This window comes from Amblyomma maculatum, chromosome 10, assembly GCF_055883805.1.
Source record: "Amblyomma maculatum isolate TAMU_Amacu chromosome 10, ASM5588380v1, whole genome shotgun sequence".
Lineage (NCBI taxonomy): Eukaryota > Metazoa > Arthropoda > Arachnida > Ixodida > Ixodidae > Amblyomma > Amblyomma maculatum.
Window position 1 is genome coordinate 138,843,199 of NC_139353.1, and position 72,089 is coordinate 138,915,287.

Below are 72,089 nucleotides of genomic sequence, written 5' to 3' on the forward strand. Positions count from 1 at the left end.
AGACTGTTATTGGAACCGGGCATAACTCAACCTGCTCTCTGGCCTTTATCGCTTTAGCTTCTATTTTCTGAACGCCACTCTGAAAAAACAAAATTAAAAATGCATTCTGACGTGAAAACGTGAAATGCCTTCTTCTCTGTGCAAACTGAGAAGCGAAGTACTTCGATAAGATGAGGATGTAGTCGCTCTTCACGGTGCATATCAGTTTGATCCATTTAATTGAGAGTGTGATAAGCGTATAGTCAAGGGTTCCGCCTCAGACGCTAGAGGAAAATGCAGTAATTGCAGTACGCATGTCTTTCAGCGACGACGCCTTCCTTTTCTCCTCCTCCTCCAAAAAAGCAATTTTGAGCGTCGTGTATTATAAAAGGTGCTGATATGCGCCCTTAGTATAATCTGCAGATGTATACCGCTTCTGTCCAGCTGAAGCTCTACCATTTGACCCCACTTTTTTAAATATAATGACAGAATTTAAAAAGGAAGAAAAACTAGCTTATATAATGTTACTACAAAAATGTGGGAGGGAGAAAGGTGAGTCACGTTCTCAGAACAGTCTGGCACAGGACTGCTGCACCGACCTGGTCAGTCCACGCACGTGCGTATCTAGAGCCTTTTATCTTTTATCTCTTAAAGGTGCTATTAGCTTCCCAAACTTTCCTCAGTAACCCTGTTCAATCCTCAGGGAGCGGATACAAATAAACATAAAGCAATAAAACTTGTTATAAATTTTCTTAGCATCGTTGAAAATGGGTTTTCGCTCTCTTTACGAATGTGCATCGCGTTCTGAGGTTTGGCCTCACCGACACCGAGCACTGCGTTTTCACAACCAGTTGTGCGCCAGTATAGCGTAATATTCTCACAAAATTCAGGTCCAGACATGGCGTGAAACCGAAATGGTTGAGACAAGCTTCTTCAGAGCTAGCTTCCCAGCCTAGCTTCAAATCTAGCCTACCTTTTCAGAGCTTAAGCGTTCCGCTGCTTCATGAACAATTCAGTGGGGAATATTTCAATGAGCGGATAACGCGTGTCTATTACCTAGCAAGACTTTTGAGTTGATATATATCCCTGCTGCAGAAAAATGTCTCCAGTACTCGGTTAAATTTTATCCCAAAGAGACGTTTACTTATGCAAGGACGCCATATGAAAAAAAAATAAAGCGTGACCTTCATAATCGACAGCGCAGAACATCGATCGAGTGAGCCACTGAGGGCTTCGATTTGTAGTGCTTATAAAGCGTTCAGTATTTCTAGCATATGATAAAAATTATATTTTCGAAGCAGGAGAAAAGAAAGGTGTCTGTGTGCTGTGCGACGTCAATGCACGTTAAAAAACCTTACGTGGTCGAAATTTCTGGAGCCCTCCATTACGCCGTTTCTCATAGCCCAAGTCGCTTTGGCACATTAAAGCCCATAAACCAAACCAACCAACAAAACATTAGGGGACAATTAAGCTCTGCCGTTAAGGGTATGATGCGATAGCGTTTCACACACACACACACACACACACACACACACACACACACACACACACACACACACACACACACACACACACACACACACACACACACACACACACACACACACACACACACACACACACACACACACACATACACACACACACACACACACACACACACACACACACACACACACACACACACACACACACACACACACACACACACACACACACACACACACACACACACACACACACACACACACACACACACACACACACACACACACACACACACACACACACACACACACACACACACACACACACACACACACACACACACACACACACACACACACACACACACACACACACACACACACACACACACACACACACACACGGACGGTGTTTTGCTTTTTATCTTTTCTGCTCTTTATATTTATTTCTTTATTTTATATTACTGTTAATTTTATACACCAATACTTAGCATCGGCAAACACTGGCTTTCTATTCTGAGCAATTTGGCACCTTTAAATGCATTTTTTCCATATTTTCTATTACTTGAATTATCAGTTACATGTTCGCATTTGCATTACATATTTTAATTAGCATCACGAAGAATTTTCATTTCATTCGGACCATTTTGACACTTGTGAACCCCCTTATTTTTTTTCCATCTCTTTTATTTCTCTCATTCATCAATTAATTACATTGATTTCTCTTCATCGCCTGTCAATCAATCATCAATCACTACAACCACAAATTATATTTTTGTATCATTGCATAGAATGATACAATTTATTTGCGGAGTCCTCGATTGAATATTTCCGAAATGTGGTGCGGCTACTACTGCTACTACGTCGGCGGCTTTTCGAGCGAACGAGCTGTATGAGCTATCGTTTAAAATCCCCAACACAAATAACGCGGCGTTTGCAATCTGATCGCTGAATTCCGAAGCGCACATCGCGTCCAGTTTTTATCGTAGTTGTCTACTGTCTGTTTCAGAGAGTACAAATTGTTTACGAACTTTACACCTTATTTAAGTTCGATTTACGGAAAATAAAAGTAAAGAAAGCAGATTTTTCTCAAGCCGCGCCGCTAACGGTACTTTGCGACGCGCCAGTAAATGCAGCGCGAGAGCTCTGCACGTGTTCGGAAAGGAGCGGGAGTGCGGTAGTGCAAGGAGAACGCGAGGCTGGCGTGGCACCCATATTCCCAGTTTCTATTTTTCTGCCGTAGATGGCACTTCCCGTCAGGAGCAGAGGAGGAAAAGAACTAGGAAACTGACCAGTAAGTATGCTGGCTGGTCACAAGGACGATGAAATAAAGAGCGTTAAGCAACAGGTGAAAAAACAGAAGGTCAACATTGGAAAAATTCGATGGAAAAGAAACAGAGTGTGGAACTATACCGGAAGTGGAAAAGGCAGATCAAGATTAAGGAAGCTTTGTTCGATAACTCAAAAGGAAGTGCCCTACGTTTTGAAGATAGATCAGGGTGCTTTAGAACACGCCGCTACAAAAAGAAATTTAACAAGGAAGATGACACATGTGCAGTATGTGGTAAATCCATAGAAAAAATTAACCATATTTTACTATAATGTAACGGTATCCATCCGGAAGTCGATGCAGGCGCAGTCACTCTTCCTGAAGCTCTAGGGTTTAAAGATACCAGTGTCCGGGTGAATGAACCTGCGGTGGAAGCTAGCAAAAAACAATTGGAAGATTGGTGGCTTAAAAGCAGAAAAGTGACATAATGTTCAGTTCAGTTCAGTCGTTCAGTCGTGTCCGACTCTTCGTGACCCTATGGACCATGTCACGCCACGCTTTCCGGTCTCTCACCATCTTCCTAATGTTAGTAATGTAGAATTAACCATATTTTACTATAATGTAACGGTATCCATCCGGAAGTCGATGCAGGCGCAGTCACTCTTCCTGAAGCTCTAGGGTTTAAAAGATACCAGTGTCCGGGTGAATGAACCTGCGTTGGAAGCTAGCAAAAATCAATTGGAAGATTGGTGGCTTAAAAGCAGAAAAGTTACATAATGTTCAGTTTAGTTCAGTCGTTCAGTCGTGTCCGACTCTTCGTGACCCTATGGACCATGTCACGCCACGCTTTCCGGTCTCTCACCATCTTCCTAATGTTAGTAATGTAGAAACAAAAATCAGTAAACAAATTGATGGTATAGTTAACCAATCCGAAATGATAATTAAGATATAGGGAAAAAAAACGAGCATGATACCAACTGCTACCACCCAGTTTCAAAGGGAATGCTCCTATATTCCATCCATCCATCCATCCATCCAGATGCGCCGCTGCGCGTTGCTTAGGGGGCCTATTGGCCCTTCTCTGTGACACCCCTATGCTTCTTCTCGGGCAGCTTGTTTCGGGCAGTGAAAGAGGATGTAGTGCGTACATCAATAGGATAGGTGACTAGCTTTTTCGAAATAAAGTAACTGCCTTGGACCATCGTCCTCCTCGCAGCGCTTCGTCCTCTTGCGTATGCGAAACCGGTGGTGATGTGCTATAGAAAACTTTGCGCTCTCTTTTAATATAGGCGATGCTTCTAGTACGTTCGGTCTGCTCCAGATTCCAAGGTCGCTTCTGAAGTCCTTAAAGGGCACCTATATGAACAGCACATTAAAGAAGGTAAGAGTGGCATCCGCAAGTTTCTATGTTCAATGTTCAACCAATCCAGAGGGTGTTGGAACAGCATTCACTCATTATTTCGAAACACAACTATTTAGTCATTTCTTGACTTCCGGATTCACTCCAATTATTTTACGCATATCGACGGGCCTTCGGCAGCTCAAATAACGTAAGCCATACCGTGCAGCAAACACATTTTTATGGTTTCATCTTTGCACATATAGTGCTGGCAAGTTTGCAACCCTGATTCGTAACTTTTCACACACACGTTCTAGAAGCATTGTTCGCTGGCGAACATATATTATGGAAATGAGACGTTGCAGCAGCTGCTGACTATTCTAGAAAGATTCATTGCCCAGCAGGTTCCAGAGAAAAGAAGCACTCTTTTCCTCTCTTCACTAAAAAGTCGACTGCCTTCGACGGAACATAGAACAGCGTCCCTGTTATATTTTGAAATAGAGAATAGAAAGAGCAGGAACAGAAGACGCATGACAGAATACAAATGGCTCCCGGAAATACCCTACGCCATGTTGATGTACCGCAGAGATATATTAAGAAAGAACGGCATACATATCGTGTACGAAGTAAGTAATAAAATGCTGCCTGCGCCACATTCTGCTAGTTTCCGCGTGCTTTATCATTGTGTTTATAAATTATGGGTTAACATATTCCGTGGTTGCAATGTGCCTCAGTGTGTGAAGACATTTTTAGAAGAGTAAAGGTACACCAGTCGATTCTAGCCGATCTTTACTAGGTCTTAACATGGCTCTCACACTGCTGCTCGATCCCCTCGCTTTCGCTTTTTTTTTCTTTTCGTCTTGCTCAAGCGTCAGGCGCCAATCTTTAATAATATTGTCGGTCAATGTGCCATTGGGCGATGCTAGTAGGCTTATTTGGGCTGGTTTGCATATACCATGAACACACTAAAAATAGGAGCAGGAGAATAATTTATAAAGAATAATCTACCCAAGAGTGATTTTTCTAAGTCAATTTCAATCCGTGCTTGAGTTGCAATGTCTGCTTTCATGAAATCACTTCTTATGTAATCGTTGTATTTAGGATTGAGCGACCTTGCAAACAGCGACAGAATAAGGAATCGCAATCAAGGATCAGTTATGTTATTAACCAAATAATACATTCCGTCATTGTAAAAAATGTTATCCTATTTATGCGCACACGCACGATCGAACTGGTAGCGGTCCTTTAATAGGTATAGTACAGCTTCTCGTGGAAAAGCCCCCTAATTGAATGGGTGCATTTAGATGTCTAGGGAAACATTATGTTTACTTCGCAACATGTAATAGAGGCAATATTTTTCGACGCACAATCTATCAAATTGTAGCGCGCCTCTACGCATCGTGGTGGTCGTGCTGAAGGCGTCGTCTCTTCCAGCGTGCGCTGGCCGAGCGCGCGACAGAGGATGCAGCGGCTACAGGACCGAACGACAGCAGTGTACTGCACAGCTCTCTGTTGCTGGAGCGGGACGACTCAATATATTTTGTGTACATATTGGAAAGGAGGCATTTCTCCAATGTTCTGGAACGTTCTACGCCGGCCCGCGCGCTTCCTTCGTGCTACGCTGACTTAATGAAACTGTGCGCCGATTTCAGGACAACATTCAAACCATTCTTAGTTACTGCGCTCCTCAACACTCATCACACTCCAATTTGGCAAATTAGCTACATCTCTGGTGTACCCAATTTCGCACATATACTCCTGAAGTGGTCCGCTGTTAATGATACATAAAAGTTCCTTAACGCAGTCATGCTGGTTCCCTAAATTTCGTATTTAAATCCTTAGCATTAATGAAGTCTTTCTCGATGCAACACCATCGGATAAAGTATCTTTATCCGATGGTGGTGGATAAAGTGCTTTATCGAAGTGATAGAAGGCAAAAGTAGACCGCAGCATATTTACAAACTTGGATGCAGTTTCTTATGTGAAATTTTTCTACACAAAAACAGAAATGCGACAAGGCCGCAAAGTGGAATGTTGCAGCATGCAAGTAGCACGCTTAGTTTATGTACGTGGCGGAGATCGAAGCCACAATTAGCCGCGCAATACACAGACATCGATACAAAGCAGGGCGTGACAAGTATCATTTCCCGCAATGTGAAGCTGCGTCTATTTTGCTGATGATTACTTGGGAATTTAGTGAGCCTTTAAAGCACACTAATCGGCACAATGGGAGCCCGTGAAGTTAAATTCTCGTCTGTATAGAGCAGCATGTGTTTAACTGGAAATTATATGCCTCAGATTGGGGCTTTGTCATTCTATACAAAGCACGTACATGCATGCGCTGAAGGGCATGAAAAGTAGTATTTCCCGATATATCATACTCTGTACGTTTCGGTGAAGCTCATAACCATCTTGATCGAGCGATAGGAAACGGAGACATCTCTGATCAGCGATACCCGCCGAGAAAGAATTCTCTTTACGTTTGCGAATATAGTAGTGAACAAATATGTATCATTATAGGGTTTAATATTTAACCTTCTGAGATCTGCATACCACGCTGATGGGAAGTGAATTTCAGTGATGTGTACCGAACAGCAGCGAATACGTACTGCTAGGCTGCTACTTGTTCCAGCGCACTAGTTACTGAAGCACGTTCTCTGCAATATCAAAGTAATGGCTAAAATTGGGCTTCTAATTTAAAACTAAGATTAATTACAGACTTGCGCTTTTGCAACTGGCAAAAGTCTCTCCAGTATTATACTAGCAAGCAACCAACTGCTTGCTGCAATTCAGAAGCATAAAGTCCAAAAACCTCTCAAGGTTTCCAAGGCCTGTGTTTCGAAGATCTTGCAGCTGTCGATGTTTTGAGTACCGGGTTAAGTTTTGTCATTCGGATGAAGCACTTAACACATCCATACAGCGATAAAAATTGTCACTACAGACCACCCAGAATAGTACAAAAGATCTGCCCTACTCTCTGTGAAAAAGAAACCAGCACCGCCTTCATGGCTTCTGTTGTAAGTGCGTAATGAAGTTCTTATAAAGCGGGTTTTCGGCACGTGTATCCCAAATCGCATAGTTCTCACACGAGATGAAGTTATGTTTATTTAACGAAATGAAGACATTTTATTGGCGACGTATGCACATGGGGTTTAATCATCCTGGAGCCCAAATTCTGCCTGCACGTTCAACTCCTGCCCCCTATGTGTATTCTAAATAATGCCGTACGTCTATAGAAGGGCTGTCGAGCATTACAATAGGCATAAGCATCGAAAATATTAACGACAGAGAGTCGAGATTTTTTCAACTCCTGTACCTCCACAAAACACTTGACTTATAAACGTGAAGGGGAAATGGTCGAAAAGCCAGACTCCTCAAAAATAAATCTCTTTAAAGCTTTTCAAGGCTCGGAATGTGTTACCCTTTACGTTGATGCCACTTCAGTCTTGGTAATATCATCCACATCACGCACTCCAATCATTGCTTATGAATATGGTCAGTAATACATGCACCTAGGAATAGGCTGCATAAGGTAGCAAATGTTTTAATATATAGAATACAGTCAAAATGAATTGAATTGTACAGATGAAAGAATAAAAAAAAATTGCTGGTGGATTAACGCTGGGTAAACCTGGAAGGAAGCGAAAACTTCATGTAAATGGCTACGCTTATTGCCAAGCTTGGATCAAACACATTGTGGGTTTTTCCAAACGTAAAGCCCGTTCTTCATCGGTCTCCGGCACGGCGCCTCTGCAGGGCCTTATTCCGACGTTCATTCGCGTTCCGACGCCCTACTGTAGCGGGGTGTTCGTACTCCTCCATCTCTTGCAGTATTAAAGCCTAGACAGGGGCACGGGTGCTCCAATTTATGCACGTATCGCCCCTCAGCGCCCTATACTTCCACGTCACACTGACGTCACCTCACGTCACCTTGACTTTGACAGTGGCCACGGGCTACTTGGCGGCCTACGTGACTACGCCCCAGTCACATGGCGAGCACCAGGATTAACACAGAAATTGGACCTCTAAATCACCCTCACATTGAAAACCGTGCGTAGCCGACGATACGTCACGTACACTTGACCTTGAAGTTTATCATGGGCTACATGGTGACCTACGTGACTATGCCCCAAAGTTACATAGCGACTACCAGGTTTAACACAGAAGTTTGACCTCTGAATCTTTTTCAAGATGAAAAACGGCTCGAACTACATGGCGTAGTGAAGCTTTCACTTCAAAAAACTTACTGGGGTTACGTAAGCTCCGCTTTTGAGTGTATAACGTATGCTACCACCCGTGATGTCAAGCCCCGCATTAACTAATCCGTATGAACATGGCTCCGTGCCCCTATAGAGTAACGTACTAACGTGCCTCAGTCAGAATGCAAGCATCCTGGCAGGCTGATTCTGATATCATCCTTCCATAAGAAAGGAGAGGCCTGAGTTGGCAGCTCCTACCGAAGATAACGTTGGGAAACACTAAGTCCAATCAGTCCGCGGAATGTCAGCTGCCTGCTACCACCTGTCAGTGCGCCATGCCCATGTTTTGGCTCACAACGCCGAAGCCGACGCCGAGACTGGATGTTTTTGTAAATTGAATCTTCATGGTAAGGATTATGATGCAAAACGAAGGAAACCTAAATATGCAATAATAAAGCAGCTTGAAGAAATCTATCGGAAGCCGGAACTAAGAAACGACAGACAAAAGGACTGATTGACATACAACCATTCTTCATCGAAACGTGCACATTATTAGGAAAGCAGATGCCCGAGGTAATTATATGCAGTTAATCTCGAGCAGCTTCATTCGTGCTGCTTTATTAATCTCAGGATGAACAAATAGCCAAGAGGGAGTTATACTTGATCCTAAAAAATAACACTCTGAACCTCCTGGTTTAAAAACAGAGCAATATTTATTTATTACAGCTGCATCGCTGCATTGCGAAATATCGAGGACAGCAAAGTAATCAATTGTAATAGGTGTGGTGTTTGAAAAATATACTGAACTTGTGGGGATTCTCACGGGGCTGCGGCTCCGCTCTGAGAACCGAGGCCACACCGCTAGCTTCGACCACAACAGTGGCTGTGAAGAACGACACACCGAGGCAAACATAGCCAGCGGGCCAAGTTTTTATTGGGAACGCCCAATGTTCTTCCTCGGTGTCATAGCAGCATCCGCGCGCTGCGGCGTCGCGGCGTAGTCTCTCTGGGTGCTGTCCGCTGAGATGAGAGGGGAGGGAATATAGAGGCCGTTCTCTCACCCCTGCGCTCTCCGCCGCAGCATCGGAGGAAGGAGGCCAGAAGGGGAAAGATGAGGGCTCCCCGTGAGAGAGAGAGGGTGTTAGCCGTGTCGTGCGGGCGAGAAAATGTTGAATTCCCACACCCTTCCTCCCTTAATCGTGACCTCTACCTGGGCGCCGTTTTCCCCTTTGAAGCTGCACGGCTGATCCCTCAGCAGGTCCATGCCGCAGGACAGGCGGCCAAAGCAGGAACGGCCGACCCCGCGTCGGGCTGGCGCCGCGTGCAGGCCGCACAAATCCCCGCCGCTGCCGTCACGGGGATGAAGAAGGGGCGAAGTCCGCTGGCCCGCCATCCATTTGCGGGCCGCCGGCACGCCCTCAGTGCGCTGATCGCCTACGACCGCGCCGACTCCCCGCCAAACATGGGCATCCTCACGAGGGTGAACCCTCATGAGGGCGTCCTCACCCTCACCTCGTGAGGATCTGACTCGGTGAGGTGAGGACGAGGGAGGATCGGTGCTGAAAAATTCGTGAGGACGAGGGTGAGGGAGGGCAGAGGCGGTGAGGGGAGGGTGAGGGAGGGAAAGATAAAGAGTTTGAGGGGCGAGGGCAAATGCTCCACGAAAGGTGTAGTTTCTGCAGTAAGAAAAAAACACGCGGCAACCCGAAAGGCATGGGTGACAACACGCTTTCTCCTCCACTGGACATGTGTTGTATAGAAAACAGATGTAATTGAACGGGACACAGGCGCTGCAGCTATAGAAGAAGCAGGAACGAAAGCCACAAAATTGTCTTGGCGCTCGTGGTAAAGAAAGTCTAAAAACGACCCTAGGAAGCTGCAGGAAGTCACCGAGAACGATGTCGCTCTTTCCAGCCTCACAGAACACGACAGGACTGGCAAAATACACAGGACCCCCATTTCTAACTTCTAACGTTTCTTTGCCATTTAGGAAAAAACATGACCAGAAAAAATAAGCGCGTCTAAAGTAGAGGGGACGCGTAGAGAAAGTTGAACACAAAAGACCGAGGTGGGGTGATCTTATCTGCCAGGACCCTACCACATGTTTGTTTTTTTCTCGTCCAGATAGCTTGCATGAGTAGCCGACGCATGCGAAATGTGTCTTGACAGTGTTACTTGACTGTTTGGTTAGCAAGGTTTTACATAAAACTTTCATAAGCTGTGTAAATTACAATTCGCAACAAAACCAGCGAAAATAAACAAACAGCATTGAACTTGTGCTGATAATAGCTGCAATAAAATACACCGCAGTTCAATATCCGTTGCAATCGTTGTCATGTGTTTGTAGAAACAAGAAGTATTTTCTTATTTATGTTATCATTTTTCTCTGTTGTGAATTAGCAAAATTGTCAAATCGGGCATTAATATGTGCGGCTCGTAATTACAGCGCATTGTTTTTTCTGCAATTTCCATAGCTTTAAGTTTTACTTTTTCTATTTTCCTAAGACAGTTTTCTTGAGATGGGTGTTAAAATAGCATCGATTTGAAGGTAATAACTACAGCGTGTGAGCAATTTCGCGAAAGAGTTGTTTCATTTCCAGTATCCAAAGTCTATAGAGTGTTCCCATTTCGTGTTAACCTGTTGAAGTCCTGAACCGGAGTAAGGTTCTTTAATATTCTTTGATTTTAGCATCTGTTCTGTATTCAGAATAAGTTTAATGCATCGGAATGCCCGACGATCTTAAGGCCGAATGCTGTCATAGACTCACGCATGAGGGGGGTATGACAATACTGTACCGGGTTTAATTCTTTCCCGAATGTGCTTTCGGGTTGGGTGCGCAAGGGTGCTTGCAGTTCTTAGATACATGTGTTGCTGTTCGCAAAATCAAAGCATGCTGGAGGTATCAGCCTCGCTATAAAAAAAAGGAGGTGTTTTAAGCCACCAGTTAGCTCATTTAAAGGTTCCTAAGAAGAGCATTCCTAAAAACTACCTGCATGCCGCTCTTGACAAATCCTGTCTACATTCAATGACACATATAGCGTGGATGTCTGGCTGCAAACACTGTCCAGTGCAGGATTTGCCTCTGAGGTTGTCACCTTTGTTTTAGAGGACCTTGCCAGGGATGCTAGGGATGTGGAGCAGCACCGCTGCGCTGAAGAAGCGCAAGGTACAAGATCCGTTGTCATTCTATATAACTATCAAATTTCCCGCCGCGTAAAAAATGTGGCTCAGAAAGGTGACGTATTGGTAGTCATTACTGTACCCGAAAAACTGACTAGCTTGTGCAATATGGTGCAAGGAAAGCACAAGCAGCTAAGGATGCAGTATCAAACACTTAGGCAGGTTCGTGCCGAGGGATAGTGCCGTCGTTTACCATATACCGATCTCCCGTGTCAGAAGCTACACAGAACGAATTGGATGTTGCAGAAACGTCGCACTTCAGAGCTCCACGCAGGAGTAGACGCACTGGCGGGGTGGTGGGGAACTGGCCGTCTATGTCGTCAGTGTCATGGTTCTGTTCCAAAAACGTGCACGTCGATTCTGCGAAACGACAATCATGAAGAAGTTTGCGTTCGAAACAAGCAGAAGAGTATACGAAGCATACTACATTAAGATGGAATTCACCACTTGTGTTAGCAATTGAAGCCTCCGTCGCCTTATCCGATAACTTAATCGCACGTACGGCAACGGGCCAGTGTTCTTATTTTGCCATTACTTAATTTGCCAAGATCAGCTTCACTCTAGGGGTGGACCACGTTTATGTCGGCTTTCAACGACTTCTTATTCGAAGCAAGGTTTACTGTGCTTGGTACTTCACGATATAAAGCGAAAAAGTGATGTAGGCTCAATGCTGCAGAATAAGGCTACCGCTAAACTGGAATTTTTGACTGACGTAAAGCAGGGTTTTAGATTCGAGAAAAGCTACAAATAATCAATTCACATTTGGTTATAGAGGTCCGCACAGAGTGCTTTCGACCTTTGAGATGGGAGGGTGACGTCGAAGTCCAGCCCTCCAGGACGCTTAGACTTGGAGTAAGACCCACTGCCTCAACGCCAAAGCTTTGGACTTTATGAGAACGTTTTAATAAGTGTCCCCACATTTTCTTAACATAAAGATGACCAGCTCGGATACATGCCGCTAAGGCTAAAGTCGCACCAGAAAGCACCTTTCTCGCATACTGTTAAAACGTCTACCAGGTCTGAAGAAGAGGAAGACTTGAGGGAAGAAGGCTTCGAGGGTTTGCGTGATACCTGCTCTCGAACGCTCAACACTACCTCCCAGCTTAAGCGCCCCACATTCACTCAAAGACTGACTCAATATTAATAAACCAGACAGCTGAGATAAAGGTAAGCCCATTCCGCGTAGTAATGGTATGTCCTAGGATCTCAAGCTGGCAAGTTGAAACTATGACAGCCCTGATTTTTGTGCACCTGGTTGTGCTCAGTCATTTCTGTGGAAGGAAAGAGGCCTCCTCTCTTCCGCGGATTTTCCATGTTGTCGTGCAAGCTGTTGGTCGCTTCTCGTGTGAAGCAGTGGAATGATCAGCGAGATGCCTGCTAATTTTTCTGTCTCGTGCCAAACACACGCATACACCATCTGTGTGTTGCAAACTAAAAACGAAGCAACGAACGCCACTACTCGTACTAGGCCGCGGGAAGATGTTTCATTCGGCGGGCTACAGTGTTCTACAAGGCTGTAAGCCGGAACGTTGTTAACCGGGGTGCACCTCAGCTTGCACACCCGAGAGCTTTGGTTAGCGGCGCTTCGTTTGAAGACCGCTTGGGAGGGCGACAGATAACGCACAAAACAGTGTGCGCCTAGCTTTGCACCCTGTGGCAATGCGCTGACGACAGGCGCTTGAGGCCTCCCCCCCTCCCCCCTCCTCCTCCTCCCATAGCGAGGGCAGCTGTCATTAGGAAAGCTGTTAAAAAAAGAAAAAAAAAAACATCCGAGCAGTGGGCAGACCACGCACGCTGGTCCACGGCTGGGCTCAAAAGGCGGCTGTGGCTGGTCTTATCAGATCTCCCTGAGACACCGGTTGGAGACATGGATGGACGTGGCAGCATTGCTCTCGGAAGGATACACACGCGTCGACCACCGTGCGTTCCTTTCCCGCTCTCTGTCCAAAGAAAGGGTCTTCCTTTAGCTCAGTTCCCCCCTCCCTCTCCAAAAAAAAAAAAAGAAAAGAAACAGCGAACGGCAGGAATGGCTGGGGAAGCACTTCAGTTTGTGTTGCTGTGTCCTTTCGATCGGACCACTCAAGTTGTTGACGCTTGTTGAAACAACACTTTTTTGCGGTGTTGCAAATTCTATATGCTCAAGGACGTCCGTGTACTATGTGCGCGAATAAGTTTCCATTGTGGCAGTGACCTCGGATATTATTGGGAAATGCGCGGTCCAAGTGAAAGGTGTGTAGGACGTCATGCAAGTTCCGGGTGAGTTTCATTTTTTTGCCGCTCTTGCCTTCAGAGTGCAGACAATCCGTTTTCCGGCTTTTGCATATGCGGGTTTGTCCGGAATGAAGCAGATCAGCTATGGAGATTAGAACATAGGCGAATTAATGCAGAGTGCTGATTTAGGCTAGTTAGCGCATATGTGTTGCTCTTCTGTTCCCGTTCTGTAAGCACTGCTTTTTTAATAAGTAGTCCTAGATTTAAGCACACTATTCAGGAAGCATAATCAAACCTTATACATAAAATTCTGGCCTGTTCACTTTGCACATCGTACTGCTCTAGTTAGGCGCTGTCTCGTCCTGTTCTCGTATAACTTTAATAGAAATTAAAAAAAAAAGAAACGATTTCACGCAACACTGAGGCGGCGTTCGTGAAAACCAGAAGCGCAACAGAGTTACGTGTTTCACTTTGCGTTTTTGGTTTGTTCTTGGAGGAAGGCGGGATGCGATCGGGGCGCATTTTTACGTGGCGTTTCCCAAATGACACTACATGTACATGTCGGAAATTGTCGCGCACGGCCCCGGGCTCGCATGCTATGTCCCCCAATTCCAACCCCCTCTGCGAAGCGATCGGGGGTCATGATCCCCTGACTCCCTCGAAATTTACGGCTTCTGTGTGATAGCGTTTTTCTGTTACTTGAATTAGATTACATTGTTCTGTTGTCTAATATGCCGTATACGCCCCATGCCTTCCGTCTGCGGCTGGTTAGAAGTTAGAACCTCCTCCTTCCTCACGCGCTGTGTACACGTATTTCATCACTCTATCTCCTTCAAACACATGGCATGTAAACCGGTGGGCAGGTTTGCCTGGTAACTATGACAGTGGTTATTTTCCTTTCTCATCGAAGTTTCGACTTTGATTGGTATGCTTAGGGCACTGGCAGAATTGTTCTTTGCACTTTTCACAGTCTCTGGTTTTAATGTGCAGTGCATATCTTATTCTCAGCAACTGTCGGACCAAGTACCAGATGGCTCTTGCCAGTGACGCTACAGCATGAATGCAGCCCTGTCATTAATTTAAGTCTACTGTTAGCTTCGAGGAATTCGGATTGCTAAATGATCAACGCGGCTTGACACTGCCGAAAACAGACGCCGATAAGAATAGTTTGCGCCTACTTTGACTCGCTGTAACGTTGTCATAGATCGAAAGTAATGAAAAATATCTAAAATATTCAAACTGCTGGGCATGAGGTTGAGGGTGAGGGAGGGCAAATGAGATGAGGGTGAGGGTGAGTGAGGACCAGCAATATTTTTTAAGTGAGGATGAGGGCGAGGGAGGGCGAATAATGTTTTTTAAGTGAGGGGGAGGGTGAGGGAGGGCTGCCGATTGGAAACTGAGGGCGAGTGAGGAAAGGCCAAAATGAGGGCATTTGCCCACCTCTGCTCCCCGCACGTCGTCAAACAGGGCAGCAGGCTCCGTCCCTCCGTGTACAGGAACCACCCCGGCCTGCATATATACACGGGCCGGGTTCTTCTCCAATTCGAGCTCGAATGCGAGCTTTTTTTTTTTTTTTTTGGGGGGGGGGGGGGGGGGGACCACTGTATGCCTGCGCAGCCATTGGGCTGGTAGGCTAAACATCACCTCCGCCGCTCCCCGCCGCCTGAATGCAGACAGCGTGAGCCACGCGCCCGGAGTGCCGATGTCATAAATAAGGCCAGTCGGCGGGCTAGGTCCCTGTGAACGTGCTCAGCACAGGCTTCGCGTACAGGAACACTGCCGGCTTGTGTATCGTCACGTGCCGGATAACTTCACACGAGAGCGCTCGTGCCCTTGGTTGACAATAGGTGATTGCGCCTACCTCCCGCACTGTATCATCGCGGAAAGGACTGCCTTCCCTTATATCCGCTCGCGCGAACTCGCGCTTCTGGCGTTTGTCCGTCGTCAGCTCAAGCTGCACAGGCAGCCGACGCCGCCGGCGCTGCTCTGCGTGCGTGACCTCCACACTCGGAGCACTCCCCCTTCTTTCAGCGATCGCGCTGACGGAGGGTGATGTAGCGATGCCCACGGAGTAGCTGTGCGCGTGATCTCACATGCGCAGCATTTGACAATCCTTCAGCGATTTCGCTGGCTGTGGGTGCTACAAGGCCGCTGCTTGAGTGATTGCACTCGCGCGGCATTTCTCCCGTTGTCGCAGCGACTGCGCTGAATTCGGGTTTTGCAGCGGTGCCCGTAGAGACCGCTCTCGGGATCGCTTGCCTACGCGCTGTTATGCGCATGCAGGGTTCGCTTCTACAGTTACTTTCAAAGGAAGTACTGTTGGCATGGGTCCGTCGATTCCGCCCGACCTCGGGCCTTTCAGCTTGCAGCCGCGCAACAATCTCAGCGACCTCTAACGGTCCCACCCATCTGGGCGCTCGACTCGTCGCGATCTCGCGTTCACGTCGCTGAGTGCGTAAGCATAGCTAGCCATCGGACTTGCAATGTTCTTACCGCGGCTGCGGTTCGCCTTCCCATTGGCATTGGCCGTAATCTCGCGCAATCACATTGCATAGTCGTCGACATTGGTCTCGACCTTTGCGTTTATGCGCAGAGCTAAGGAAATGGCGTACCAGTGCACATTCCGGTAGTTATGCGATTGCGCATATTCACCCTTGAGCGCCTCTATATTCCGATATCGGCGCTCGCTCCTTTGCGAATAACGGCTTTTCTGCCCTCATTTGAGGCATTATTGCCTAGCACGTATGTAGCAAAGCTTAACCATAGATCAGCAGGAAGTCTCCAACTCACTCGTAGCAATACCAGCTACACTAGAGGTAACGCCAACCACAGTACAAGTGGCTTCAAAGCGCAATTTGGCCTGCATCGTCGCGGGGTTCTGTCTCTTAAATATGACTAGCGACCCTCTTACGACAAAATTAAAAAATATGATCCTTCCTACTAACCCCTGACAGCTCTTAACTGCTTAACGCAAGCTCAAGTGGGTGTCCCCACTCTTACGAGATGCACGTGCTTTGGTCCCCAGTAGGGCGCTCCCCGCTGCGACCTCCTTCCGCAAATTTGGTGTACTACGGCTCCTAGTGACATCGCACAGGCGACTATAATTCACGCTCCCTTTCCGAACGGCATTTCGCTGCTCGTGAACTGACCTGCCGAATGCGAGTGACCTCACCGCATATCCATGCGACGCCGCTCCAGTAAACATGGCTCTCGACTCTCCTGAGCCGGTGAACTTTGAACCTGTGCTCGGCGCGCTTCGGCAGCGCTCTCACCCGCATTCTCCGCTGTACAGACAGCGCGGTTTTGAGCCAACAAGCAAAACGGACTTACCGCATCGGCGGTTCTGGGCGGAGGTAGGCAAATGGGCAATTATCGTGAACTGGACCAACGGGCCGGCTTTCCCGAGCGGGTGTAAGGGCGGTAGCATAGGCAACTGGCAGTAGCTTGACGAGTAGCTCAGGATCTCCTTGAGAATGACTCGTTCGGCGGACCACAGCTGCGATTTAACTTGAGGCGTATCGCTATAGCGGTTGGAAGCCCCTGCCATTGGGCTAGGCTTCGCATATCGGCCAGGATCGCCCAGCCGACTTCGGACGACTTACTGCGTGGAATTCCACCATTCTTCGTGGGCTAGCCTCCCCAACTGGACTGCCAGTGGGGCCCCGCATTGGTGCCATTTTGTGGGGATTCTCACGGGGCTGCGGCTCTGCTCTGAGAACCGAGGCCACACCGCTAGCTCCGACCACAGCAGTGGCCGTGAAGAACGACACACCGAGGCAAACATAGCCAGCGGGCCAAGTTGTTTATTGGGAACACCCAATGTTCTTCCCCGGTGTCATAGCAGCATCCGCGCGCTACGGCGTCGCGGCGTCGTCTCTCTGGGTGCTGTCCGCTGAGATGAGAGGGGTGGGGAAGGAGAGGCCGTTCTCTCACCCCTGCGCTCTCCGCCACAGCACCGGAGGAAGGAGGCCAGAAGGGGAAAGATGAGGGCTCCCCGAGAGAGAGAGAGAGAGAGAGGGTGTTCGCCGCGTGGTGCGGGCGAGGGAAATGTTGAATTCCCACAAACTATATGAGAAATAAAAAAATTACCTTTTCTTCAGTATTTTATGCTATGAACACAAATGGCACTAACACAGAGCCCTGACGAACGCTTGTTAAGACTGTTGGTATGCTTGAAAAGCAGCAACTGACCCCGACTCCTTGGTAGTGCCACTGATTACAAATTTTAAGCACTTTAGAATGCTCATTTGCAGCAGCAAGAAACAATATATTGCAAGGCAATGCAATGTATAAAATTATGTAAAAGCAATTTTGAAAATCAAGGGGGCACTTAGGCGCATCCCTTCAAACTAACACTCGAGAGCATCGATGCCTCCCCTTTGCCGCTCCCTCGATTATCCTGGTTAGCTACTATCGATTTTGCTACTCGTATAAGCAGTAGTTTTTTATTATTGCCTGTAATGAAAATAACAAATATACTCATTGTGTGGCAGTCGTAATTTACGCCCTTATGTGAGGGTCCACATGACGTAGACATAAAAAAATTCCCCTTTTCCAAAGCTGTGCAAACGCGCGTGTGTGGTTTAGGGGCAGCGTACTTGGCTCGGGATCAATGCGTCCATGAGGTTGGATTGCACTGTCATTTCCCACCGCGAAGGTGAAGGCGGAGTTTGCTACCGATTCGGCTATTCTACATGAGCCTGTGACGCCATACTCATCCCACAACTGGTCAGTGCATGGCCATCTCCCCTGACAGCTACCACCTGCCAGGACTGCCAGGGCCATGCCTGGATATTTTCACTCGCAGTATCGCTGCCGACAACGCCAATGCTCGAAAACGGGGCATTTAACGATTAACAGTTTAAGTGCAAGGAAACGCAGTACGCCTTCTCCTTTAAATTAAGCCTACGTCCCCGGAAATGGAGTCCCACGTGTCTCCTCTGATTTAATTATTTGGCTATAGTTATTTAACTAATTAGCACACATCAAACATGTTTTTGCTTGCACACCTTTCCTTGACGCTCTCCTTCAGTACCATTCATTTTCCGATATACAAGCTAGTTCCTTTTGTACAGTGCCGACAAGGTCATGCCCACGCGAAACCAGTCTATATAGCCATACAATGTTTACTGACCAAAAAACATGAATTAAAAAGGCGATTTACATTATTCTTTTTGTTTATGAATAATGCGATCTATTAAGCCTTATTGTGCAATGTGGGCGCTAAATGCTACATTTGCTTTGTCTTTTTGCTTTATTGTAGCATAGGTAGCCGGATCACCCGTATGGGCTTCGACCAGCGACGCTGTCCTAACCATATAAGCCGGTGTCTCTCCAAAAAGCATTAAGTCATCTCTTGCTAAACAGACGCTTCCGATGGACCCTCAACGGGTTCAGTTAGTGAGTGCTAAATCTCAGATACACTGAAGGAGTCTGTCGTTCTCCGGCATTGCGTCGCGATACGGTAGCTACTGTGAAAGTTTACAACATGTGTTCCCTCCTATCTCTCCCTGCTGATGACAGTACTATGCTATCCGGCAAAAAGCACTTTTCCCTGTGCGCCTCCAGAACCTTCCTGTGCGCCTCGACAACGCCCCCAATGCATGCCAGACGAAACAGAGCGCCTGGTGATTCAATCTGACAGTATCGTTGAGTCAGCAGTCTCAGCCGGCACGTGGCGCAGGTCAGGATATTGGTAAATGTACAAAATCAGAACAGAGGTCGGTAAAGGGGGAGGGGGAAATGAGGCTCAGACTGGACAAAGACGGAGTGAGAGTGGTTACCTATCGTCACCAAATGATCCCGCCCACATATTCCATTATGCTTCCAGGCTCTATCTCAAACCTTGCATGGTAGGAGATCATTGTAAATGGCGTACCTATAACGCATATTTGTTCACCTCGTCACCTCGTGTAGGCTTAGCTACTCCCGCGTGGAAGCTGCTCAGCCTATCTGAAAAGACGGCCGCACAAGATCGAATGATCTCTGCGATGTGGTGTAAAAGTTATGACAAGGGTGACACTGGCGTCAGAGCAGTTTATTCCCTCAAGAAGCATTGCTGGAGTGGTAACTTAAGTAATGTTTGCTTACTCCAGCAACGGCTCATGCTGCTGTTTTTTCTCTTCCTTCTACTGGCGCAAAAATGAGCCGCTAATGCCAGCAACCTACGACACTAGTATAGGGATGTTATTAGCGCCCCTCTTAATTTGAGTAATAATGATAATCTTGACGACTATATTTGACTTCGTGTACCACGATACTGTGGTACTACTCGAATATTGGGGCGCAAAAGAGGCCACCAGGGGCACTAAGCAGCGCCGGCTGTGGTATAAGCAGACGAAATACCTCTTAAACTGAGCATGTATGGCACCGTTATTTAAAAGCTTCAAGCTGGTATTCTCCTAGAGCTTTCAGTAAACATTATAATAAAACCTATATATAATGTGGCGCATGATATCATATTCTTGTTTATAGAACCCATGAAAGAATCCGGTGCCGTTTCCTGGAATCTTTGATGCTTACGAAGGACTTACTTTTCGAGTTTTCGCCTTTGCATCAGACACACAAATTCCGTGAGTGAGCTGTTGTCCTCCTTGTAATTTCTTTTTATGATACAAGGTAGCACTGTTGTGCCAGATGACGGAAGGAAAACAATGACACCACTTTTTACGTTGAATTTCTTATTAGAATGAAGAACGCTTTGAATATGTTGCCCATAGTTCCAAAGCTAGAGTATACTGAAACATTATGCGCACAAATTAGGTAGAGCGCTTTGCACAATTAGAGGCGCGCTGTAGAATGCTTCTCCCAGCCAAACTTGCGACTGCCGGCAGCTCAAATTGCGCACAGAAATGGCATTTTGTCGTTAGTATTTTGTAATACCCAATTTTTTTGGTGTACATGCCTAATTCAATCAGAAGAAGCCACATGTTCTTCTTGTATTCGGCGATGGCGGCGAAGCAAGACAAGCCACTGCCTCAGCGCTGGCATAGGTGGTGCCATCGTGCGCTGTTTGTAACAACCTTCCATCCCCTCTTCTGCTGTGACAGAGTTGAGGAAACAGCACAGATACCTCTGATTAAGCATTGGATACCGTTGCATTGGACTTGAAGCTAATACCTAGTGCTGCATACGACGCTGTTGCGTGTGAGGGCTTCTCTTGAAGTGAATTCGAAAAAAAAAGGAGACTCTCAAACTTTGATTCTCCGTCCGCGAAGCTGAAGGATGTCTGGGCGGACGGATTGGATGAAAGGCTGTTCTTTCAAGCGGCTACAGTTATTCGGCTAGTAACTAATATAACCTGTTGGAATAGGTGTTGTTTACTACCACTACTACCGTCGTGTGTAATACCACACTCATGTGAGGAAAAACTCTGCATGCCTCAACTGCGTTCGAGTCTGGAGGAGCTTCCTGCCATTTGCCGTGGCCTCGCATGCGTAATTATTTACTTTTGAATTGAACACTTGAAAGCGGTTACCTCATGGCATAGTTGAGTTAATAAAATTGTAAAAAAAAATAGTTTTTGAATGATACTATTCAGAAGTTCTCGATAGATGTATGCATGCTAAATGCAGAGAAATAATTCCCATCAATGATTTTACCCGACTATTGAGCATACAATGCCAATTTCCTATATTGTTGTGCCCAACTGACTAAACGCCGATATATACGAATGACATCTCAACAAGAGTTGTTGTCGGGCTAGTTGGCTAGGATCATGTAAAGCCATCATGGCTATGCGCAAAAAGGACAACACAGAAAACAGAGGCAGCGACAAGACGAGCGCTAACTAACAACTAGTTTATTCAGAAGCTTAACCTCTAAATATAAAACATATAGGCGCATGCGCAGCGGAAAGACCCATAACGTGCCTGATAAACGCGAACCACCGTCATGCCCTACAAAACAGAATTCAACAAGGCAGACGCGCTTCTGTACAAGACGATGTACGTATCACTGACACAATTGAGCGCTTGGTTTATAAAAAAAAAAAAACTCAAATATTTAGCGCGTCACTGCGTTGCTGCCTCGGCCAAGAATCTTAATCTCCTTCAGTCGCGGCCGGCACTTGCAATCTCGGCAATGTTCAGTCAAATTTGTACTACTTTCATTATCCCCTAACGTGCGCACATGCTCTCCTGCACAGTCATTAAAGCACCTCCCTGTTTGGCCAATGTAGGCCTTTCCACATGTTAGTGGAATTTCGTAAACAATGCCTTCAGCGCATTTCACATAGGGCTTACGATGCTTCTTGGTGTAAACGCCCAGCCTGCTTCTCTCTTTCGCCGTGAGCGAGCAGAGTCGGCCTAGCTTAACAGGTGCCGAAAACACCACAGGCACACCATACCTGTTGGCCACCTTCTTCAAGTTGTGTGCCACCTTATGCACGTAAGGTACTACTACTGGTTCCGTACCTTCCTTTGAGGCCCTTTTGCGCGCCTTTCCTTTCATTTTCTGCAGGAGAGTTTCACTCACTGCCATCAAGATCGTGCAGGGGTAGCCCGCATTGTCCAATTGAGACACTTGTACCAAGAAAGTATCACCCATTCTGTGCGGACACGACCTCATGAGTGCAGACTCAAGACACATAACAACAACACATCTTTTGACCGTCTGCGATTGTGCAGACCCATACGGCATAAGATCCTTCGCAACTCTGGGATGATACATCCAACACAGATGCTTTTCTGAAAGAATCATTTTCGTGTCCAAAAACTGTAGACTATTACGATCTGGTACCTCATGCGTAAAATTTAGACCTCTACCATGAAGTTTAAAAACATCTAAAATCTCATTCGTCACGTCAAGGTAGTCAATGTTATCCTGTTCTTTTAGAAGTGCTTTAAATCTGACCGTTTAACTGCATATGTGTCCTCGAAATCTCAGACGCAGGAACAGTGAGTATTCTGAAAGGCTCCAGGGGTCCAGTGAAAGGGTCCAGTGAAAGGGTCCAGTGAAAAGGGACTAGTGAAAGAGAAGGTAACATAAACGCATCCGCTTTACACATAAGTAATTAACTGTTGAACACATGGTGCACCTGAAGCAGGTCAGTAATGCGAGTACAAAAAAGCTAATTCTCGTAATGACCGCGCTCGGATATTCCGCACGCCCTACTTCCACTGTCAAGGACTACAATGCCTTTTCACAGTAAACTTGCTCTTTAGTTTTGGCTCCATGCCTCTTGATGATTACTGTGTAATTTAGGAGGCTCTGCGCTGAGGTCGTTTCAGTGATAATCTGTGGTAAGCGCGCTCGAATGCTCAGCCCGAAGATGGAAATTTGACCCTGGCTTAGGCGGCTGTTCTTCCATGCACTGCGCGAATCCACGCATGTTAAACATCATCAGTTGCTATAAATTTCAACACGAACCCTCCCCTCTCCCCTACCATCTGATAGCACTTTGCAACGCAAATACGATGAACGAAGCCAATGGTGGTCTTTAATTATTAGTTAAATATGCAACACTGCAAATCACTATGACTAAAATCTACAGGCCTGTTTTTGAAAGCAAAGCAGTTTTCTTTTGTGTTTGACGGGCTTGAAAAACACCACTCGTTAAGATGTCCTGAGTTACGGACAGCGCCACTGGTGAACGCATTTCCGCAGGGACATTGCCTGTATATAACACCGCCGTCAGCACGATTAACTCAAGCGCTCAACGGCTTCTCTTGCATTGAGTCCTTTTAAAGAAACATGTATTTGAGTTCTAGTCAGAATAATACCCAAGCATCTCGGCAGCACCTACGGATAGAAAACAACCCGCAAGCTTTTTAAAAATCTGAAGCACCACACCATGGAATTTGATTGGCAAAATACAGCTAAATGAAACCGGTGGCTGCCACAGGAAGGCGCTGAGTACGTCTCTTCTCTGATCTTGCTCTCTCGTAGGTACCGACTAGCCATAGTGAGCAAGTTGAACGGCTACGCGGCGATGGAGACTATGCGAGGGCAACCGCAAGGTACTGTGATGCCTGAGTCGTCCTTATTTGGAGGGCAGAATTCTAAGAAGAAAAATGTGCACCTTCAACCGAAGGAATACTTTTCTTACGGCGTGAGAGCGGAGTACGACAATGCTCGGCGGGAGACATTTAAGGTTAGTCCAAGTAAGGTAAAATTGCCTGCAGTGATATGAATTTACGATTGTGAAAAGAGAAAGAACTTAGAGTTCACTCCAAAACTGCACTGAGTAAGTGCGAAAGCATTAGCGCTGCTACTACGTTTTTGCTAACTACCTGACATTAACTACATACTCATAATTTTATATCAACAAATAACTTATCAGTAATTTACTCATCGTTAATTACCTTCTACTACTTTTTAAAAATAATAATTATCATTCTTATAACTATTTTTTCATCAATAATAAGTACAACTAATTACCGATGACTCACTATCGCATCACGAAGTGATGACGCGCATTCCGCGACACAATTTGATGACAGGTTTTGCGGACACAGCAAAGCCTATTAAGACTTTCGCCTTCTAATATCACTGAACAATAACAACGGCAGCACTCCATTGTCTTGCGTGACCGAATTCGTTGTGCCCATTAATGCAATAGCGTTAGGAAAACCCCATTCTCTAGTAACATCGGCCCCATTATTCTAGGCGTTTATGGCGTCGGCGCGGTGAGCAAACCATTTCGGGTGTGCCTCTGACAGATTGTAGTTGGCCAGTCACTTTGCCAGGCAATGGCTGGTCGGTGGTTTTTGTGTCTTCATGAGAACATGCAACATAGCCAGGGATTTAAGACGTCCAGCTTTGAGTTCACACACACTCCTCACACCTTTCTGTCTGTCTCTCCGTTTAGCCTGAAATACGCCAGTTAAAGAAATAAACATGCCACTAGAAGACTGCTTGAAATTAGCCCACAAAGGACTGAGAACTATGTGGTAGGCCGTATAAAAGCATGAAATAAAAAACGAACTGCATTCGATAAAACTTATTTTAGCATAATAGAAATAATGCCAACATAAGAAACGTTAAATCGAAGTAATTTTATGTCATCTACGCATAGTTGACACACAGATAACGCCCAGTTTCTTACGAATAACAAAGAGAAATGTGCTAGGGAAATGAGTGGTGATGGGCTCAGAGTAAATCAAATATTAATCCCATGCATTAAACTCGAAGGACTGAAAAGAATATTTTACTTTATTTTACAGCCAACGCCTCTCATTCCACTCAGCTTTGCTTTGAGGCGAACTAGAGCTTGTCGATTTTTCGCATGTTTTCTCGTTCCTACCGAAAGCCAATGTTTTAATTGAAACTCCGGGTGTTATTTTTAACTGTTTGCAGATCGTTATTTTAAACCTTGTCAGGGGTATGCCTGTGCGGTCTGGGCTTCTGGATTGTACAGCAACGCAGACGTATACATGATAGAGCACATGTTAACCAAAAACAATTGATCAATTATTTTGCTTTTGATTTTACAAGTGCACAATATTGTTACGATGAAATAAGAAGGGGTGTTTATTTACAGTGCTGATGTATCGGAACAAGATGAAGCCTACTAGCGCCCCGAAATCAACGCTTCTTCCTCCTCTTCTGTCACACCATCACCATCCTTCGTCGTCGTCATTAGCGTGACATTTCCCCCCTACTCAGACGAAGCCCTCTGGGCGTGTTCGTGAGTCGTGCGAGGCTGACACGGCTTCAAGCGGGCAACATGACACAGTTCGGTTTTGGCAGACCGGCGACCCGATGCTGTCAGGCGGGCTATTCCATAAGTTAAATCACTAATGCGTTTGATAACCACATATGGGCCGTCATAATGAGCCAAGAGTTTTTGATGTAGGCCACGGCGCCGAATTGGACGCCATAGCCAGACTAAATCACCTACAGAGTACGTGACCCGCCGGTGACTGGCATCGTATCGCACTTTAGACCGTTCTTGTGAAGCACCAGACCGTAATCGGGCGATTCTCCGAGCTTCTTCGGCGAGACAGAGGGTCTCAGCCAGGCAGGGGTCTTCACGGCTTGTGAAGGGCAGGATAGTATCCAGAGAGTAGCGTGGTGGTCTGGCATAGAGCAGAAAAAATGGACTGTACCCAGTCGTCTCATGCGTGGCGGTATTAAACGCATACGTGATGAAGGGCAGTATGGTGTCCCAGTTCTTATGCCCTGCGTCCACATACATGGCTAGCATGTTGATAAGCGTTCTGTTGACGCGCTCAGTCAAGCCATTTGTCTGGGGATGGTATGGCGTCGAGTGTCGGAAAGTTACGGCGCATAAACGCATGAGCTCTTCAACAACATCAGCAGTGAATTGTCGGCCCCGGTCAGTGATGACAATTCGTGGCGGCCCGTGTCGTAAGATGACTGAGTGCAGCAAGAAAAGCGACACCTGATGCGCCGTAGCAGATGGAAGAGCGGCGGTTTCACAGTAACGTGTGAGATAGTCCACGCAGATTACAATCCAGCGATTTCCATCCACGGACTTCGGAAACGGACCTACGAGGTCAATGCCTACTTGATCAAACGGTGCTGTCGGGGTCTTCACAGGGTGCAGCAAGCCAGACGGAGTTGCAGTTGGACGTTTGTGGCGTTGACATTGCTTGCAACTGGCAACGTATTGTTCAACCGTCGAGCGCATTCTGGGCCAGGAAAATCTTTCTTGAGCACGGTGGAGTGTTCGAACCGATCCCAAATGCCCAGAAGTTGGATCATCATGCATAACACGCAATACGTCCGTGCACAACGTCTTGGGAACTACGAGTAGGTATCGCTGGCCGACAGGCGAATAACTCTTTTTCCATAAGAGGCCATCATGCACACAAAAACGGCTTGTAGGTACGTTGGCTTGTGCAAAGAGAGGCTGCAGACTGGTATCATTTTGCTGTTCCGTTTTGAAAACATTCGTGTCGGGGAACGCTGGCTCGAGGGTCGATATATAATTGTCGAAATCGTCGCTTTCAGGTCCAGTCGTGGCCATTGGCATCCTAGAAAGACAATCTGCGTCTGCATGACGCCTCCCGCTTTTGTACACCACGGCAAAGTCATATTCCTGTAACCGGAGGGCCCAGCGTGCGAGGCGACCACATGGGTCTCGAAGGTTCCGCAACCAACAGAGTGAATGATGGTCAGTTACGATAGTAAACGAACGTCCGTACAAATATGAACGGAAACGCTGCACAGCGAAAACTACAGCTAGGCATTCCTGTTCGGTGACGGTGTAGTTTCGCTCCGGTTTGCTCAGGGTACGACTTGCGTACGCGATAACATGCTCTCGTTCATCGTGCCGTTGGACAAGGACTGCACCGAGACCGATTCCACTAGCGTCCGTGTGTACTTCTGTCATTGCAGTAGGATCGAAGTGACGTAGGATGGGTTTCGATATTAAAAGAAACTTCAGTTGACGGAATGACGCGTCGCAGTCTGGTGTCCAGTTAAAAGTAGAGTTTTTGTGGAGAAGGCACGTCAATGGGTAAGCAACGTCAGCAAAGCGATGTATAAAGCGTCTAAAATACGAGCACAATCCTAGAAAACTGCGCAACTCCTTCACTGTCTGCGGGGGTTTAAAAGACTCAACAGCGGCAGTTTTCTGGGGATCCGGCATTACACCATCACCATTGACAAGGTGTCCTAGCACCAGCGCTTGGCGCTCCCCAAAGCGGCACTTTTTGGAGTTCAGAATTAGGGCGGCGTTGTGCAGACAATTCAAGACACGTACTAGACGGTCATTGTGCTCTTGGAAGGATTTCCCAAATATGACGACATCGTCCAGATAGCAAAGACAAATGTCCCATTTTAAGCCGCGCAAAACTGTGTCCATAAAGCGTTCAAATGTGGCTGGCGCATTACACAGCCCGAATGGCATAACATTAAACTCATAAAGGCCATCTGGCGTTACGAAGGCTGTTTTTTTCTTATCCGCAGCGTCCATTGGAATTTGCCAGTAGCCAGATCTCAGATCAAGACAAGAAAAATAGGACGCACCAGACAGGCAGTCGAGGGCATCGTCTATGCGAGGAAGAGGATAGACGTCCTTTTTCGTAACAGAATTTAGACGCCGATAATCGACGCAGAATCGCCACGAACCGTCTTTCTTGCGTACAAGAATAACAGGGGCAGCCCAGGGGCTAGATGACTCCTGTATCACCCTCTTCCGTAGCATGTCCTCCACTTGCTCATGAATGACTTTGCGCTCAGATGGGGACACGCGATATGGCTTTTGACGAATGGGACGAGCCGAACCAGTGTCGATGCTATGATGGGTCCGATGTGCAGGGCGAGAGGTTGGTCCATCTGTTTCAGAAAAGTCAAACATAGGCGAAAAAGGTAGAAGAATATCCACAAGAGTACGGCGTTGAGGTGAGCTGAGATCGCCGCTGATCATGCGGATGATCGAAGTTTCATCAGCAGGCAGAGGTACGGTGGCACTCGTAGCATCTGTGACCAAAGCAACGACGTGGGGCGCATCGGGTCCACAGGAGGCAAGCTTCAATCCTGTTGGTAAAACTGCGGGTTCGGACGATGGATTGATGGTCCATAACGAGGCACTACCGTGATGCACGGAGATCATACAGTGAGGGATAATTACATTTTTCTTCAGGCATGCTGAGTGAACTGGGTGCACCACGGCCTGGAATGAAACCTTTTCAAGAAGTGGAACGGATACGGGGACGAACATGGCAGACAAGGGTGGAACTACGGTGTCTTCGGTAATACTAAAAACTGTTTCTTCATCACGGCCACTTTCAAAAAGTGTCGGCAGATGCGAGCCATCAAAATGAACCTCTTGACTTCGGCAGTCCACGGTAGCGCCACAAAACTTCAAGAAGTCCATTCCTAAAATGATGTCATGCGTAGAGTGGGGTAAGACTACGAATTCGGCTTGAAAACTTGCACCACCCACAGACACTTGCGCACTACACACACCCAGTGGTCGCAACGCTTCTCCACTCACACCACAGAACGTTGAAGCACGGTCATATTCAAACATCACTTTGCGTCCCAACAAGCGCCTAAACTGATTACTCATCACAGACACTGTCGCACCCGTATCTACCAAAGCTAATGTACACACACCATCAATGAACACACGAATTTTGTTTTTGAGCATTGCAGTTGGAGGAATGTTGGCACACAGCACATTTCCAGCGGCCTCACCCCCATCGGTCGCGCTGGTTAGTTTTCCGGATGGGGCGGCATGGGGCGCCGCCGCGGTGATGGAGAACGACGGGCACGGAAGGCGGGTGGAGGAGTAACACTTCGCTCAGATGCTGGGGAATAGTCGCGGAGATTCCCGTTCTGGATGTTGCCGAAGTACCCACGGGGAGTGGATTGCTGGGAAACGGGGCTGTACTGCCGATTGTTGGGTACTGCTGGAGGCACCGGGCGGTTATAGCGTGGCGGGAACCTACTGCGGCAGTACCTGGCGATGTGACCTTCGACGCCGCAGCGGTAGCATATCGGTGGGGAAGGTATAAAATGGTGTTGTGGATACGAGTCAGGCACAGCAGGGCGCATCGTAGGTCTGGCTGAATGCTCACACTGCACAGGAATCCTTGTAGATCGAATAGAAGATCTAGGTGCACTTGAGGTGACCTCATACCTTGGGGCTTCAAGCATCGACGCAGTCGGGTTGGCAAAATGCATTGGCGGGTAGTCAATAGAAGCTGCAATTTCAGGAGCTTGAGAGAAATGCTGTACTTGAATCGCTTGTGGTGGTGAAGCCGGCCGTCTAGAGGCCCTCTGGACAGCAACCTCAGCAGATTCATGCAGGGGAAGCGTGTTGATCCGTAGAAGTTCTTCGCGCACGATTTGCCGGATAGTTGACGGAAGATCTAGTTGGGCATGGTCATCAAGACTGGCCACGGTAGGCACGTTGGCCAGCCGCCCAAATTTCGGCGCAATACGACGTGTTTTAAAAGCTTGAAACGCGCGGATGTGTCTAATGACATCGGAGACAGTGTCAAGGCTGTCTTTGGCGATTAAGAAGTTGTACACGTCCGCCGCGATACCCTTCAAAATGTGACCGACTCTGTCTTCCTCGGGCATGTTGGAATTGACACATTTGCACAACTTGAGGATCTCTTCTGTGTAAGTTGTACAAGTTTCATCGGGCAATTGAGCTCTTTGTGCAAGGGTCTGCTCAGCCCGCTTTTTGCTGGGCACAGAGTCGCCAAAACGGAGTTTTAACTCGGTGGCGAACCGTTCCCAAGTCGTTAAGTTATCCTCGTTATTCTCAAACCAGGTCAGAGCCGTGTGAGTGAGAAAGAAAACGACGTTTGTTAGCATGGTAAGGGGGTCCCACCGGTTGTACCGACTAACTCGTTGATAATCAAGTAGCCACTTCTCAACGTCCTCACCTTCTTCTCCGGCAAAAGGTCGTGGTTCCCGGTAAGGCTGGGACGGAATTGGGTTGGAGTGGGCAGGCATGCCGCCAGCCTGGCTTGCAGCGTCGCGGCTTGCATGGTTTGTGTCGGTGTGGTCCATAATGGTCGTGAGCGGTGGCAGTCCAGCGATGCGGCGACTACGTCGAAGCTCCAGTTGGCCTTGCAGCGCTGTAGGTAGGGATCGAGGGGATCGTACGGAGCACCTCCACCAAGTTGTTACGATGAAATAAGAAGGGGTGTTTATTTACAGTGCTGATGTATCGGAACAAGATGAAGCCTACTAGCGCCCCGAAATCAACGCTTCTTCCTCCTCTTCTGTCACACCATCACCATCCTTCGTCGTCGTCATTAGCGTGACAATATATTAGGAATATGCAGACAGTCAAGAAAAAAAAAACCGAATCCAGTTTTTAAATTCTCGTGATCGGCAATGCAGTTAAAACTATTTAAAGCTAATAATAAGAACTTTTGGAACGTAAAACTGTCTTTCCGCAATGCACCATTTTAAAATAGTGTCACTTTATTTTATACTGTAGAAGGAGTGCGCGTTTTTTCCTCGTCAATACGACGCCAAGCGACGCCATTTTAAATATATAGTGCGCGAAAGTCAGCTTTGCGAACTAATAATGCGCATTTTTGATATTAAATATCTCGAACTTCACTGCCACATAAGAAAAATTTAAAACCAGAACTCAGCTTTTGAGTTGACGGCGTTATATTCTTGATATAATGTTTGTACCTAAAATAGAGAGCAAAATATTTCTTGTTCATTTCAATTATTTAATTACTGCATTACTAAGCTCTAGCAAGTTCATAACGTCCCGCATGCTATACAATCCATCTGCACAGACCGCACAGACGTATCTTGTACAGGGGTTAAAATAACGATCCGTAAACAGTTGATAAATACACCCTGTATAACTTTCATAACATCTAAACAGTTACGACATGAGTTCATTTAACTGTGTGTTTGCACGTGATAGCCACAATTGCGTATGTACCACAGAATTTCATATAACTAACTGACTAAACAACTAACCGTCGCTTATCTGGCATCGCGTTTAAGTTAAACACAACCGGATTCTCATTCGAATTTCTGCCAGAAACACGGATCAGAATGAACACTCAAAGACACCCTTGAGTGCATCTCTCGAGTCAAGTACAATGTCTAACTAGTGAAGCCTGTGAAAGATCTACAAAGCCGGAATCGCGAGACTCGCCACGCGTCACACCTCAAGCCGTATGAAGAGACACGTGTGGTATCTTCTCCAGTCGCAACGATGCCTCATCAGTTAGCCGGGGGGATAGTAAAGACTACGATAAACACATATTGCAGCCGCAATGCCAGTGCACTACGCGGAGCGCAGTTCCATGCGTTGATTGTTGAGGCTAGGACTGTGCTTATTCCAAACTATTTTCGATGAGCACGAACCAAGCGAAATGACATATTTTCTGGCATCATCACAAAGTTCTCTCTCAGGCCTGATTGCGCCCGTAATTTGCGGTGCTACCATCACACGGGATGCGTCTTAGCCAAAGATGTCAGAGGGTGCTTTTCTGAGTATCAACCAGAAAGCGGGATGAAACTCAATGTGTAAAGAACGTGAAGAAATATCCTTGGGATGCTGATAGCACTTAGGAGAAAAAGATATTGAGTGGCTATCAGTGCGATTCAAGCTGCATATATGAAAGTGCGTTACATTTCTCCAAGGTAGTACGTCATTATGTCATCCTGTACGCAAAGACAGAGACAAAATGCAAACAATATATTGGTCGTTTTGGAAGCATTTCTTCTGCTATCGCAGTTTGATTTTTTTTTTGCAAACCTTCCTGTGCCCTGGATACCACCGCCTGACAGAGTCAAGCTCAAGATTCTTCCAGGTTGCGAGTCTTCAAACACGGAGTCCAGTGGTTCCTATCTATTTTGTTCACATCCCACCCTTCGATATAAAACAGCTCCCCTAGTAGAAGGTCCTTCGTACTTGAGCATGTCATCTTTTCCCTTGCCCTCATATAACCAGCCGACCAATCATTGCCAGGCAGGCAACTTGCCAACTGCAACCATCCACAGGACTTCTCTGATTGCTCGCAGCTGCGAGACGTAAATCTGAGGGTGTAAAGGTCCCAGTGTTTGTCACCTGGAAATTACCACCTGTGAGAGATACCTCGGCAATATTTTGAAGCGGCACGGCTTCAAGTGGGCTTGATACCGATCTCGATAGAGATTTTTTTCTCTGTGTTGCTAATTAACGCTCTCGGATTAAAAAAAAAACAACTGCCAGAGACATCCTCTTGCTTTGTCAAGGCGGTGACGCTTCAAACAGATTGTGAGGGCGTACGACGGACTAAAATGTCTAATACCTATGTACGTTCACGCAACTTAGATCGTCAACACCACTGAAACGGGCGCATGATCGCGTCTCTAACGCAGGTCATTTGACTACCGCAACCATTGGATACGCCCATGACTGAATTTCACTGGTAGGACTGCATGTATCAATTTCACTGTGAAAAATTACCATGCTACATATGTTTATCAAGGCAAAATTTACGCTTGGACTTGAAACTTTGGTAGCAGAATCGATAAGCTTCGTTTCCTTACATTTGGTCCACTAGGCTGCGTCGAAAGTACTACATCATGCAGCGTATTCTAGCCAGTAGCCAGTCATGCTATGTACCTATGCATCCATGCATCGACTTGCATTATTCGCTTTGAGATTCAGACGCTTGAGTTGACATTCATGTTTGGTTTTTATACTTTTTTCCAGTGCTTGTACAACGATGAAGAAATAAACAGCGTTCGCCTACCCTGGAAAGGTCAGAGCCAATGCGTGGCACCAATGTTTAAAAAATGTAACGGAAAAAAGTTAGCACACCTAATCAGTTTACTCTCGTAGATTTTTCTTTCACATGCTCTTTTGCTCTCTCTCTCTCACACACACACACACACACACACATACGCACGCACGCACGCACGCACACACGCACGCACACACACACGCACGCACGCACGCGCACACACACACACGCACGCACGCACGCACACACACACACACACACACACACACACACACACACACACACACACACACACACACACACACACACACACACACACACACACACACACACACACACACACACACACACACACACACACATTGAGGAATCGACCAACTGTTGTTTGCAAATTTTATGCCAATTTAAGGCTGCTTCGTCGTGTTTGCTGTCTGTAGCGTTATCCTTTATTTACAAATTCGGGACTTCTGAATGCTACATTTTATTCTTACTCTATTTTCAACGAAATATTTTCTTCTCATCTGATATATATTGCTCACCCAATATCTTTATCACATGCGCCTGCTTTAACCCGGATAAATATGCTGAAATTGATAATGAAGAAAAAAGATACTCAAATTAATGAAAAAAAAAAAAAACATTCAGAGGGTTAGAAGCACCTTGAGGATAAAACAACCGGTTTTATGGACCAGGTGGCTTTTTTTAAACAATAATATTAACTTTTTGTGTAAATCCGATCTTTCTTTGGATCTGTCTGGTCTTCGAGTATACTGGACGTACACATCACGCCTGCATGACGAGCTGCATGGAGGTGGTGCTGACTGCCTGCTCGACGCATTTGAAGCTGAGAAAATAATTGTGAAGCAGTATAGTAGGTATTCACGTGACGTCACAGCTGACGTCAGTATGCAGCCGACGCCATCTTTGCGTCCTGTTCTGACTAGTACTAGTACGGGGAGGCGGTTAGCTTAGATGTTCGCCCTCGTCCGTTTGCTCTGTCACTGTGCCTCATGCCAGCCCCGTTGTTAACAAAACTCAATCGGTATCATGAGTGACAGTTCGATTTATCGACAAAGTGTGCGCGATGCAGACAGAGACCTGTACGAAACAAAACTTTGGTACCGACCCGTGTGCCGTCGATATGCTCAACTGCACGGTAAGCGTCGGCCTGTGCCCACGCATAAATATGTGCGACGTTCATGAATTCCTTGTACGGACGAGCTTCGTCACAAGAAACCAATCGCAAGCCTACTGACCACTCGAAGAACGCAACTACGGTACAAGCGGCTGGGTTAAGAGACGCGGTTGAAGCAGACGAACTCGCTCTTTGTGCAATTACATGCGTGCCGTCCAACGTTATACCAACTAAGCCGCTGAGTTTTTGTAGCTGATATTCTGCATAGAAATGGCGTTTGGTAGTCAGTATCTTTTATACAAAACTTGTTGGGTGTACTTGCCTCAATCAATCAGAAGAAGGCGGATGTTTGCATCCTCTGTGGCGGTAAGGAAGCAAAAGAAACCGCTGCTACAGGCCACAGCGATGACACCGGTGGCGCCACCTCGTTGCCTTGCACGCTCGAAATAACTTTTTGCAACAAAACTCTTGAAATACAGCGCAGTTTTGGCCAAGCTAAACTTGATTTGTTATTAGATATAAATAAGTTTATAAAGTTCTTCAAACCTTCTGCAAAACAACTCTGCCCGCCTATGTTCCTTCGCCGACTCTGCATGCGGTCTGCTTTGATTAGCAGCCGACATAGACGATGCGAACATCCGACTTCTGATCGAATGAGGCAAGTACGGCAAACACAAAGTTTAGCGAGCCTTCTTTGAAGGATTTTATTGCAGCAAAACACGGCGAGGAGGTGTTGGCGGCGCGCTGCATGCATGCGCATGACTGGAAGCGATACATTGCCGCGCTGCTCTTTTACCGGGAAATTGTCTTCCGAGTGCTTGAAGAACAGTCGTGCACGGATAGTGACAAGAGCTGGCTGCTAGGGAACATCCGGAAGATTCCTGTCCAGCCCATTCGGACATACATTTCTCATATTCCATCATACTTGTGCGGTTGAGCCGTGTCAGCCATACGTGACGTCGCATCTCGGTGAGGTGTCTCGTTCGAGAGGAGTGGTTCGTGTGTGTTTCCGGAACCTTAAAATGCTGAGGTCGTTCGCGCAGCTCTTGAGCTTCCGTTGTTTACCCTGTGCACGCGTCTATTACTGTCTACGATAGCTCAATAAACAACATACAGCTGCGGATGCCACTGCTTGTAGAACTGCACGACAGCACTTGATACGTACGTTCGCCCTGTTTGTTCCGTGGATACAAAATGGCCGACTGCGCCTCAATTACCCACAATGCACCGCGCACAGCGCGTCAGTGAATACCCCCATATGGAGTCACAATGCTATTGCACTCGCATTGCTGCTTCGTGGAACCGGCGGTACTATGTGGAGCGGGAGGCATCCGCTCCTAAATTCACCTACTAGCTGTCAGTTTGTAGAAAAGTAAGCAAAACATATTTAGCTTCACACAAGCAGTGACGAAGGTGACTTTTTCTGGATATCCACTGGTAATTCTAACGGCACTCAAGCAAGCTAGCAAATCGATAGCAAGAAGCGATGTATCCCGCATTATTGCATTTATGGGGAAATGAAGATATACGAGGAACCCCTCTAGTCACCACAGAAAGCAAGTCTACATGAGCCACCTCGTGACAGCATGAATGAGCTGATTGTTTCTATATTGATATATTAGTTTCATGGAATTCTCTATGAATTAGGCTAACAGTACCGTTACTTCATTACCTTGCGGTTAATCGTTAAGTGCTGCCGAAAAGGTTTTTAAACATTGGGCACATGTGAGTAAAAGATGAGCTACAAATTTTAAAGTTTGATGTGCCTAAATCAGCACCATCAGTAACTTTATCTTTTCACCCACCCTCTCCTTCGCAGAAGCAATAACCTTATGATCGCCAAGTTACTTCGTCCATCTGATCCTCTGATTAATCCTGCTCAAATTGTTAATTTTTGTGTATGTATATGTAGTACAGTCGGTTATCCTTGACGCTCATCGATTATTTTGGATTCGTGTTATTTGGCCTACACGCTCAAAATATTTTGTTGATTACAGGACATCATTTTTCCTCTGGAAAACCACCCTGACAATGATAACAATATTGGGGATTCCTGGCCTGTACACAAATCAGCTCTTTGCTTTAGCTTACACTTGTACCTGTCATTTTTTCATATTGATGCATTGTCCTAGATTTAAATTCTTCGATTGTCATTGGTCTCCTAGTTTACATCTCATGGATGACTACCAGAAAAATAGGGCTGTTATTATATCTTCCTTGGCGGGGAACCTTAAGTTAAAATTCATGGTTTTAGAGATGCGAAAATCACTCCACGAAATTTTATCTTCAAATTTATTTCAGTCACATGCATATTTTGTGGCGGCGCTAACTACGTGCACCAAGGTTTTGATTTTTTTTTATAAGTGCATTTAACGTTTTGCTGTCTGTTGATCTCCAATATAGCCAGTCTAGTTCGTTGAATGCCAGAGTGTGCAACTCCGCATAAAAAGTTTAGGTAGGCTACTTTGCGTCTCCCACGGCGTCGATGCAGGTAGAGAACATCCTGCAGCCGGCTGAGGATTTTATGCAGGTCTTTTGCTTAACTTCTCTTCACCATTGATACAAGCGAAAGTTCCTAGTGCTAGGTAGAGGTTTGATACTGATCATCATTTGCATTTTGCTTGGGATAGCTTGAATGAAACCTTGTAAAAGTTCACCCTCAATCTCTAGCCTGTCGAGTAGTCTCCTGCCAGCGGACGTGCTACAAACGAGCCTTATTGGCATTTCGTTGTGCCTTTTGGTAATTGGAAGCGTTGCAGTCCCTCGTGTTTCAGCAGCTCATCGTTGGAAGTGGAGCGACCCAGACCCATGGCTGTTTTGTAAGTCATACCAATGATTGCATGGACTCTCTCCAGCGCCTCTCTTTAAAGTTTTAAACAGGGGGTGGAAGTATGTCGCCCTGCTTTTATTGAAGGCGTCTGTGAGCATGAAAAGGGCGTGCTGTTTCATGCCTCTTTCTCTATCCGTAATGTGTGTTAGCCTGGCTGTTCGTTGGGCCGACCATTTAAGTTTGTTGATCGTCAGTGCGTTGCCATAGTCTGTTCGTAGCCTGAGCCCTTTGATCCAAATCTCTTGGACCTTTTCGACTTCGGTGTCCATTAGTGGAGTCAAGGGTTGCTTTTGTTTGTGTTTGCGGAATGATATAAGCTCTGACCTTTCAGGGAAGCAGGCCTGTTTTCGAAGCTTTTTCATCAATGATTGTTGCGGCGACCGAGAGAGCGGCCTCGATTTCGTCCTGTGAGACCTCCGTTGTTCATAGTGTAGTATTGTCCTTCTATATGCTCTGCTTGACTCGGATATTCCTTAGCATAGTCAATCCAAGACCTTGACTATTGTTACATTAAACAGGAACAGAAACAGGGCATCCCTTTGAGAAGTACCGCTGCTTCACAGCTCTTTTGAACTAAATTCGAGATCCACCACGTGGCGTTTCATCGTTGTGCAAAAAAAAAAATCCCAGGGTGTAATTGTAAACCTCTTTTTCACGGTTAATTTGGTTTAAGTGTTAGATAGGAGGCATTATTAAAGGCTTTCTTTAGTCGATAGCCAGGATGGCCTGTGGGTGTGCTTTATTACCACATTTTCGCAATTTTCAGCGCTCCCTGTTTCTTAGCACCTCCCCCCCCCCCCTCTTAATAAAAGTGGGGAAAAAAAATTGTGGGAGTTTAAGCATGGCTTCAACCTACTGATAGAGCGAAAGCTGTGAGTGTTGCAGCGTAATTTTCAGCGGACACCTGGATTTAATGTGCCGCCGTCACAGCGTTCAAATGAACATTCTGTCCTAGCAACTCGCTGTTGTCATTCGCCTCTACGAACTACCAAGTTATGTCTTTCTTCTTATTCTTCTTCTACCTCTCCTCCTTCTATTTCTTCTTTTTTGCTCATCGAACTCCTGGCCCAGCTCTCGGTCTATACCATGTGACAGTTGCTAGGCAACGGCATACGGTACGGCGGTGCCACGCCGATGGCTTGAAAACCTAGCGCGGTGTACAAACTTTGGGTGCTAATAAGCCCATCCTCTTTTGTGAGGAGCTCGTAGACAAGGCTGCCAGGGCTCTTGCTCAATGATTCCTCGAGCTGGAGTCGTCGTAGTCCCGAGGTACCACGGTGTCCGCGGCGCCATCTCCAGCTTCTTCAGTTGCTGGATTCCGACACTACATGGAAGCTGGCGGTACAGTACACCAAGAGCCGACCAAAAGCAACCCCAATAACTCTATCATCGTGTTGTCGCGTGGACCAGGTTTCGGTGGCCATTCGGCTGTTCGCCAGATTTCTCACGTATTACAGGACCATGTAGTTTTCTTTGGTGCCAGCCGTTTGAAGCCGTAACAGAAGTCGTACGTACGAGCCGTACGTGAAAGTGCTGGAAGATATATATAGTGGCTGCACAGCAACCATAGTTCTGCACAAAGAAAGTGAAAACATTTCAATTAAGAAAGGTGTTAGGCAAGGAGACACAATCTCCCCAGTACTATTCACAGTGTCGTGACGCTGGGGCTACGTCGACCCGGCCTTCACTTGGTAGCGTGCAGAGACTCGGGGTTGAAGTAGGATTGAATCTTCGAAGTTGGTGAAATATGTACAAGCAGGTTTAATGGCACTTTGAGAAAACTTATTTACATGATTATTTACACGAAAAAGAAGGGTACATCAGCAAAATGACAAGCGTTAAGAGTTCATAGCGAGAAGCGTCTGGATGAGCCGTTTACCCAGGGCTCAGAGCGACATTTCGTGCTCTGCAGCGTCCTTAAAACCCCCTATGTCCAGCCCCTCTCTGAAGATGCTGACCAACCAAATCCCGGGCACGCCCCTCAGATATCGGCATCCAATAGAACGCATCACTGCACTGATGGTCTGAAGCACTGACTGGCCCGGCATTGTTTCGTTGAGCATGGTCACTTCTTGGCGGGAAAAGCTTGGGAACGGCGAGGAGGTATATTTCTATTCTTCAGCCAAGAATCGATAGGCTGGTTCCGGCCAGTGGATTTACTTCTCAGAAACCCAAGTACACGTGCGCGCCGCATACGCTTCCAGCATTGTCCCTTTCCGGCAATTGCAAATCTTTCCTGCATTCCCGGGAAATCATCTAATGGCCGTATGCGTCATGCTCCTTTCTTGTCCTGCAAGTCAGCGGACATGTCACTCTGTCGTCTCCTTTGGATAGGAGCCATTCATCACTGGAGGATAGCACTTCTCGACTGGAAGGGTGAACAAAAGAAAGAAAGCACTTCCTGCTATTTCCCGCAGGGGGACGTATCTTTGTGTTTTTCCAGACGTTCTCTTGACAGGGTCAATTTGGCATTTGCAGGGTGTCCACAAAGCAACACAGGCTTACAAAAAGGATTTATGGAAACAGGCTCACTTAGAGCCATTGGACCATCACCACATCTCCACAGCACTTATCCATGCCCACAGGCGAACAATAGAGCTCGCAAATGCGGATGCATGGTCGTAACAGCCTCCTCCCCCATCAGAAGAGTCTCGGAGGGCAGCAGTCGCAGCTGCTGCATGAAGAGACGACTTAATGGCCTGCACGTGAACGCTTGAAGCTCGCTGTTGCTTGTCGCGTTGTCTTGATTGTCGTAGGCCAAATTGCTTGAGCTGTCTGAAACTCAACCACATGTCGAAGCAAGCACTCGGCTCCCGTCTGAAGAGACCAGGTTAAAAGAAAACTGCCATTGTTGTTCGAGAAAAGCCCACTCTCAAGACGTTCAGGACCCACGTATTCCTAGAAAACCAAACGTGCTGCTTTACATAGTCACACATATACAAGCGCACGAGAAAAAAAAAACTGATTATCAATTTGGATACATGGTGAGGAACATCTCGGACCGCTTAGAAAGAGCGGCTAAGCGCGTCCGCATTCCCATTTAACTTCCCCTTTTTATATCTTATTTCAAAATTGTACTGCTGTAAAATCAAGCTCCACCTAAGAAGGCGACTGTTCTTCGATGTCGCAGTTTGCAGGCAAGCCAGGGGACAATGGTCCGTCTCTACGGTGAATTTGGCCCCTCCAAGATAGCACTGCAATTTTTGAATGGCCCATACAATGCAAGCGCACTCTTTCTCTGACGCGCAATAAGCCCTCTCTCTAGAACTCAGTTTTCTGCTCAGGTAGAGCACGGGGTGCTCATTACCGTCGTCATCTCTCTGGCAGAGAACAGCACCTAACCCTCGATCACTGGCATCACACTGGACCGTGAATTCTCGGGCATAGTCTGGAGCTCGCAATACCGGACGGCTAATCAGCACAGCCTTCAGGTTTACGAAGGAGGCTTCCTTTTGTTCGTCCCAGACTACATTTGTCGGTTCTGTCTTGCGGAGAGCGTCGGTCAGAGGGCTAGCCAAAGCTGAATAGTTAGGGATGTAGTGATTGTAGTATCCCGTCAGACCCAGGAATGCTCGAATTTCCGTCTTCGTGCTCGGCCGCGGGTAGTCTGCTACCGCAGAAATCTTAATCTCGCTGGGTTTCCTGAAACCTTGACCTACATTGTGACCCAAGTAGTCCACGGTCGCCCTTGCCAGGCAACATTTCTCGGCCTTTACAGTTAGTCCAGCTTGACGCAAAAGGCTCAGTACAGCTCTTAGATGTACCATATGGTTCGCCCATGAGTCGGAAAAAACCGCAATGTCGTCTAAATAAGGCACCGCGAATGTTTCACACCCCTTTAAAACCCTATCCATGAGTCGGGAAAAACAAAATGGAGCATTTTTGAGCCCGAAACTCATCATTGTTGGCTGGTAGCTGCCCGTCGGAGTGACGAAAGCCGCGTATCTGCTGGCGCGTTCAGTGAGCGGTACTTGCCAGTATCCTCGAGTAAGGTCCAGCGTAGTCACATATGCCGCTCTACTGACCTGTTCTACTCTCTCCTCAATATTCGGAATAGGATACACTTGATCCCTGGTGAGAGAATTTAGCTTTCGGTAGTCTACCACAGGCCTAGGGTCTTTACCTGGAGCTTCTGCTAAGATCATAAGCGAAGCATAATCGCTTTCCGAGGGTTTTATTACTCCCAATTCCAGCACGCGAGTTACTTCCCTATCCAGAATTTCTCTTTGCCTTGGAGAGAATCGGTAGCACCTTGATCGCACTGGCATGTCTGAAGTCAGCTCAATATCGTGCTCAGTCAAATCAGTCCTGCCTGGCCTGTCCACGAAACAGGCCTCAAACTCTGTTATTATTTCGCCCAGATCGGACAGCTGGGATTTCTTTAGTTCTCCTCTCTGCTCCGTCTTTCTGAGAAGCTCCTGAGCGTTGCTTCCTTTTTCGCTGAGGCAAATCAAGTTGTCCCCCATTTCCTCGGGAAGGTTTAACGTTAGATTTACCACGGCTTGCTCCATAGCTAAGTCCTCTCGGGTTCCACTTAAAAGTCTCGTGAGATTACTAGACACTGGCGGCAAGAGGTTACTCTCAAGAACGTCCTCATTCCGCGTCTCATCAAGCTCACTTTCAAGTTGACTTATCTGAGATGCCTCGCTCTCAAAGTTTTCTGACCTGCTATCTTCCGCATCTACCACTGTTTTAGCTGCAGTTTCCTCCGCTGTGGATTCTTCTGGAATGAGCAGTGTAGCTAGTTCTCGCGCCTTTGAACGTGTTAAGGCTTGCACAACTCTGTCTCCGAAAAGGATGCCCCTCTTTCGCAGTAGCATGTCCGATTTGTTAGAGAACAAATACGGATAGCACTTAGGAAGCTTTCCTGAAACGGCAGCCTCGGTTGTTAACTTGCCGAAAGGGCCCTCGATGACCACGTTCGCGATTGGCAAGCACACACTCTGTTCCTCCACTACCTGGCGGATCCATGCACACTGTCCTGTATAGTCGGAAGGCGACACATACGCCGGATGGACAACATCCATCGTTGCGGCCGAATCGCGCAGTACCTTGCAAGGCTTCCCGTTGACTACTAGGTCATGCAGGTAGGGTTCTAAAAGCTGCATATTTTCATCGCAGTCACTGACATACGAGAAAGCAATCTTTTCTTTCCGGCAGTTGACGGCAATGTGACCCTGCTCATTACACCTAAAGCATGTGAGCGGCTTCCTAGCCTCAAGCTTTTTCTTTGTGTTCTGCGCGTTGGTCACTTCCCCGCTTTTCTCACTGCCGTCCTTTCTAGGGCGTTTGCCTGAAGAAGCCTTCCTTTCTTCGTTTGCAAATCTAGCAAAGTGCCTTTTCTGACGGTTATTCACACTGAACTTGGGATTGCGGAGCCTATCCAATGCTGGGTTGCTGAATTGTCGGCGCGAAGCGTACTCCTCAATGAGTTCGGCAGCTTCAGTTGCCGACTTAATGTCGCCTCGGTCCTGTAACCAGTTTCTTTCTTTTTCTGGGAGGCAGCTATAAAACTGCTCCAAAAGAATTCGCTCGACTACAGCGTCCCTATTACTGTAGGAATCTGTGCTCTTTAGCCACTCGCCCAAATTGACTCTTAAATTGTACAGGAATTCAGGGTAACTCTCGTCCCTGGACTTAGTAGCGTTCCGAAAACGTTGTCTGAACGCCTCGGCGCTAAGCCTATACTTTCTCAGAAGGCAAGCTTTGACCTTCTCGTAGTTGTCCGCGTCCTCCTTGCTTAGCCGCGCGACAACCTCCGCTGCCTCGCAGGGCAGAACCGCCAATAATCTCTGAGACCACGTGTCTCGCTGGAAGGACAGTTTTTCGCAGGTTCGCTCAAAGTTAGCCAGATACAGACCGATATCCCCTGATATCACATATGGCTGCATGTACTTTGACATCTTGAAATCTGCCTCCTTGTTGAGAAGAGGTACCGCTAGCTGGGGACAATTGCCCGACCTCTTGCTCAACTCTAGTTCTAATTTCCGGAGCTCAATTTCTTGGTCCAGCTTTTTTGCTTCTCTTTCATGCTTCTCACGTTCGTGCTCCCTTTCCTCTTTTTCCCTCTCAAGTTCACGCTCACGCCTCTTTTCCTCTTTTTCCCGCTCTTTCTGCTGTCTGAGCTGCTCCTCCTTTTTTTGGGCGATGAGGTTCCATGCTTCACTGAGCTCCTCATCATCGGCTCCCAAATCTGTGATTGCCTTTATAATCAAAGGTTTTCGTGCCAAACCACTTGTATCAATTCCCAATTCCTCACACAATTGCAACAGTTCCGGTTTCTGCAGCTTTTGTAGGTCCATGATCGCTCCGAGTGTCGGCTACTTCCAAAACAACAGTGCAAACTACCAAACCTAAAGGCGTTTCAACACTTTTTACCAGTTCTAAAATCTAACCCTGTTCTAGAACCTGGTCCACATCAGAAGAAAAGCCAAGCACTCACCCACACATGCGATCGATGTTCCGAGCTGCTCTCTTGTTGGCCGATTGCTGCTCCTGCTTGTTGCTTGGGATGCCACCTCCGATCACAAGATGTTGTGGCTTGTAGTTTCAGATCCACCTCCAATCACCAGATGTTGTGGTTTGTAGATTCAGATCCACCTCCAATCACCAGATGTTGTGGCTTGTAGATTCAGATCCCACCGTTGGTCACCAGTTGTCGTGACGCTGGGGCTACGTCGACCCGGCCTTCACTTGGTAGCGTGCAGAGACTCGGGGTTGAAGTAGGATTGAATCTTCGAAGTTGGTGAAATATGTACAAGCAGGTTTAATGGCACTTTGAGAAAACTTATTTACATGATTATTTACACGAAAAAGAAGGGTACATCAGCAAAATGACAAGCGTTAAGAGTTCATAGCGAGAAGCGTCTGGATGAGCCGTTTACCCAGGGCTCAGAGCGACATTTCGTGCTCTGCAGCGTCCTTAAAACCCCCTATGTCCAGCCCCTCTCTGAAGATGCTGACCAACCAAATCCCGGGCACGCCCCTCAGATATCGGCATCCAATCGAACACATCACTGCACTGATGGTCTGAAGCACTGACTGGCCCGGCATTGTTTCGTTGAGCCTGGTCACTTGTTGGCGGGAAAAGCTTGGGAACGGCGAGGAGGTATATTTCTATTCTTCAGCCAAGAATCGATAGGCTGGTTCCGGCCAGTGGATTTACTTCTCAGAAACCCAAATACACGTGCGCGCCGCATACGCTTCCAGCATTGTCCCTTTCCGGCAATTGCAAATCTTTCCTGCATTCCCGGGAAATCATCTAATGGCCGTATGCGTCATGCTCCTTTCTTGTCCTGCAAGTCAGCGGACATGTCACTCTGTCGTCTCCTTTGGATAGGAGGCATTCATCACTGGAGGATAGCACTTCTCGACTGGAAGGGTGAACAAAAGAAAGAAAGCACTTCCTGCTATTTCCCGCAGGGGGACGTATCTTTGTGTTTTTCCAGACGTTCTCTTGTCAGGGTCAATTTGGCATTTGCAGGGTGTCCACAAAGCAAAACAGGCTTACAAAAAGGATTTATGGAAACAGGCTCACTTAGAGCCATTGGACCATCACCACATCTCCACAGCACTTATCCATGCCCACAGGCGAACAATAGAGCGCGCAAATGCGGATGCATGGTCGTAACAACAGCTTGCTTAGAAGAAGTATTCAGAGACTTAGAATGGGAGCAGTTAGGGATAAGGGTAGATGGAGAATACTCAGTAATCTACGATTTGCTGATGACATTGCCGTGCTAAGCAGCTCGTGGGATGAACTGCAAATAATGATTGATGACCCAGACAGGAAAAGTAGAAAGGTAGGCTTAAAAATCAATATTCAGAAGATTAAGGTAATGTTCAACAGCCTCGGGAAGAAACAGCAGTTTACGTTAGGTAGCGAAGCACTGGAAGTAGTAGGCAAATATGTCTACTTAAGACAGGTAGTAACCGCAGATCCAGACCATGAAAAGGAAATAACAAGAAGAATAAGACTGGGATGGAGCGAATTTGGCAAGCACTCGCAGATTATGACTTGCAACTTACCGGTATCGCTCAAGAGGAAAGTATACAACAGTTGCATCTTACCTGTACTCACTTATGGGGCTGAAACGTGGAGGCTAACCAAGAAGGTTCTACTTAAGTTGAGGACAACCCAGAGGGCTATGGAACGAAAAATGGTAGGGGTAACATTAAGAGATAGGAAGCGTACAGAGTGGGTCAGAGAAATAACTCAAGTTACTGAAATTCTAGTGGAAATTAAGAAGAAGAAATGGGCATGGGCAGGACATGTAGTGCGAAGAGAGGATAACCGATGGTCGCTTAGCGTAACAAACTGCATTCCAAAGGAAGGAAAGCGTAGCAGGGGGCGGCAGAAAGTTAGGTTGGCGGATGAGATTAAGAAGTTCGCAGGGGTCAAGTGGATGCAGTTAGCATAGAACCGGGTTAATTGGAGAAATGTGGGAAAGGCCTTCGCCCGGCACTGGGTATAGTCAGGTTGATGATGATGATGATGAACAGAAGTCTGAATGAGATTGAAGAGGTCTGCTACAGCCTGAAGTTCAAAAGAACTGTAATCGCCTTTGCCGAAGACGTTCGGTACTTTCTTATTTATTTCGCAAACTTTATTTGTTAGAACTTCATCAAAGGGGGTCCAAGCCAAAGGCGTAGAAACACCTGATGGGGCCTCGGGCCTCAGTATACATATTAAGCTAAAAAATCAATGAATACAATCCTACAAGCGGCACTGCATGTAAGAAGGCGAAAAAAAACACAAGCACAACGACAAATAAGGAAATATCCAAGGACAATAATCAGTACGTACAAACACATTGTACTTCAAAATTACAGAGGACAGCGTAAATATTTCATCAGGCATAGAACATGGCGAGGGTTGTCACACCCTCGCGATAACAGATAACAGATAGCCAGATAAAAATAACAGTAAGAAATGTTTTTCTTTCCTACAATTTTTATGCACTACTAAATCACAAAGATGAGAACGAAAGAAGGGGGAAATGAAGTGCTAACAATATCTATGCCCGCTTGCTCATGGGAGAATAGAAGTATCTCCATGTTTTAAAATGTTTCGTTTTCTCTCATTTTTTTTTACTTTCAATCTGTGTGATTGCTATATTTTTTGGAATATGTAGCGAGTCAGCATATGCGGCTTTAACATCCGTTTCCATGGATTGTACGGCTTGGCAGTTTTATAACGAAGCAGCCGTATGCGACAAATGTATTTGTGCCAAGTGACATGTGTTCTTGTTTGTACTTGCCTTCTTTGTTTACCTTTCTGTGGTGTCCGGTATCCTGACGGAGGGAACGAGCAGACGCAGACAGAAGCTTAAAGTAAACTGTTTATTTCCCGCAAAGAGTTTGAGCGTGTGGCTTCGAGAGAAGAGAGAAAAAGTGCTGATGATGATAGCACGGGCTGTAGAGAAAACGAAACTGAAATTTGTACGGGAACGCGTTCCTTCTGCCGCATCCTCAAAATGTGAAACAGATATATTCGTAAACATAAACCAACATTATATATTTGCCTATTTTAAACAGAAAGATAGTGTATGAAACATAAGTGTAGGTTGTGGATCGATAGGGATAGTAATTTCACTTTACGATACGGTCATGTGACCAAGCCCTATGGGTACACAATTGTACTTCATTTTATGATTGTTATTCCAGCATGCTTCCTACAGTTCGTTTTCCTGTCTTATAGGCAAAGTGCGCCCGCCAGGAGCCTCCACTGGCGGCGCAGCGTTCAGCGCCACTAGTAGCGTGTTTGGCGTCCCGAGTGAGTGCCGTAGCAGAAGATTTTCACCACCATGGCAACGGGAGTCTGCACGCCGTTGGTGATAGTTACCGGATTTCAGCCTGCCTTTGGGCTGACAAGTTTTTTTTTCGATGTGCGAACATAGCCAAAGGCATCAAACTGTTTGAATCCGGACATGTTCACGATGTAATATAATTTTCGACCGAAAACGTCAGCGAAGTGTCGGGCTGGTGCATCGCACAGACGTGCGTCTCGACGCCCTCGAAAGCCATCAAACTGATAATAATATTCGTTTGTTCGCTGTTGGCAAGTTTTACATGTTCCTTTTTCCTACTCAGCTGTCGCCGACAAGGCACCTTTTAGAAGACTCTTCATTTGCATTCGCGTTCCCAACAAAATGTTTGCTGCATATTCTTGAGTGGATTGAAGGCAGCCACTCGTTTCCGTCATCGCTGAAGCGAAAGAATAAAACACGAATAAGCGGCGCCGCTTGTCACAGGCCTCTGACAAATCAGCCCTGGGGAAAATATACGAGTATATTACGGCATATTGTTAGCAGTCAGAAATCTCTGCTACATGTAAGAAGCAATTAAGCAGCCTTTTATAGTTAATATAAGAGCCAAAAACGTGTGCTGTGAAAGTAATTGCGGAAAAATAAAGCTTTCTTCTAAGTTCTGACGGCGAACGAGTTGAATCTAAAGCAGGCGTCGTTCCTGCGCCCAATGCCGAGTCGAGAAGTGTAAAGCTTGGCCCTTGGTGAAAATCAACAGCACAACTATTTCTTGAACTCCTCACAGGGCCCATTGCTGTCCAAAACGACCTAGCCGGCGTACCGCAGCAGAGTAATCATCATACAGTCGCTGTGGCGAGTTCGCGGCGCCTTCTCACTCTGGACGTGCGCGCCGCCGCTCGTGGCGAACGCGTCGCTCCGGAGTTACATGCCCACGGTGCCTATAGCAAGGCACTTTTCCAATTAAACTAGTTACAAGAGCGCCGATTCATTCGTTGTCTTCTCCCCGAGTCCTCTTTTTTGCACTGGGGCCTTTTTAAACTTTATTTTATAAAGGTAATCTACACGTCAGCTATTCTGTAGGGATCGAAAGACAGCTGAGACGTATGCATCAAAGATGGAGCCCTTCCTGGTCTTCACAAAAAGTGATGTGACAAAGAAAGTGGGGAGACATTTTATTTCATTATGCATCGCGCACTTAGCATAGTGTATGTTGACTGAGCAGGTACGTAATTAACATGTCACATCTCTGTTTGTAGGCGTGAGCGTTCGCGAGCACCTTCACAATGCAGCCACGAGTTGTCTCTCCCTGCACATTGTTGACGAGATCGGAAGCAATACCCCGAACAGCTCCAGCATGGTAAGTTATGAATGACCAGCAAATGAATGGCTTTCAGTGGTCGCCTATGCAACACAAGACTTGGAGTGCTCTTCCATGGTGAATATCGACCACGGAAGCGAGACACATTGGTGACGAAAAGCGCGTCGCTCATCTCAAATGGAAGGCTGAGTATGGTTCAGTCACCGTTGTTTCCATTATTTATAGTGTGCTCTGCAAAGTGTTTGTGTTTTACAATATGCAGTTTTTTCGGCCCCTTTATATAAGGTCTTCACACAGCCTTAATGCGCATCTCTAGAATATTTGTTCAACAAAGTTGATTTACGCTTTGCTCAGAGGTTAATTCTTGAACGATAAAGTTTGAGACATTTGTTTTTGTCACCGCTAATGGATGCTAATTTTGGCACAGGGTGTGAGCATACCCACATTGTTGACGTGCGTAATTTCCGCGTATTTACTTCCGAGATCTCAGTGCTCTAACCACAATCCTGAAATGGTTAGCATCGGCTTTGTAGAAAAGCTTTCACCTTGGCAAAACTACAGGTACCTGTATAGACAATGACATCCGTTGGCCTGAAGCGATGACACTAACTGACATTTCTGCCTGCACCGTCCAAGCTAGTTTGGTTGATTACGAGCTCACCAGCGTGGATGTTCCTCTACCCTCCTAATAGTCCGTGCGAAATATTTCTAGTCTCCAATGTTCATTTCCCACCCTATCGGTGCGATTCGCCTGTTAATGGCAGCATAGCCCCCGAATCACTGCTTGAGGAACGTTCGCTTCCCCTGACATCTCAGCCCGCATGCATAGCAGCACAAGGTGTTAAGTCATCACCATCAGTTTATTGGGTGGTCGCTGAAAACATGACATCTATTCTTTAACGTTTAGGCTTGATTAGGACGAACCACCTGACATTCCAATATAGCTCTTACCAGGTTACTCCCCTGCCTACCATCTTCCGAAAGTTTATAACACGCCTACGATCTCTTTCTCGCATTACCAATTGCAACCAGCGCGCCCTAAAAATTTCACGCGATTTTTATCCTCTGAAATTTAAGGACCCACGCTTTTTCACACGTTTGTTGATCATTTCATTGGATGCCTCTCCAGTTGGATTACCTACGGCCGTTTCGGTCCCTTTTCGAGCTGTCCAGAACTCTGCAATGCCAATGTCAACGGTTCCACTACGTCCTTCAGCCTAGAGCGGCTGGTACCAACCTACTTCGCCAGAAACCTCTTTCCGATTTCACATTTCGTGATGTCTCTCCACAGAGACCAAGACATCTGGTCTTGCAGGCTGTCACAAGTTCTCCCTCTCGCTCGTCACCCTCGGTTATCGCCGGGGGAAGGGCAGAGCAGGAAGCCATGCAGCAGCACTAGCCTTCATGATATCGCATTGGAATCAGCAGCTTAAGAAGAAGAAGATGAAGAGACAGGAAGAGCCGCAAACGGACCTGAGGTTCTGATATTCACGACCCGGTTAGACAAATCCGGACAAAAGTATTGAAAGACGCCGAAGTACAGATTATGTGTCCATAACGCTCTGTCTATCAAGAATGAATGGTTCTATACCTCTCAGTTGAGAAACTCAGAGAAATAAACTAGGTCGATAGCCTTGAGGATAACAGAATTAACAAAGGAATTTATAAATAACTGCATATACTAGCATGTTTTTCTAAAACACAAATCATAGGTAAGCCATGCAAATTTAAGGCTTCAAGAAACAACGCGCGATAACGAAAATGACTGGGTGTGAAATTTTATATGTCCTCCCTAGGCGTCAATGAATATCACATCTAGAATGCATAAAATATAGACAAACTTCTATATAACAATCACTGAGGCAAGAAGCTTACAACGGCAAGTACTCAGTTGTTGCCCGCAAAGAAATCAACACTTATTAGTTATGTAGTGAAGGTAAGGTCTAAGAAGCAAACCCAATAACGCTAAATAAATAACCTACGACGCTAATTTCGTTATATGGTTTGCATATAGAAAAAAAAAAGCGAGAAAAGAAGGTAAAATTCCGACACGGTACGCTAATAGGGCGTTCAAATTTCGCAATTCGAGTCTTGCCAGATCCTTGATTCATAAGGCATTCGATTTCAGTGATGGACGCGATATGTTTGAAGAAAAACGGTATGTGACGTATATCGAGAGACATGCTTGTCTAGTGAATCATTAGGACAAGAAAAATATAGCTGCAGGTTGCAGGAAGAAATCTTCATTAAGCAGCTAGCGGCTTATTGCCGAGATTTGGTAAAAGATACCTTTCGCAGAAGCTTGCAAACATGAGAGAGGTTTTCTGATTTGGCGTGAGCTAAAATGCATGACCCCCAGCACGGTAATTTAGGCATAAATTCAAAGATGCGATAATTAACTTGCGCCTATAAGACTATGACAAAGCAGCGTTAAAGACTCTCGTCTGTGGCTCCCTTTTAAATGCTATTCATGCACATGCACTCAACCATTCGCGAATTTTTCCCGTTGTCGCACATATGCGAATACACATCAGCATAGAGTTGTAAGCTAGCATTATTCGCTGAAGATCACCACACATAGATTAAAACCTTGTTTTAACACAGCCGTATAGGAACGTGGCATCATGGCCTAAATAGGTAGCATGCCTGTCTCGGAATGCAAAGGTTCCATAGAGTTCGATAATCGTGGCAGTCCCATCTGAATTGAGCCCGAGGTAGCAGCTCCTGCCAAATCGGCCAATTCATGTGGTCGCCTGAAGTCGTACGACCAGCCAGTAATACTCATAGCAGCGGCCACATGCCCGAGCCATACCCGGGAGCTTTTGGTCGCAACAGCGAAACCGTAATGTGAAGAAAAAAGCAGTTAATGCTATCCCGTAATATTTTTTTTTCCAGGAGACAATTTAGCTTCGCTTTAAAATATGCTGCCCGCCATGGTGGTAGAGTGGCTAAAATTCCCGACTACTACGCCGGAGTACCCTTATTCGGTCAACAACGGCGGCGGCTGCGTTTCGATAGGTTGTCGAAATTTCCCCAGGTTGTCGAAATTTCCGGAGTGCTCCACAACCCACACTCCTCCACTACGGCGTCTCGCATAGTCTGAGTCGCTTTGGGACATCAAACCCTACAAACAAAAGCCTTTAAAGGTACTGTGTCGCACGATTACTCGCTCCCCGTTTTCGGCTCCACTTGTGGTTCGCCGTTCGCATTTAATTTCCTCCACTATCTGAAGTAAAGGTGAAGGTTAAACACAACTTGCTGGTAAGCAGTCTAAAGTTTAACACCGTATCTATGAAAAGCATATCGGGAGGGCGCCCTTGGCAGCTAGGAAGGATACATCTTCAGACTGTGAGTATTGAAACCCTGAAACAAGTGATGGCACGTTAGGAAAATAGAAAACTCGATTTATTTCTTACCATCTGTGGACTTTCATTGCACCCCGAGAGCACACAGCGTATGGGCCAATTGGATCCCTCTCCCATTGAAATGAGGCTTCTGCCATCGACACTTGCTCCTGCAACAGTAAAATGAATGGCTGAAAGCAAGGTGCACTGACTCCTTGCAGTGTATAAGTGGAAAAGGTACCGATTTCATTCTGGAGATCGAACGACTAATATGAAAGCTTTCTCTGCGTTAACATTCTACTGAAAGTTAGGCAGTCATATTTAGCAATGTTATTCGCTTTTATAATACACAATAAGAAGGAAATAATTGGACGCCGAGTTTTTCACAATACGGTAGATTAGAATTAAATATGGTAAAATTGTGACGCACTAAGAGTACTACGTTTGTGATAAACCAAATGTTAAGTGAACAGAATGCGAGCGTTGATAATTGACTAAGATATTAGTTTTACGCCATTGGAAACCTTCAACAACAGAGAAATAATAACGAAAATAATAGGATAGTTGTGTGCTAGGTGCTGCGTTGACAGAGTCAATGCAGAAGTTCTTCGCAAGCCTCAAGCCACATGTGAAATCATACCTATGTCGCAAGTGAGAACGTCACTCGATCATTGCAGAAGAGGACCATGAACAAGCGACGCATTCTGAAGATGTTTGGGATGTTCTTTAAAAACCACACAACTTCTACCATGCACTTCAGGGCTTCTTTAGAGCAAGCAGGAAAACAAATTTATTTTATTAGCATACCGCTTAGGCTCTCCGCGGAAGCATTTCGGTAATTCACAGAATTTCACTGCAGTCAATTTCCAGGTTTCTTATAGATTCTGTCTTTTACATTGTTTTTTTCATATTTAAGGACACCATGATGGGCATCTTCTTACGCTTTACTATGTTTTCCAAAGCGTTGTATCAAGGCACGTACCAAAAGGGCACAGGACCGTAAGTTATACCTATCAAATCATTTTTGCGAGAGATTTACTTTTTCGAGGATACCTGACACAGAAATCATGAAGCGCTAATAATCCAGGCGAGCTGGCGATTAGCTTTTCTTTTTTCTTTTTTGCTCGCTCTTCTATATTTGTCACCTCTGTTGCACAATTCAGAAGAATTTTGAGCAATTTCGACACCCGTGGCTGTTTTGATGTCTGCAAACTACATCGAAGTTGTCAACTATTTTGATGTTCAATTGACTTTTGTTTTGGCTGCAGTTAATTATTACTACAAATCAACGATATTTTGCACCTTCCTAATGAAACAATTTTTTACTCATCAATCCATTTTTCGAGACTGATGGACGAATTCGGGTTGATGACTAGACGGGGAAAACAGTGGAAGCTAGTTGGAGAACCCCTTTGAGCCCCATACTGACTGGCAATGCTGCTTCAGTTGAGACCTTGACGTGGGACTCGGGTCGCTAATTATTAGCCCATTTATGGCCACATAGGTAATGCTTTCTCATGAATGAAGCCATCGTCAAACATTTCCACGTTTCATTCCACCATTTCTTCATTTCAGAATTATGCTCAAGACAAATTTTCCTGCTGAAGACAAGAGCCTTGGTTATCCTAAAGAGGGAACAGATGCCCTAATTATTGTACAAGAAACGTTTAACACTTTCGTTTTTAGTTCCAATTATGGGCGTCGCTTTACTATTCCTGAACACGAAATCTACGAACGCGGCAATATAGTTCTGCCCCGTTTCAGCTCGAATTTCACCATCAAGATTGTCACCTTGGTGAGATAATTTGTTCATATTGTTAGTAGTAAACTGTCCCTGAAAAGAGTTCCTTTTATTTTTACAATCAGTGATGTACTGAAATAATTTTTTTCGAAAATTTTCCCTACCATTTGGACTTTTAATCAAGGCGCACTGCAAACATGTTAGTTACCTTGTCCAGCCCGGCGTGCTTCCCACCTTTACTTTAAATTGTTTACTTTAAAGTAAACAATTTGCAATTCAGTATTGGTAGAAAATGAATTTCACAAACGGTTTTGACAATATTTGAAAATGAACGATTATTTTGTAGCAGAATAACGAGCTTTTGTATGTATTTTTCTACCTCGCCGGTTTAAAATGCGAGTGAAAAGTTGCTTTGCAATTTCACGCTATACAAATGAAAGGTGCTGAGAATGTCTGAATTCCAAAAACAAGATGTGAAATTAAACCTTTATTTTGAATGGACTTACGGTATTTCGAAGGATAGAAGTTACCTCGGAGGTGTGGCATCGAGATATGTTCGCACTTGTGTCGTTTTGAAAGTTTTGTTCTAGCACCTGAATGTCTTTTTCGCTCCTTTGCAGTACCAACCTTTCCCTGGGGCGTTTATGAAACCATCGTAGGGACCAGAAGTTTACAGACACAACGTTACTATGGGCAAATATGATTTGGAACTTGAAATCGCAATGAATAAAATGTTCCGAAAAATTTGAGCAGACATGTTCTGTTCTCTTTTGTGGTGAGAGTTATTACAAGAATGTTTAAGCATAGCTGGGACGTAGCACAAAAAAAACGCAGTGAATTCTGGTAACGCTGGGGTGCACATGCACTCAGTAGTATGCTGCCTAGCGATGTGCTTTTGGCGTGCCTAGCAGGGACATCTTAGTCATGCATACTTTTATGATTAAGCTATAACATCTGTTTAAAAGAAATGGATCGAGCCTGGGCTTCTGGACGCCGATTCTGGACTTGTGTAGGCAAGAAGAATAAAGGGAAACGGGCAGGGGCTGTTACGACAACAGTTGTAAAGAAACTGTGGGACACTTAAATTCTGTATTTACGGGGGGAGGAGAAAGCGTACACGTGTCCTTTAAGTGGGTCCCCTTACAAATTAGTGTTTGCATACATACACTTTGCTCCTGGAATAATCACCAACCTTTTCATCTGTTTTTAATTATCCCTTTCATAGCTTGCACTCATAAGCATCCATTACACGTTAAAGAACACCCGCATGCATATAAAGGCCCGTTTTTTCACTCTGTCCTACGACAGTGTCTCTGTAGTCTAAGCGTAGCCTAGATGAGCTCAAATTCATGGTTACCGGAGGGATCGATAATTGCCACAAAGGATTAGCCTGAGTTGGATCTGCTTCTTTGGCCATGTTATGCTTTCTCGTAAGATTATACAATCACACAACCAATCGGCGCTTGGCGATCTCATTTTCAACCACTACCTGTGAAAATTATCCCCGTGTTTTTCTCTCACAATGCCAAGGACAAATGTTTTGGTGGACGTGACCGTCCACAGGTCACATGTCCGGACCTGCGACCTCTTTGCATTAAATAATGAAGAAAGCATGGGACAAAACAAGAAAAAAAAGATGGAGCTGGTAGATTTTGGATTAACAAGATATGAAATGTGGCAGATGAAAGGGATATCAAGTACGGTCACTTTATTCTCGTTGTTCAGCGATGTCATCGCACACTAAACTACTACCACAGACCCTCTCTCATAGCCTGAGTCGCTTTGGGATGTTAAACCCCACAAACCAAACCAAGCCAAACCAAACCAAACCTTTGTATTGGGAGCTAATGCTTAACGTATGGCTACCTTTAGCAGCGCCTGCCTAACGACTCACAGATATCACGATTTTTAATTTCTTCTAAATTTCCTTGCTTTTGAATTTTCTTTCTTTAAATTTATTTTTTATTTTTTCATACACCAAAACTTAGTATCAGGAAACACTGACTTTTCATCTCAGCAGCTTGACACCATTGAAAGTATTTTTAATTTTTTTCATTTTTTTTTCGTTTGATTAATGAACAATTACAAACTCCAAATTTTCTTAATAACCATTATCAAGCATTGACGTTTCGCGCACAGCATTTTGACACTTTTGAACTCCTTTTTATTTTTGCTTCATTAATCAACCCATTCATTACAAAGAATTTCATAACTTGTCATCTCCTACCACACAAAAATCAATAATCTTCACTTACCTTCACTTCTTTATTTCTCTTTCAAGAATGAAAGAAAGAACGTTGACAAAAGGTGGTTAGCTCTGACGAGGTCACAGTTCCCTATACAGTGTACAGCTGCGCGCAATACGGAAAGCAAATGCTAACAAAGCATTACAGCAAACGTGATAATTAAATATACTGGAATAAAAACAGCAAAGAAATTACACTCAAGTACATAATGCACACTATACGCCCAAAATAAAACAACAACACATGTGAAAATACAATGAAAATATTCGTACAGTAACATGATATGATAAAAATATTGCATTTGCTAAATGCAAAACAAAACAAAAACAATTATTCCAGGTCAGGGGGTATTAACTGCTTTTTTATGTCTCTTTTAAATCTGCTTTTAGTGAGATGGAACATGGAACATAGAGATGGGTTGTTGAGAACAGCTGGAATCTGGTAATTAGGCTTCTGTTTACCGCAATTAGTTCTTGTTTTGTGGACGAGGTTTCTTTTTTGCCTAAGAGGTTATTTACTTGGAAGTCGGCTAGGAGGGACGGAGACCAGCCTATTGCTATATGTTGCAACAATCGGTATATATTGGCTTGGTGAGCATTAAGTAGATTATGTTTTTGGTATAGAGCTGACTTTCCTAACTTTTCCGATTTGCCGTGATAACCTTCAATAGCTCGGACTGCCTTGTTTTGGAACATGAAAAGTTTCTGATAACTGCTGGAAGTTGTAGTGCCCCACACCCATGCACAATAAGATAACTTAGAAAAAATAGAGTATAACACATAGATACTTTAAGTGAAACAGGTAAATGGTCGCTGACTCTGTAGAGACTGCCAACAGTTCTGCTAAGATCTGTGGCAAGTTTAGAAATATGTGTATTACAGGTTAAGTGTTCAATGAACCATACACCGAGAATCTTCTGAGTGGTTATCTGCTGTATATGCTTGTTAGCATGCCTTATACCCCCTTCATGGATCACTGCCTTGTCGTGGCGGAGGGACTTGCGAAACTCGATGAAGTCGTGAGCTCTCCTGTGCAGGGCCACCCAAGATAGACAGGTCACGGCAAAGAGTTCTGACAAAATGTGATTCACTGGAGAAGGTAATGGCAACCCACTCCAGTATTTCCTGCCAAGAAAACCCTATGGCCAGTCACAATACCATTAAAGATATGGCGCCGGAAGATGAGCCCCCCAGGTTGGAAGGCGTCCCACATGTTACTGGGGATGAACAAAGGGCGATTCCTAGTAGCTCCAGGACGAATGAAGCGGCTGGGCTAAAGCCAAAAGGACGCTCAGTTGTGGATGTGTCGGGAAGCGACCGGAAAGTTCGGTGTTGCAAGGAGATATATCACATAGCAACATGGAATGTAAGATCTATGACGCAAGGTAAACTGGATGTCGTCAAGCGAGAAATGGACAGATTGAACACTGATATCTTGGGTATCAGCCAGCTCAAGTGGACCAGAATGGGAGAATTTAACTCCGGCGACCATTATGTCTTTTATTGTGGGCACGAATCCAAGAGAAGGAATGGGGTCGCCCTCATAGTAAACAGAAGAATGGGCAGAGCAGTGCTAGGGTACAACCCCAAAAACGACCGAATGATTTCACTTCGGATCCAAGGTCACCCTTTCAACATAACAGTTATCCAAGTCTATGCACCGACCACTACTGCCGAAGAAGCTGACGTTGAGAAATTTTATGCGGACCTACAATGCCTTTTAGACCGCACCACATCTTCAGACGTCGTTTTTCTCATAGGAGACTGGAATGCTAAGGTCGGGAGTGAAGAAATATCCGGAATTATAGGCAAGTTCGGTCTTGGCGAGCCAAATGAAGCTGGGCAGAGGCTAGTAGAGTTTTGTCAAGAAAACAACCTGACCATAGCGAATACTCATTTTCAACAGCACAAGAGGCGCCTGTACACATGGACTTCACCGGACGGTCTGTACAGGAATCAGATTGATTATATTGTTTGCCGGCAGAGATGGAGAAGCGCTATACGAGCAGTAAAAACAAGGCCTGGGGCCGATTGTGGCACCGATAATCAGCTTCTTGTTGCCAAAATTAAGCTTCGATTGAGGAAAACTCAGAAAACTAGAAGGCCTTTCAGGTATGATCTCGGTCAAATTCTATTAGAATATGCTGTGGAAGTGAGGAATCGATTTCAAGAATCAGATCTAGAAGACAGAGAGCCCGAAGAGATGCGGACTGATGTTCGTGATATAACACAAAAAGTTGCTACTAAGGTAGTTTCAAAGCAAAAGAAATGCAAGAAAGCAAACTGGTTATCTGAAGAGGCTTTGCAAATAGCTGAGGAAAGGAGGATGGCAAAAGTTATGGGGGAAAGAGAAAGATACAAGGTTCTCAATGCGGATTTTCAGAAAATAGCAAGGAGAGATAAGAATGCCTTCCTGAACATACAGTGCCAAGCAGTTGAGGACAACAGAGCTCACAAGAACACAAGAGCTCTGTATAAGAGAATCAAAGATATCAAAGGAAGCTTCTGTGCTAAGCTGGGCGTGATAAAGGACAAACGAGGCAAGGACCTCACTGAAGCCTCAGAGATAAAGAGGTGGCAGGAATACACAGAAGAACTGTACAGGACCCGAATGTGCAAACCCAACATAAGACGGTTGTGAATACTGATCTCGAGCCGGGCATCCTGAAGAGTGAAGTTGAATGGGCCTTAGCCAGCCTTGCTAAGAAGAAAGCTAGCGGAATTGATGGCATTCCAGCTGAGTTGCTTCAAAACCTCAACCATGACGCTGTTAGCATTCTGCATACATTATGTCAGAAGAATTGGACAACCCTGCAGTGGCCACAGGATTGGAGGAGGTCAGTTTACATCCCCATTCCAAAGAAAGGCAGTGCCAAAGATTGTTCCAACTACCGCACGATCGCGCTTATTTCGCATGCTAGCAAGGTGATGTTGAAAATCCTCAAAGGTAGGCTGCAGCAGTATGTGGATCGGGAGCTTCCGGACGTGCAAGCTGGCTTTCGCAAGGGCAGAGGAACTAGAGACCAAATTGCGAACCTTTGCTGGATCATGGAAAAAGCTAGAGAGTTCCAGAAACCCACCTACTTCTGCTTTATTGATTATGCGAAAGCGTTTCACTGCGTAGATCACAGCAGATTCTGGCAAGCTCTCCAAAAGATGGGAGTTGCAAGTCACCTCATCTGTCTCCTCAGGAACCTACATGAAGGACAAGAGGCCACGGTCAGAACTGGGCATGGTCTTACTGATTGGTTTCCGATTGAGAAAGGAGTGAGGCAAGGCTGCATACTGTCGCCCTGCCTATTTAACCTATATGCAGAGTGCATCATGAGGAAGGCCGGTCTGGACGAGTCTTCAGCTGGAGTGAAGATTGCTGGGAAACGTATCAACAACCTTAGATATGCGGATGATACCACTTTAATGGCAGAAAGTGAAGTGCAACTCAAGAGACTTCTAATGCGTGTACAAGAAGAGAGTGAGAAGTTTGGGCTTAAACTGAACAATAAAAAGACAAAGATCATGGCGTCTTGCCTTATCAAGTCCCGGAGCATCAATGGACAAGAAGTGGAAGCTGTGACAGATTTTCTCTTCTTGGGCTCCTAGATTACCTCGGAAGGAGACTGCAGCCATGGAATTAGGAGACGCCTGCTTCTGGGAAAGAGAGCAATGGTTAGCCTTGACCGCCTAGTAAAGTGCAGAGACATTAGTCTGCCAACCAAGATCCGTATAACTCGTGCTATGGTCTTTCCAGTTGTGATGTATGGATGCGAGAGTTGGATTGTGAAAAAGGCTGACCGCCGAAGAATTGACGCGTTTGAATTGTGGTGCTGGCGAAGACTCTTGAGAGTTCCTTGGACTGCCAGACGATCAAATCAGTCGATATTGTCGACCATAAACCCTGACTGCTCATTGGAGGGTCAAATTCTAAAGTTAAAGCTCAGCTACGTAGGTCATCTGATGAGAAGAGAGGAGTCGCTGGAGAAAGATTTGATGTTGGGAAAGGTTGAGGGTCGCCTGAGAAGGGGTAGGCAGCGAACGCGATGGTTAGATGGCATCCTCGAGGCACTGCATGCAGATGAAGTTATGTGATGTTAGGAAGATAGTGAGAGACCGGAGAGCGTGGCGTGACATGGTCCATAGGGTCACGAAGAGTCGACTGAACGACTGAACTGAACTGAACTGATACCTTATATCATGTGTGTAATGAATTCGAGCATTAATAGGTCTGCAAATATTATAACTGGTTTCGGACAATTTTAAGCTAAATTATTCACCTGCATCCAATCGTACAATTTTACCAGGTAATCATTTATAGTGCTTTCTAAATCTGGCAGAGTTCGGGCTGTGAAAAATATATTTGTATCATCAGCAGACATAACTAAATCAGGGGAATTAGGTATGTTGCAAACATCATTTATGTAAACTAAAAACAAAAGTGGGCCTAAAATAGATCCCTGCGGCAGGCCTTGGGTAACACACAAGCAATTAGAAGCAAAATCATTGCATTTTACATACTGAGGTCTGTTGCACAAGCAATTTCTATGCAGGTTCAAGGGCGTTCCACGCATTCCCCACCCATTTAGTTTGCTTAAGATAGTGTTGTGCTGCACGCAGTCAAAAGACTTTCGGAGGTCCAAGAACAAATCAAGTGTATAGAATAGGGACCAAATATCATCAATAGCTTTCTCTTTAACAGTGAGAAATGCTTGTTCGGTTGATATATTTTTCAAAAAGCCATACTGGGACGGGTTAATATTGTTATGAACACTGAAAAACATTTCCAATCTGCTATGAATGGCTCCTTCAAATACCTTAGAAAACACAGATAATACGGATATAGGTTGATAATTAGTAACTTCACTTCTATTTTCTTCTTTATATACCAGGTACACCTACGCTATACTTAGTTCACCCGGAAACACACCACTGGTCAAAGTTGGAGTTATAAGACAAGCTAGAATGTCGCAAACTGTTGCTGACACACACTTCAACGGTATAGCTTTGATGCCGTCTGCCGGTAGAAACATTGTTTTTATTTTACCAATATAAAGAGCTACATGTGAAAACACAGGCAGCAACGCAATAAAATTAGATAAAGGTTTAGTGAGGTCACACATGGAGGGATTTGATAAGGATTGATCCCAAGTGGGTTTACCAGCTTCAATGAAAAAGTGGTTTATGGTGTTTACTAAATCAGTTCCACTGGTCTGGAATTGAGATATAAGAATTTATGCATTATCTCTCCCCTTGTGCTTGTTTAAAAATTTGTTTATCTCATGACAAAACTTCTTGCGGTCGTTATATATTCTGGAGAAACGATCTTTATAGTAAGCTGTTTTTGATGCCTTTAGGTCTTTGTTTAATTTATTTCTGAATTTTTCGAAATCAGTATAGAGGGTTGCATCACGAGTGCATACGAAATTATGGAACATTTTATTTTAACCTGTATTCGCTTGTATAACTGCTTATTGACCAATGGCTATAGGCACATTCGGAAGCTCTGCTTTACTTAAATAAAGAAAATGTAGCATTATAACACTCAGTTGACTTTGCAAAAAATGTAGTAAATGTTGATATCACATATGTCATATATATTCTCCCAACTGGTGTTTTAATAAGAATTCGAAATTTGACAAGATTTTGTTTCGCAAATGTCCCTAGTTACCTTCTCAGTGCTGTTGATTATACCAGCTTACTGTGGTTCATAGGAAGAAAACAACATTCGGGATGGTGTCTATAAATTTAGAAGATAAAAGGCTAACCTCTGTTTGAGGAGACGTCTTATTTGTGAGAATAACATCCAAAAGAGTAGCTGTATCAACGGTAACGATAGTTAGTAGATATATAGTATTTTTAAAACCATAGGACGCTATAATATTGTGACATATATGCCCTGCATCGCTGGACGTTAAAGAAGACAACGATCAGCGACAGTAACACAGAAGAAGACAAAGTGGTAACAACGTTTTGTGCTAGAAGGTTGACGCTGCTGTGCTTCTGTGCTTTGTGTGCTGTGTCATCCTGGACTAACCTTCGTGCACTAACCTTGCCCCATATCATCTTGGTGGAGGTGACTAAATATTCCCGTGTGCAGACACAAATCCATTTAGGCAGCCGAAAGCTGGATTTGCGCAGTGGCCGCCACCTACCTGGGATCACAACGTCAACAACGGCCACTATCACCTCTGAGGCAGCTCCTACCACCGCAACAACATCGGCGCATCCACTCGTCCTTACAAAAATCCGCCACCATCCCATCTTCAATGGCGAAGACAAAACAGATGTTGACGACTGGCTGGATGAATACGAGCGATGCAGCAGGAACAATCACTGGGACGCGACCATCATGCTGGCCAATCTGATTTTCTATTTGGCGGGAACCGCTCGCACATGATTCCAAAATCGCGAGCACAAGCTGGCGACCTGGGAAATTTGCAAGCAAAAGCTTCACGACTTGTTCGGGAAGCCCATTGGACGGGCTTTCGCAGCCAAACTCGAACTTTCGTCTCGCGCCCAATCCACCACGGAGTCCTACCTGGCCTACATTCAAGACGTGCTCGCGTTGTGTCGCAAGGAGAACAGCTCCGTGCTGGAAAATGAAAAGGTAGGGCACATCCTCAAGGGCATCGCAGATGACGCGTTCAACATCATCTTCTGCATGGATTGCTCTACCGTCGAGTCGGTGCTTCAAGTTTGCCGAAGATTCGAGCAGGCTAAACAAGACGCCTGGTACATCGCTTTCAGCGCCTTCCGAAGACGGCAGCTACATCATCCTGCGATGATCTGGCTCCTCCGCAACAGCCTTCTCAGTCCACAACAATGACTCGGATCGTCAGTCGAGAACTTGAGGCCTTAGCTCTGCACCACTCCCATCTCCAGTGCCCGACACCATGGCGATGATACATGCTGTTGTCCGCCACGAACTTGCCAACGTCGGTCTTTCCAGCAACCCCGTACCGCCCTCATCACCACCGCATCCTGTTCCTACAGTGGCTGCTGCAACCACTAGCCAAGCTCCCCCACGTCGCTACGGTAGTCGCAATCCTGCAGAGTGGCGCACCTCCGATGACAGGCCAATTTGTTTTATTTGCTGTCGAGCCGGCCACACTTCACGTTATTGCCGCAGTCGCACCTTCCCCACCCCTCGTTCTTATTACAATGCTGACCGTCGGTACTACTACGGACTTCGACTCATCCCTGCCCAACCTCAACAGCTCCGCCCCGCATATGATGGACCTCAATACTTCTCTCCTCACCCAGATGAACCTCAACACCGAAGCCGTCTCAAGTGTCCGTCACTCCAGCCGATCTCCATCTCCATGGTCTCGTCGATCTCGTTCACCGCTGCCTCGTCGCAACTCCTCCCCATCATACACCGGCGCCTACTCGGGAAACTAGCGAGTGCAGCGCCCCGGAGTGACACTGCATTACCGACCTGGACTGTCAACTCGGAACTGACCCCCCCAACGAGACGTAACCTCATTGACATTTTTGTGGACGGAGTCTCAGTTTCTGCCCTTATTGACACTGGCGCCCACATTTCCGTCCTCAGTTCCTCGCTCCGTCAACGCCTCAACAAAGTCCTCACACCCGCTTCCTCATCTACCGTTCGTGTTGCTGATGGCAACACAGATACTGTGATTGGTATGTGTACTGCGATAATTACCACTGCCGATCGCCATATCCCTGTGCTATTTACAGTCCTCACCAGTTGCCCGCACGACGTTATATTAGCTGCACATTCCGCGCTCATTGACTGTTCTTCTGGACTACTTCATCTGGACCTGCCACTCTGTCCTGACAAACAGGCTTCTGATACTTCAACGCTCCGTCTCCTCTCCTCTATATTTACTCGTCTGCCACCAGAAGCTACAGTGTATGTGCTCATGTCGCCTTTCCCTTCCGTTCCTGATAGCGATTACGTTGTTTGCCCCATAACCGACGTGACACTGCAGCGTAAAATCGCTCTCCCTCATAACATCGTGCACGTAGAAAATAACAACGCGTATATTCCAGTCTTGAACTTCGGCCTTTTTGTACACGTTTTTCCTGAGGGCATTACTCTCGCCGAACTGACCCCACTGTCTGACATCACAGTTGCTGCTCTTTTACCTGACCCTACTGATAAAATGTCGACACGACCTGCACAGTCCTCACCTCCGGAGGCCCGCATATCAGGAATGCTTGCACCTAACTTGCGCCCTGACCGTGCTATAGCACTTACGAGTCTTCTGAATTCGTACAGCGATATTTTCGATTTTGGTGACCGCCCCTTAGGACAAACGTCCCTCGTTACACATCGTATCGATACCGGAGACGCTCGCCCAATTCACAGATCTTATCGAGTCGCCATTTCTGAACGACGCGTCATACAAGATGAAGTGGACAAGGTGTTAGCAAAAAACATTATAGAGCCTTCGAGCTGTCTCTGGGCGTCGCCTGTCGTGCTTGTTAAAAAGAAGGACAATGCCTGGAGATTCTGCTTTGATTACCGGCACCTCAACAAAATTAAAAAGAAAGACGTTTACCCGCTCCCCAGGATAGATGATGCCCTCGACTGCTCGCACGGTGCCAGCTATTTCTCTTCCATTGATCTTCGTTCCGGTTATTGGCAGATCGCAGTCGACGAACGAGACCGAGAGAAGACCGCCTTCGTCCCTCCCAATGGCCTGTACCAATTCAAGGTGATGTCTTTAGCCTTGTGTAATTCGCCCGCAACATTCGAGCGCACGATGGACTCTCTCTTGCGCGGCTTGAAATGGACGACGTGCTTGTGCTATCTCGATGACGAAATTGTGTTTTCTTCTACATTCGAGAGCCATGTCCATCGCCTTGATGTCATTCTTGGCGTCTTCCGAAGAGCTGGCCTTCAGCTGAACTCGGAGAAATGTAGCTTCGGCCGACGTGAACTCAAGGTGCTTGATCACGTGGTCGACACCCGTGGCATTCAACCTCATCCAGACAAAATACGTGCTGTAAGTGCATTTTCTACACCCCGTTGAACCAGTGACGTGCGTAGCTTTCTTGGGCTTTGCTCCTATTTTCGGAGGTTTGTACCCAACTTTCCGGAAACGGCTCGTCCACACACCAATCTTTTGAAGAACTACGTTCCATTTTGCTGGGACCAAGAACAATCCCAAGCCTTTTCTGCGCTCATTGCAGCCCTCACTAACCCGCCCGTCCTGGCACACTTCAATCCTTCGGCACCAACGGAGGTACGCACCGACGCCAGTGGTCACGGTATTGGTGGCATACTCGCCCAACAGCAGATGGGTCGCACTCGCGGCATTGCTCATGCCAGTCGCCTCCTTTCCGCGGCTGAGCGAAATTACTCGATCACAGAACGTGAGTGCTTAGCCCTCCTGTGGGCCATTACAAAGTTTCGCCCTTACTTGTTTGGCCGCCTGTTCTCCATCATCGCCGACCACCATGCCTTTACTGGCTTTATACGCTGAAGGACCCTTCTGGTCGCCTGGGCCGTCGGATCCTCCGCCTTCAGGAATACACTTTTTCTGTCGTCCACAAGTCTGGCCGGCTGCACACTGACGTCGATTGCCTGTCCCGCAACCCGGTAGATCCGCCACTTGCGAGCGAGTGCGACAATGACACATATGTGTTGGCCATCTCTGACCTTTCAAATATTCGCCATGAGCAGCGTTTAGATCCCAAGCTTTGCAGCATAATGAATCGCCTCAGCACTGATCACCTTGATGCTACCCTTGCTCTGTTTTGTGCTCCACAACGGCACCTTATACCGACGGAATATGCGACCAGATGGCGCCGAGCTTCTGCTCGTAGTCCCCGAACACCTGCGTACCACCGTTCTTCAATAGCTCCACGACGCACCCATGTCGGGTCATCTTGGCGTATCTCGTACGTACGATAGCGTCGGCCGCCGCATCTTTTGGCCAGGCCTCTATCGCTCTGTTCGTCGTTACGTGGCTTATTGAGACCGGTGTCAGTGACGGAAGAAGCCCTCGGTTATGCCTCATGGATCCCTGCAGCCGATCGACATCCCAGTAGACCCATTTTCCCGAGTTGGCCTTGACATCCTCGGGTCTTTCCCACTTTCTGCGTCGGGGGATCAATGGATTGCGGTGGCCACGAATTATACTACGCTCTACGCTGTCACCCGAGCGATATACCCACCAGCTGTGCAACTGACGTGGCTGCGTTTCTTCTCCAGGATGTCAACCTGCTCCATGGTGCTCCACGCCAGCAGCTCACTGACCGTGGCCGTTGCTTTCTCGCTCCAGTAGTCGACGAAATTTTTGGTACTGCTTCATTAAGCACTTTTACCACCGCTTACCATCCACAAAATAACGGCCTCACCGAACGCCTCAACCGCACGCTCACGGACATGCTGTCAATGTATGTCGCGGATGATCATCATGACAGGGATATTACGCTGCCGTTTGTAATGTTCGCGTACAATTCCTCTAGTCACGACACAATGGGCTACTCACCGTTTTATCTTCTATACTGCCGCCACCCTCCCCTTCCTTTTGACAGCGTACTGCCTCCCACCGCTAACGCCGATTGCTACGTTCGTGACGCTATCTCCCGAGCTGACGCCGCCCGTGTTATTGCTCGCCACCGACTGGCCTCCTCCCAAAATTATCAAAAAACGGCGTCATGATTCTCGCCACCGGGATGTCCACTGCTCTCCGGGCTCTCTCGTCCTGCTTTGGACTCCCGCTCGTAAAGTTGGGCTGTGTGAGAAGCTCTTGCTACGCTACGCAGGACCCTACCGTGTTTTACGGCCAGTCACTGCTGCGACATACGAGGTCGCCCCTGTACATCCGCCGCGGCAGTCCTCTATACCACGCACCGAGATTGCTCATGTCGTCAGAATGAAGCCGTACTACCCCTGAAGTAGTTCGCCCTAGTGCGCACCGGGACTGTTCTTTTCGTGGGGGGGGGGGGGTAATGTGACATGTATGACCTGCATCGCTGGACGTTAAAGAAGGCAACGATCAGCAACAGTGACACAGAAGAAGATAAAGTGGTAGCAATGTTTGGTGCTAGAAGAAGGTTGACGCTGCTGTGCTTCTGTGCTTGGTGTGCTGTGTCATCCTGGACTAACCTGCGCGCCTAACGTTGCCACGTATCAATATTATTATTGCACCGCCGGGGTGACGCAGTGGCTACGGCGCTCGACTACTGTTCCCTAGAATGCGGGATCGCATCGCTCGCCTCAGCGGCCGCTTCTCAGCGGAGGCGAAAAGCAAGGCGCTCGTGTGCTGTGCGATGTCAGTGCACGATAAAGAATCCCAGGTGGTCGAAAGTTTCTGAGTCCTCCATACGGTGTCTCTTATAGCCTGAGTCGCTTTGGGACATTAAACCCCACAAGCCAAACCAAGCATACAATATCGTTCATCCCGCAATGTTCGAAGCATTATTGGCTTATGTTCCGACGATTTGTGCCGAACTTCGCAACCCTTGCTCATCCCCTTACTCACCTCCTAAAGAAAGGCGGTTCATTCTCTTGGGAGCCGGGACAAGTTGCAGCTTTCTCGGAGCTTATTGCTGCTCTCACTACTCCACCCGTCTTGGCCCCTTTCAACTCATCCGCCCTTACTGAACTCCGCACCGACGTAAGTTGCCATGACATTGCTCAACGACAACAAAACCGCACAAGATCGATTGCGTATGCCAGCCGCCTCCTATCTACGCCCAAACAAAATGATTCTATCACAAAGCGAGAGTGTCGCGCTTGTTTGGGCTATTACAAAACTCTGCGCCTAATAGCTGGACCGCCTCTTTATTGTTATAACAGACCATCATGCTTTGTGTTGGCTTTCCTCCCTCAAAGATCCTACTGGCCGTTTGGGACCTGGGTGCTACGATTGCAATAGTATGCTTTTTCCGTCATCTACAAATCCGGCCGGCTTCATAAGATGCAGACTGCTTGTCCAGTCATCCCGTCGACTTCCCTATCCCTTCCGACTCCGATGATGACGCCTGTGTCTTATCTGTCTCGGCCTTTTCTAATATGGCCGACGAACAGCACTTGGATCCTTCGCTTCATTCCCTTATCCTCCGTCTTACCTCCGACTGCCCTGATTCATCCCTCGTCTTATGTGTACTCCATGAGAACACCATATACCGACGTAATATGCGACCAGATGGTGGTGGTGACAAAACTTTATTTACTCTTTGCACAAGGAGGTGTTTGGACCGAGGCCCTATTGGTCCAGGCCCTGACAAATCTAGGTGGAGCTCCTATTCCGGAGCCCCGATGGCGTCCAACGCCGTTCGCGCCATGGCGACCAAGGTGGGTTGGGTCTGTAGGTCATGGCAGCTGAGCAGCGCCGCCTCCCAGACCTCTCCAGAAGGGTGGGTAGATAGCGCAGATCTTTTGCTCGTCGTTCCCCAACATCTCCGTTCGACTATTCAACAGTTCCATGATGCTCCTACGGCTGATGATATGGGTGTCTCCCGCACATACGACAGACTGCGCCGACGTTTGTACTGACCGAGGCTCTATCTCTCCGTCCAAAACTACGTTGCCACAAGTGAACTGTTTAAGCATTGCAATAAACCCCCACTTTGCCTTCAGGTCACTTGCAACTGATCCCCATACCGACTTACTCATTTTCTCGTGTCGTTGTTGACCTTCTTGGGTCCTGCTCAGTTTCCGCATCAGGGAACAAATGGATCGCCGTCGCCACCTTACCCGTATTCCCGTCCAGCTTCGCCACAGATGTCGCTGACTTCCTTCTAGAGAACGTGATTCATCACGGCGCCCTTCGTGAACCACTGACTGCGGCCACTGCTTCCGCTCACGAGGAGTTGAAATTCTCCGTTTGTGCTCCCTCCGCCACAAATTCACTACTGCCTATCACCTCCAGACCAACAGGCTCACTGAACATGTAAATCGTGCACTCACAGACATGCTTTCCATGTATGTGTCTGACGAACACCGGGATTGGGACGTTCATCTCCCTTCCTGACGTTCGCCTACAACTCGCCTCTCCATTCTACCGCTGGGTGCTCCCCATTTAACCTGCATTTAGCCGACACCCATTATTGACCTTCGAGACCTCACTATCCGCGCTAGACGCCACCTGTGCTTACGTCAGTGATGCCGTCGCCTGCGCTCATGTTGCCCGCCAGATTACTCGTGCCAGGCTCTCTGACTCGCAAGACTCTCAAAAATGCCAGTACAACAGTCGCCACCGTGATGTTCACTACACTCCTGGATCCCTCGTCTTGCTGTGGCTCCTGTGCCGTCAGGTTGGGTTGTGCGAAAAACATTTGACCCGTTACACAGGCCCTTACCGTGTTCTGCGCCCCGTGACCGACGTCACATACAAAGTTGAACACGTGGATCCGAAGTCCTCGTTCGCAGTGCCATCCTCCAAAATTGTGCATGTGTCCCGCATCAAGCCCTATAATTCACGTACTATTTCACTAATATATAAAACACCGGGACTGTGCTTTTCCCGAGGGGGGTAGTGTTACTAGCGATATTCGCTGGTCGAGCTCCGGAAGACGATGAAGTGCGACAGACTGCCAAAGGGCGACGACTCTGAGGATAGACAGATCTGAACTGGTATCAACGCTAGTTTTACAGACGGGTATCGTTTGTGGATCTTCCCCGCATCATGCCCTCCACGCACGTGGTTACAGTCTCATTCGTCATCTGCACGCGAGACTGTAAAGCCCTTTCTGCGCGTTCTCACCGATTCGAGCTGGTACAGGTCTCAAGAATTCGTCGGCAGAACTCGTGCCATGATGTTAGGGCGTCTTCTCGGTTCTCGTACTAAGTACGAGTACGAGCACCATCCTCCAGGCTGAAGAAGACGTTTCTAAGCTTGGCGGCGTCGTCCCACTGATTAAATGAGGCGACTCTTTTAAACTGGACGAGCCAGTCTTTAACGTCTTCGGTGTGACTGCCGTGAAAGGGCTGAGGCAGTCGTGGGTTCTGCAAGGTATAGTAACCTGGAGCTTGCATGACAGGTAGAGGGGTGGCTGCGGTGCTGAACTCCAACGGCCCGTGCTAAGGGGGCAGGCCTTGATTCCTCCGGCTAGCACGGTGTACAGGTGTGTCGACTGGTACAATAGTTGAGTACTGGGCGTTCGGGACGTATACTGGGATCGAAACCCAAAACCTCCACCAAAATAAATCACGGATAACAGGGCTAGACGCGACCAAACGACAGGGCGAAGCTTTACCCGCAGCCAGAGTTCCGCACACACATCGTGCGAGCCGACTTCAGTGTCCCTTTCTTCCAGGCGCCACCAGAGAACCTCACGAACACCAGGTGGCAATATTATTGAATTCACGTGTGCTACAATCATCATGCATTAGATTATTAATAACATCACACTTATTACAAAAGGTAATCGTAAATTGGCAAGATCCAAGAGTAAACTTTCAAGAAACTTAGAAAATACAGCTTTCTTTTTTAGGTCTGTATATCACAATCAAAATGACGTAAGACGTCATGATACGGCTAAACACTCGACATTGGGATCTGTCACCGAAAATGTATCTAGTACAGATTGGGTATAAGTTTTTCACGTACAAGGAAATACCACCAACGCTCATGTTCGGACGAATGGGCCTATGGTGCCGGTAGTTCTTGAACTGCAAATGGTAATAATTGGTTCACAGGAAAGGAAAGGTGCAGTATCTGTCCCATTTGTTCTGGGAACACCTGAACCGCGATGTAGGGGAAGGGAGGAAGGTGGGAGTAAAAGAGAAAAGAGAGAAAGGGGTGCTGTAATGCAGGGCTCCGGAGTGATTTCGACCACCTGGGGATTTTTAACGTGTACCGACATCGTACAGCACACGGACGCCACTTTGTTTCGCTTCTATCGAAACGCAACCGCCGGCGGTCGAGATTGAACCCGGTAACTAGCACAACGTCATCAGGCGTCTCACCACTGCACCAAAGCGGCGGAGCAACGGCACCTGATCGTCTTGAGGTTTTAACCATGTTTCGTTAAAGAAAAACACATCAAAGTGCAGTTTTAATGATCCAAAGAACTCTTCAAGACTGTCACCTTTGTTCTTCAAACTACGGACGTTAATATGTATGCCAGATAATCTTTCTGTGGAAGTGATAAACTTGTCGTCAAAGCATCGTGTATCGCAATAAATGCAGTGGAGCGGACAGTCCCTGTCAGTGAGCTATCAAGCAAGCTACCAGAGAAGTGAAAATCTATTCGACCATTTTATCCAGATCTGATCCTGCAGAGATTTTGATTGTGTCAGATGTTTCATCCCGGCGTTCGAAAATTTTCCAGCCATTGATAATTGATAATTGGTTCACAGGAAGGAAAATGTACAATATCTGTCACACTTGCACTGTGGATACCTGAACCGCGCCGTAAGGGAAGGGATGAAGGTGGGAGTGAAAGTGGAAAGAGAGAAAGGGGAGCCGTAGTGGAGGGCTACGGAGTAATTTCGACCACCTGGGGATCTTTAACGTGCGCTGACATCGCACAGCACACGGACGCCACTTCGTTTCGCCTCCATCGAAACGCAGCCGCCGTGGTCGGGTTCGAACCCGGGAACTCCGGCACAGTAGTGGGGCGTCTTACCACTGCACCACCCCGGCCATTCGTCCATACAAATTTTCAGCCAATTTCCTTTTTTAAGAGCAATGGTAGCTCTCACGAGAGCCCCAAATTACTGTGATACGATTTTGTTGCGCAGCCCCGATTGCTTTCGACTCTCTGTGCCCCGAATCTGGCACACCAGAATTCTTTCTTGCGGAGTGCCGTGACATTACTAGTGTTAAAATAAGGCCTGGCTGAACACAATAATAAGGCTGTTCCACACTAAGCAACTTTCTTTGCACTAATTTAACACCTATATTTATAAAGTATTTGTGGAATCTAAAAATAAGGGTTCTTGTTTTTTACTTTGTGTAACAATGACAACTTTTTTTTTTTAAATTTGCAATAAATAAATGAAAATCTATCGAAATTGTTTAACAAGGTGATTTGCTGGGCTATTTGGTATAGCATAACTTTTGGAAGCGCTGAGGCAGACACGGACGAGAGAAGGGGACGGGACAAATGCTACTTGCAACTGTTTATTTGAACCTTCCTGTCTGGTGCCCAGCCTTCCTGCGCAGACGCAACAGCATCGACTAGCGCAACGTAATCAACAAAGACAGAACAACCAACATCTAATCATGGGGTAGATGCCATGCGTGCTTTAATAGACAATGAGGAGGTGTTCGAACCGCCAACTTTCTTTGCATCACTTTCACTTTAGAACCATTGCTTAGCTCTACCGCCTACCGCTACCGCGTGGGCGTCAGTACGCATGCGCCGATCACCCCGATGGGGACAGATGGCGCCACGTTCCTGTCAAATTTCGGCGGACGCCGCACGCGGGGACCAATCAGCATGTGCTGACGGAGCGTGGTAGGGGTAGATGGCCGCGGTAAGCGGCAGCGCTAAAATAATTCTAATTTCACTGACGCCCTTTTACGCCCAAGCCTTGAATAAGCGAGGCTTCCAATATTTCTCTTTCGAGCTGTTTTTTTGCCTCGTCTCATGATAGTAGAGTTGTGCAGTGCAAGGGAGCAGCGTGAGCTCTGTTTACACTGGTGTGGCAAGTTCGAGCCACTGCCTGCTAACAAAGAACGCCCATGCTCCCTGAGGCGTTCATAAATACATCGGCTAGTCTGGCCGACGTACAGCTTCCTGCTGGTGAGTAATAATTGGTAGACGACACCTGAGCGGCAGGGAACATATCTACACAGATGCATCACGAACTGACGCCGGAGCAGCTGCTTACTCAATTGAGAGCTTCAGCGAGGTAGTGACGCATAGCCTCGGTCCTTACGTAGATCCTCCTCCTACAGCGACTCTCTAGACCCTACCAATAGTCGCCAGTATTCAATACCTCGCACAAGCACCCCCTAACCCTTCAGGATATA

At 46.5% G+C, this 72,089-nt stretch overlaps 1 long non-coding RNA gene across 1 annotated transcript; it reads left to right on the plus strand.

The window, feature by feature from the left end:
• Positions 1-9,634: 9,634 nt before the first annotated feature.
• LOC146177551 (uncharacterized) lies at positions 9,635-53,635 on the plus strand. The gene is made up of 5 exons (XR_014701356.1): positions 9,635-9,754; positions 32,775-32,823; positions 47,794-47,894; positions 52,775-52,994; positions 53,561-53,635. It is a non-coding gene; the product is annotated as an uncharacterized LOC146177551 (long non-coding RNA).
• Positions 53,636-72,089: the final 18,454 nt, after the last annotated feature.